Source organism: Melospiza melodia, chromosome 3 (assembly GCF_035770615.1).
Source record: "Melospiza melodia melodia isolate bMelMel2 chromosome 3, bMelMel2.pri, whole genome shotgun sequence".
Classification (NCBI taxonomy): domain Eukaryota; kingdom Metazoa; phylum Chordata; class Aves; order Passeriformes; family Passerellidae; genus Melospiza; species Melospiza melodia.
In genome coordinates, this window is record NC_086196.1 from 117,593,742 (window position 1) to 117,665,830 (window position 72,089).

The following is a 72,089-nucleotide window of genomic DNA, read 5'->3' on the forward strand; positions in this document are numbered from 1 at the left end:
CGTATATTTGGATGTCATTTGCTTAGGGACCCAGGCAGAGGAAGAAGTTATAGGTATGAAATGAAGTTAAAATTTAATTATTAAATAAACTCTTCGGCTACATTGTGACCTTGAGTTACTTAGCACATGAATTGACTTAGTTGGTGAGAACTCATCTTTCTCTCTCACTGCACTTTGTAGCTGCACAATACATAAAACATTGCCATGTCTGGCATGTCACGATGATGCAGCCATCCTTTCAGCAGTGTTGGGATGCAAGGGAAGTATCATCATCTCTTATCAGGTCTTTTCTGAGCTGCTTTATATTCTGTGTTCTGTGGTGTCCAACAAAGAAGCACAGATGCTGTCCATGTGTCTATGCCTTATCCATGACTTTCCTGTCACATCTTTCCCTTTTTCTGAGTTTCAGAACGCTTCAGACCACATGCATCTTTCTGAGTTATATTTCCACTGCTTCTTGTCCAGGTTGACAAATCCGAATCTTTTCCTATCAAAAGACATATCTAAATGTGCAGAAGACACATTGAAATTTATTTCCAGCTCTAACACCCGTTGCAAATGCTGTACCAAGTAGATATCCCTTGAAATTTTAGTTTTCTTCCTAAATATTGTTATGAAAGACATTATGCCTTGTTCTCTCCCTCTCTTAATCTTATCAGCAGATTGCTAGCAATAATTAATTTTCTTTTTTACAAAAGAAGACCTATTGTGTCAATGTAACAGAGATGTACCTGCTGTCATCATGCACAGCAGCTCAATTTACCAATCTAACCATGGATAAACTGTATAGGATAGTCAAGTCTTAAAACCAGTTAGTATTGATTTGCAAATCTTTCATTTGGTATAATTTAGAATTAACTTATGAAAACATGATTTTCCTTAATATATGGAGTACAAACATTTTTAAGTGTGAAAAGAGCCTTGGAAATAAATTCTAAGGTTTGCAACCTATGCGAGAACACAGAGTTAGTAAGGAGCTTAAGACTGGGAAATGTATAGACAAGGTTCTTCTCCTTCCTAGTCAGACAAAAGGAATGGCCATTATTCAGTTCATAAAAGGATTCTGAAGCATATTAACATAATTAGGGGCATAATGCTGGTCCAAGTTTTGTTAGCTATTCTAGTGCCACCTCAGCAAATTCAGTACAATTTTTACCAGAAGAGATTCTTAGCAATGCAATGCCAAGTACAATTGGAAAATACATTTTCCCCCATTTAAAAAAAATAAATAATTCCAAATATTTTGATGGTGTCATGACAAAAGCAGCTGCAGTCTAAAATTTTGCATGTAAATAGTCTTAATGAGGGGAAGTGTCTTTAACAGATGGGGTGTTGCAAAATTTTAAGGGAAAAAATCTTCACAAGCATTTTTTAAGAATTTAATGATAAAACGGATAGATCCACACTTTTTATGAGATGAAGGGACAGGAGATCCTGCCTTTTCCCTCAGACTTTCTTCAACTGAGGAAGAAGGTAATTTGTAAGCAGCAGACTCTTAGCAACAAGTTGAAAGCTGCACTGACTTATTATAGCCCTCGGTAGTTGCTATGTACCTAGTTTTTTTTCTTGGAAAATGAATGGCTTCATTTAAACCAGAAAATGCTGTTGAAATATCAGACAATGCAATTTCACTTATAAATGACATGATTTGGTAAAAAATTTTACAAAATGGACAAACACGGGTTTGTAGATAAAGTGATGTTGGAGGTAGATTTCATCTTTCCCATGATGATGTACTGGCACCATCCTCAGGGTTCAGTGGCCTTTTGTACTTCCATAAGGCCTTTAAATGTCTCCTGAGGTGGATGAACCCATTACCAGCAATCAAGAAAAAAAATCTTCCAGTGGAGTCTACAGATGGTAGTATTTGACTTTGGGGGGAGAAGTTTTTCCCCACAATGTACCAAATGCTGGTTCCTAGGCAGATGCTGTTTTGTGCGATGCCAGGAAACCTGAGCTGTGTGTCACCCACATCTTCCACAAGTATCTGTATGGCGTCAGCAACCACATCAGTATCCAGGCTCCAGCACTGATAAGGTAAGGCAGTGCAGGCAGATACGTGGGTTTGCTCAATCCCGACTCCAGGGTCACCTAATGTGGTATACTCGAGGCTAGGCTTTCATTGATCCTGATTCTGTCACTAATTATGTTCATTATTTGCCTGTTGTTGAATTAAGCTCTTACTTATTTCAAGTGCTTGAGCTTAGCTGAAAATGAGTTTTGAATTTCCTGATGGGATCAAAGGTTGTGAAACTCTTTTCTGAAAACTCAGACCTCGCTACATTAATTAAATCTTCCTTCCTCTCTAAGCCATTCTTTAATAGACCTGGAGTCATTAACCTTCCTCTTTCTTTCATAATGTGAAGAAAACTCTTCAGCCTCAAAAGCAAAAGCACATTTCTTCTTAGAACAATGATGAAAGGATCTTACTGTTTGTTTCAGTTGTGGCATAAAGATTGGTAATTTTATCTCTTTGGCATGCTTAGATCTACTAATTATTAAATGGTACCACATAACCAATGACTTTGTTTTTCTTTTTCACCTACTTATTTTAACATAACTTAAATGTCTGGTGCTGTCTCCATCTGGCTTCTTCTGTAAAAACTGTGTTCTTATACTTAGTGCTTTATAAAGGTCATTGGGAGACAGGCAGCCTATCTCCTGCTCTGCCCAGCTCTATGTCCTGAAATGCCTTTAGTAACTCAGGGCGCATTTCACTTTGCATTCATTGGCACTTTGCTGCTCCAGGACAGCCAAGTAACTGTCTTGGGGGAAGGAGAATGTGCTCATTAAGGCAGAAGCTTCTACAGGAATACAGTAGTTTTACAAGGTACTGCCTATGAACTGACCTGTGACAGCTCTTCACATGTGTGTTCATACAACTGATGAATACTCACATTATTAAGTTTTGCACACTAACTGATACCTTAATAGAAATTTTCATTATTCATGAAGCAAGAATACAAACACAAGGGTTAGGTACGTGCTTTCTTCCATTTTGGTGTATTATTTCTTGAACAAGAACTACAGGATGAGAGGGATTTTTTTCTCCCACAGACATAATCTGAATTCTGGTTGTTTTCATATTGAATAGTTGAGCATGAAAGGGGATGATTCCCAGTGCAGAAAGCCAGTCTGAAGTCCTCAGTATCCCCTTAATCCTGTGAGGATCCCACACCAGAACCAGGTGGTGCAGCAGCAGAAAAAAGGATGAAGTGGCTTAGTCTGGAGAAGGCCACTGGGTTCTGTCCGTGGTTCTACCACTTGGATCAGGATTGCCAAACCCTTACCTACAGCCCCTGAGGTTATAGTGTCTGTTCCACCCTTGAAAATCAGCAACTCTTCAGCAAGGTTCTACCTTATAGAAAAAAATTATACAACTCATTCTAAGCTTTGCAAAAATAGTTGTAAGAGTGAAACAACACATGTTGTCTCCTGTCGTTGCTGAGGCAAAGATTGATGGACTTAGATTGTCATTTGCAGCTTCTGGGTTTCTGTTTGTGCATGTGGCATAACATGACAGAACAGTAAATCCAAACAATGAGAGGTTTCTGCCTTGTACAATGAAGCTCACAATTTCAGCTCACTCCTAATTTGCAGAACAATTAATAGTCATCAAAGTGTAATTGAAAACTACCAATAGCTGGAATATTGTAGAGACTCTTTGGTTTGCATCTATACTTTGTTCATATTGAAGCATTTGTGCCAAGACTGTGATTTTTCTGTTGTGCTGTTGCTTTTTGAAATCTCAGAGAGCTAAAAGAAGTATTTTGAAATTGTTGCCATTATTATTTTACAAGTGCACAGTATTTAGTGTTCAGGAGGATGACTTGAACTTGATAATATAGTCAAAGACTATGATTGTACTTCAAGTTGAGATCATTCTTTTAAAGTCATAAATGTCTTTCTAGTTTCTTCTGCATATCATACTAAAGTCTATCATCTAAGGACATGGAAGAAAAAAATGGTATTTTGTATCTATTCTCACTCCTGTATCATTCATACATATGTGAGTTATGACATCGAGACATTAATTTCAATATAATGAAATTTATTTTTGTCCTCATAGGATTATTTTAAGCAAGAAATGTTTGGAGAAAATATTTAATTTGCCAGCACAGTTGATGTATTCAGCAAGGCAATTTGATTGCATTAAAATGTCTCCAAGAAAATAACATTCTTGGCTAACACATAATGCATAGTAAAAACTGCTGCTAGCAATTCTTGTCAAGCACTGAAAGATGTTATGTCAAAATAAAATGAAAAAAATAAATAAAAATTTCTGTTCATATATGATTTTTCTTACATTTCTCTCTTTTTTAGCACATTGTAACCCTCAAGAATCTTCCTCTCTCCTTTGCTCCTTATAAGTTGGGTTTTTAAATATGTATTAAACATCAATTAGAAGTAAGTTGTATAAATTGCAAGTGTTGGGAAAGGGCAGAGCAAATTCCAAAGCTCAAAGCTCTGTATTATGCAGTTCACAGCAAGCCCTGACCATAAGGTTGTCTGCTGAGAGCTGGACATCACCATGAAATCCCACGCCCTTACCACTGATCACCTGATGCAGTATTTTGGGAGGGGTTGAGGAGATCAGCTTGATGTCCCTTAGAAATGGAATTCAGGGTCCACAATCTATTTTGCTGATTCACTCCAATTTCAGAAAAATTCTTTGTGTGGCATTAAATCTTTCTGGAAGGCTAAAAATGTGGAGGGGAAGGAAAGTAGAGAGGAGGAGGAGGGAATCTTGGATATTGGGAGTAGTGTGAATATTTAAGACTTCCCTCAAGGTCCCCTGACCTGCAAGGCCCCCTGATTTCAGACAGATTCCCCAAATCCTGCTTCTCCTGGCAGGTCACTGATTTAGCTGTGAATCTCCACAATCTTCCTTGTGGGCAGGTTGGATCTCCAGTGACATCAACAGTTCCCACCTGTGCATTACTGGGCCATGAAGAGCTAATAGGATGTGCCTTAGTGCATTTATTTCTGCTCTACAATACAAATTCTGCACAAGAAAAGTCAAATCCTTGTTTAGTCATGACCATTTGGGATTCAAAGCAAACCTTGATCTTTCATGTGGAAAGAATTTGAATTTGTTGTTAAAATTGGCCCAAAAGAGAAGGTACTTACTTGATTCCATGTTTGGGTCCAATTATTTTTTCCGCCACAAGGCTTATGGGGAATATGGAAGAATAAAAGTAGAAGCAAATGTATATTAGACAGCTCCTTGGAGTTTTATTTCCTTTAGTTCAGGATTTGCAGAGGCTAGTTTGTATTGTTGGTAATCCCTTAATATGGTTGCCTCTGCTGGTCTTAAATTGATGACTCAGAAGTGGTAGCACTCTGAGGCTGTGGAAGATCAATACATGTGGGTTTTTTCAGTGCCCTTCTTTACTTTTTGTGGTTTATTTCTCTCTTGACTAGCACATGACTCAGCCTCTTGGACTGAGTTCCTTGCAAGTCCACCTTGACAGCGAGATAATTGAAAACTTTGCCAAAGGAAGATAAAACTTGAAAATACATTATCTACAAGAGTTATGTTGGCTTGCAGTTCTTCTGAGCTGCAGCAAACTTCTTTGCAACAAATGGTTTTACATTATTTAAAATGCTATGGAAATTAAAATTTTCAACCAGCCTGAAGAAAACTTTGCTCAGGGACATACCTAAGTTCCTTTCTGGCATGCTAGCAAGACATGACAAAAGCGGGTAGCTGACTGGTAATGGTGATCAATGAATCACAGCTATGTAGAGGAAGATGTTTCAGGGTAGGATAAGGTGCTTATGGTCTACTAAGTGTCTGAAATGAAATATATCTATGGAGACTTGGGAACCCATCCCTTCTGGGAAAATAAATCATACCACTACACTTGGTAGAACTGAGTATTCCAGAGTGGAACTGGTCAGAGTAGTATAAACATGAGTGAAAATTATAACATTTGTATTTGTTCTGACTGCATGCTGTAGTGATAATAATATTCACAATCAGAGACAGCTCTCATCTTATTGGGCTCACTGCAGAGCATTTCCAGCCCACTCCTCAAAAAAAAATTTTTACTTTAGTGAAAGGAGTTATTTACATCAGTGTTTGCTGCTTTTATTTATTTAAAGAAACAGCACGTTTCTTTTGACAAGGGTGATGACAACAGATATGTACCTGTAAAGAAAAGATTCAGATTTTGCTGAAAGGTTGACAGAGAGATGCCCCTCTAAAAAATGTATGGGTCTTGTGCAGGCCTCAGTGGGCACAGAATGAGGGTAACAATGAGCTATCTGGTAGATGAGGAGGGGTTTAGGCACTATCAGCTTCCCAAGGCTAAAGGCACTGGAGCCCCAGTTGCAGAGGCAGAGAAAACTATCTCCTCATCCAAACTGGCAGCTGCTGAGTTTCTTTTCCCTTGTCCCAGTAAATGATCGTGCTGTGATGTCAGTTAAATTTCTCTCCAGTTTTAACAACTTGTTTAAATAAAAAAAAAAAAAAATGCTATAAAGAGCTGTTGACACCTCAGGGATATCTCTGGAAAACTTTGTGTTTTGAAACAATTTTGCAGATGCTGTATTAGAAAGACTTTGGCCTTCTCCACATGATTTCTGCATTTTATTTACAAGAGATGCTTGCATAGGAACATGATCATGTTTCAGAATGACATTTTTTTCTCCTGCTTATTCCTTATTTGAAATTCTCACTTCCCAACTGACTCCACAGCCATGATGTGATTCACTCTGCTGTGTTACCAACTGCAACCCTCTCTAATGTGTTTATAACACCTTTACTAAATACATTTTTGAATAGAAATTCCTGTTGGATGGAGGACTATAATTTTTATTTATTGTGGTTAGAATAACTGTATAATACAGCTACAGTTGTATTAGCATGAAGGATGCCTCTCTCTATAGAGCAATGAAATATACTGATATAACAACAGCTATAGCACCACCAAACTGCAGTCTTTGAACAATATTGGTTTGGCTGATGAGACAGCAGTGCAAGGAGGCTCAAATTGCTGGGATGATGGAGATTGCACAGACTTTTTCTTCCTGTGCTTGAAAGAAATTTGTTCAGATAACTTTGTTTTACTTTTCCAAGACTATTTTCTGCACAGTACAAGCTCGACCACAGAAGTAAAGCAGAATGGAGCTCACAGAAAGGAGCACAGGAGAGGAGGCAGTAGGGCAGTGCTCACCCAAACCAGTGCTGCACCAGGGGCAAGGATTCATCTCCTCCCCAGCATCCAGTCCTGCCCTGGGCCCCATCTCAGACGTGTTTTAGCCATTGTGCCTGAGCAGCAAAGAGGATCAGAGCACTCACTGGGCTGGACAACAACTGCCTTCTGCCTCCAGTATCAATTTTCACCCACCTTGGTGAATGAGCTGGGGAGGTGAGGACAGCTCCAGGCAGCACCCATGGCTCAACCTGCCTTTGTAGCCATGGCCCAGGGCACCAGCTGGCAGGTCAGCAGTGAAGGAAGAAACTCAGATTCTGCCAATGACATCCCTGAATTTTCAGACAATGTAGCATATTTTCTTCTGCAGTCCAGTCTGCCTTTACAGAGCAGTATGCTTGGTCATACAGGTACATAACTCCCAGTTGTCACTGGTACAGGAAGAAAGGAAAATGTATGATCAGAGTTTTTCTTTCAGGAAAACTATAAAATCATAGCAAACAAGAGGAAATATGAAAGCTTCCCATAAAATTAACTTGCTTGACTTTCTACTGGCTTGGGTGGTTGGCACACCCATGATTTCTTTGTATAGGCTTCAGCACATCAGAATGAACCATGGGAGGCATCATGTGCTTGGAACTGTTGGAACTTTAGTAGAAATGTATTTTACCAGCACTTGGAACTATGAGTTCTGCACATATCCCTACTACATACAGCAGGAACAAATGAAATAATGAATGAAAATTTTATGAGGTTTTTTCTTTGTTTGTTTTTTCTTTTTCAGGAGGATTACACCATACCTCAAATTCTGATCTCTACCCTGGATTTTTTTCCAGCTGAGAGTGAGAAAACAAGATATTGATTCTGTGAAGATATTTGAGTTGATTGCTCAGTCGTGCAGCAGGGTTTTTCCCAGGAGCCATCAAACCTTAATACTCTCTGAAAAGCAGAAGGAAGAGTTTTGGTGCAGGCTCCTTTTTACTTCTAAATAAATAAGTGTATTAAAAAACACCCCTAAGTTCAACCCATCTTCTCTGTATGCTCCTTACCAGATGTTTGTGAATGGAAAATCATTCATTGAAAAGGACTGAAGTTTTTCCTAACCCTTTAGACTGTAAAGAAATGCAAATAAAGTGGAGATAGTAGCTCGCAAACATTTCTCTTGAAATAAAAATAAATAACTTGGACATTCCTCTATGATGTTGCTTATGTCACTTGATTAGTCATATTTCTATAATAAATGCCTTGAAAATTCTACACATACTTATTAGTGCCAGTGAAAATATTCTCTGGTCTTCCATTTAACTTTGGCATATTATGTACAAAAGACCTATTCTCCTAATTTAAATAAATAAACAGCAGTTTGCTCTTTGCAAACTTTGCATGGTTTTGCAAAGCCATTCATTAAAAAAAACTACTAATGTACTGGTGTTTACAGTTAGAAGATCTTGTAGTAAATTAGATGTTTGTCTAGTGCAGTTGGAGAGAAACCATATATTTACTTTTATATTTTTTTAATATGTATATTTATTTAAAAGTCAGTTATACTGCTGTATCTTAATTCCTGAAATCAATAAGATTTTCATGTCATAAACATATTAAGAAAAATTAATCCATGTAAGACTTTGAATGATATAAGCACGTTAAAAAAATTAAATAAGAAGACAGTATATGAATTTTCTTAAAATGATTATTCATTCATCCAGAATTATTATAATATTATTGAGAGAACAAAATGCAGGTTTTTTTCTTACACTGTGTGGATAAATATTTTAAAACCTTTTTTCTGCAGACAGGAGGGTTTCTAGGCATATATATGATGACAAATGGAAAAGAAATCACAACAGAAAAATAAAACTCTGATTGAGTTGGCATATGTATCTTTGTATTGAATTCTTCTTCCTCTTTTATCTAATACTATGCTCCCTCTTTTTTTTTCTTCCTATATTAGTAAATCTGGGTTCACAGACTATGAGAGCTTGTCCCAACCTCCAGTCATGATGTGGTGTCAGTGTTGTCATAAATTCTATTTAAAGGTATGCTGATTCCAGCCTTATTACCATAAATTTGTGGTGCAACCTCTTTTCCACACATTAGCATAAAGTAGAGAAAGCCTTCTTTATGGCCAGGCTCATGAAAAGCATACAGTACATTCCTTATTTGACCATTCAAAGTGAATATAATACTTTGTGCTGAACTTTAAGTCTTGGAGTAAAATAGAGACCTCCCTATCTACCTCCACAGCCATCTTCACACTCTGTATCTAGAGGCTAGCCTTTGGCTACCCACTCTTTTGGGCCTTGTCCCTGGCTTAAAAACCCTTCTTAACACAGGCTTTGCATTCCTGACAAGAAACAACTTTTATGTCATCAGTTGCAAGGTTTTCCTCTCTCTAGTCACACATAATCCTCCAAACGACTACGCCTCCCAAACACAGACCCTGCAGTCCTCTCACCATAGCAATTACTGAGCCATGGGCTAAGTTTTTCCAGGAAAACAGGCTCAGCAGAAGCACAAGATCAGCCCTTGGTACTGCCTCATGCTACAGGTTCTGGGTTATTAATCTACCATTCCTCACGTGGGCACAGATTGGTACCTTGGGCCTGCACAGAGTGTGCAGCAGGAGACTTTTATAACGGTGATGATGACTGACAACCACCTCAGTGTCTCAAAGCACATCTGTTTTCATGAAACAGAATAAGTTAAATTTATTTACCTTCACAGCAACTCAATGTTTATGTTGAGAAGTGGGGTTGAATGTCATGGATGATCAGGGCTGCATCACACAAAATCCTGCTGCCTGCCTCTCAGTGGAAATAATCCACGAGATCCCATACACTGTCAAGGTACTGGAGAAAGGAGAGAAGAGCTTATAGTGACATGAGTAAGTGTGCTAAAGCCCTGTGCTGCCAGCAGTCGCTGTGTCTGGGCTCCCAAGTGAGCTCTCAGATGTACACCTTGGCTGTCTCCTAACTCCACACTGGCATGAGACTCGAGCACACACCAGCCCCGAGTGCCCTGGTTTCCTCAGGAATTAAAGCCCTGCGACAAACAGGAGCCTTCATAAACACCCAGCTTGGCCTCAATCTGGGCAATTGGAGACAACCTGCTCCTGCTGTGATGCACAGCTGGAGATTAGTTTGGGTCTTTTTTTTTTTTCCTTAAAAAGAAAGAGGTTGAGAAATGCTCAATTCTCATCTGACACAAATCATGATGTCTTCACTGCGCCTGATGGGACTTAACTGATTTGGTTTAACTTGGGATCTGGAATACTCTTTAGTGGCTGTATAAATAATCTGCAGGATTCCTGCATCAGGACAGATACTGCATTTCTGAATCTGGTGGCAATGTACCACATAAACAAATGGTAGACCTTAACCACCAGACAGAAAAAATCATTTCATGAATTATTATTGACACAGGCAATAAGCTCCATGGCCTTTGGGATTTCAAAAGCAGTGTATTTTACTGCCCTAATATGCCCTAATGGAACTGTAAATGACACAGAAATATAATTGTTCTTTAAAAAGCAAATAGCATGAGCTTTAAATTCAAGAATTTGCATTCAGAGAATTGGGAAAATAACAAGGTTTATGATACTAATTCAGCAGCAAAATGTACCCCCACTATCTCTTCAATAATCTTCATGTAATCTTCACATGTCTTCTGGATCAAGAAGAGCTTAGACCATTCCAATAGAACCCAATCATTTTCATCTAGGTAAAGCAATGGTGTTGTAGGTGGCATCTTTTGCTTCAGTTTAGGAATCTCTAGAAAAGCTAAAATAAATATTTAATGATTGTCCAGGAATTATTTTTAGTGTGTGTTGCCATCTTAAGAGTACTAGTGAATACCAATGACATTATCTGATAAAATTGCTCCCACTTCACTCTAAACTGGTGTGTCAAAATTACATCAGTATTTTGCAAGTTGTTGCCATATGTTAGTAACTGATTTTAGTAAAATTATTGTAAGTGGGTTTTTTGTCTATAGGGTCCCATGACCTCTCACAGATGTGAAAATTTTAGCAACTTTCAGAAATTAAGACAATATTTTTACTCTTGCAATTTTTTTTTCATTTTGTACTACAGAGCGCTGAGGAGATTTTGTAAGAACTCGTTAAATTTTGAGTTCAGAATTCTTATTTCCCAAGCCACTTTCCATGTTCATATAATAGTTCCTTTAAGCAATTCACTGTGTTCATATAACAAATTTCAACTATGCCTGATTCTGCCCACTTTATGCCTAATTTTGAGACCTAGTTTCATCTAAGAGAAAATGTGATATTTCTAGTAAAAAGAGGAGAACCATAGCTAAAATCTACTACCTAGAAAATAATGCAAGGAAGGAAGGAATACATTAACTCTAAATATTGGAAGATTTAACTCATTTTCTTTAATGTGAACTAATGGGGGAAAGATACTGCTACTCACTTTCAAATAAATCCACAATGATTGCCAATTGAACAACAGCAAGCAATGGGTCCCTCTGATCTATGCATCCCTCAGCCCAGGCAAGAAAAATAATGTTAACCAACTTACTTGTGTAGAATGGAGCAGGATGTGGACATTTGTCTCTGTATAACCACTCTATTGAATTTGAAATGATCTGTGGAATGACAAAAGCCATGGTTGGTGCTCAAAAAATTTTGGGAATGCTGTGTATAGCCCCTGTTGTGCATTTATATGAAGACCTGTGCACAGGGCAAGAGCAGCAACCTACAACAGCAAAAGAAAAAATGCAAAGAGACTGATCTGTTTATTTCTTGCATTTATTCTGATCTTCAGTCTGTGCTTCTGAAACTGCTGCTATTTTAGTTTAGATCATGTTTCAAGAATTCTGCTAGTTTTTTTGGTTTAGTTGTTTCTACCACTACCTGGATGAAATTTGAACACAAAAGTTAAAATACCAAGAAAAAAGCAGCTGTTTAAATTTCCCAGAATTTGCTTTGAAAGCTGCTGTTGCGGAAGTGCAAGTTTCTTGTCCTTATTTTTTTTCTGGCACAGTGCACTAATTGGGTGCCATTTCACCATGGCAATAGGACAGTGTTTCCTACTTTTGATCTAAATCCTCCATACCTGTTGTAAAAATGATCATTTACATGAAATGGGAAAAAAAAAAAAAAAAAAGGCTGAGGGGGAAAGTAATGAAACCTCAGCACCTGATTTGCAATATGGTTGTGTTTGTGGAAATGAACTGGAGGTGAGGTCTCAGCAGCTGCATTCCCAGTGAGTGCAGGAGGGGACCTGGCTCCGCTATGAGTGAAAATTGCCTTTTGATACTTCTGATAAAGAGCAGGAACAGGAATAGGGTGGGGGTTTGGGGCAACCCTTGGTAGGAATAAAACATTCAGATGGAAACATCCCAAACAGCAGTATTTGTGACTGGCAATAATCAGTGAGTATTTGTGACTGGCAATAATCAGTGAGGAAAGTGACACCATTTTTCAATCTGTAAAAATACACCTTTAGAGAATTTTACTTTTCCACATACTGTTATGAACTCTTCAATCTCTTTCAGCTACACCAATTCAGAGAAGACTGTACTGATTGGTTATAAATCCATCCTTTTCCTGTCTTTCCTGCTCAGGTGAATCATGTTTGTTTGGCTCTTTCTTTTCTCAGTGACTCAGTTATGTAACAATCAGTGATACACTTCTATAAAGAGGCTTATCCTCCATGACTTGCATGTTCACAGCATGAATTTTCCAAGATCAGTTTTTAAGGACTGCCCTATGCTTAATTCCCCTCATAATTTTGACTTCCCCCAAATTTTGTCTGTACTCTCCGGAGGAAAATAATTTTGTTCAGTACATCACTGAATTTGCACTGGAGCCCAGATCTGGCTGGAGGAGAGAATCTGTTTTGAGACACAGTAATTTCCACACTTCCCCAGTTTCACATAAGTTCACCTTGGCAGCCCATTCTGGTGGGGTACAAAAATTTTCAGGTCTTTGAAGCACAGGCTGAAGAAATTGCAAAACAATATTTAAGAAATCATGAAACAAAATATATTGTGAATAAACAGTTGTTTGCTAGTTCATTAATAAATCCTTTCACATGATAGCAGTTTTGCCTAAGGACCAAAAAGTGGGGCAAAAGGAGCAGCATACTGAAGAACTTGAAAGTGCAATCCAAATCTATATATCGTACCATTTTTATAATAGTAATTAATACAAGAGTATCATACTGTTGCTTGTATGCAGCACTTTCTGTAGTGTAAATACTAGTTAGCATCTCAACTTTTTCACTAAAGGAAGAGATATAATTGGTGCAATAGAAAACACAGTCAGGATGTTTACATGCTTTGAAGGATGTAAAGGACATGGATCTGGAATATGCGTATCAGACCTGTGATAGCTGCAGCTGATGCTGGAAGCACTCTCTGTTAGTTTTCTGCTTAGAAATGGGAAATAGAAACTAATATAAGGACACAGAGGTGGTATTATAGATGAGCCAAATCACTAAATGAAAAGGAACCTCACAAAGGGAATGAAGCAAATACAGTTTCCCAGGCGAGTGATTGTGAATGCTGCTGTAGCAGGCGCCTCCTGCCTCCCCACTGAGGGGCCAAGTGTCAGCGCCCAGAAATTGGCCTGTGAGTCACTTGGTGAAGTGATAAATTGGCAACATTAGCGAGAGTCAGCAGGGAGGAGAACCCATTTTACTCTGGCACTCTTTCTCAAATGGTAAAGAAATATAAAAGTGTTTTAAGCACCCCATGCAGCACTGAATGAGAAGTTTCACTGAGCATTTAAACAACTCCTCCGGTAGCAGAGCAGCGCTCACCCTTTGAGCGGAAAGGTGGGAGGAGCGGCAGACACGCTGTCCCCTCTGCCAAAGGAGGGGCTCTAATTTTTATGGGAGTGGAATTGAACATTAAGCAACTTTGAGACATCCAGCTTTGGATGCCATAAATATTGAAGTAAGTAACAGTGAGATGGAGACACATAATGCCTTGGGTCAGAAACCAGTGGAAACTTAAAGACTAGACGTAGCGTGGGCCAATGCTGAGCCTGAATAATACTTTATCTTAGGCCGAGTGAGGACACATTAAGATTGGTTCAAGAGGAAGATTTAAATGGAGCAAGGAGCAAAAGGACCTGAACAGTGGCACATGAATGTTTTAATGTATGCACTCTAGGGTCTCCACATAAAAATTGAGTTTGGTATTGGTCATGCTTTTATAAGGCTATAAATTTCTTAACTGCCACTTGCATTAAATTTCATTTGTTCAAAGAGGAGTGCATTTAGATCAGGACACCCCAGTACAAACCACTTCCCTGCAGCCCCACAGCAGTGCTAGGGGCAGTCTTGCAGTACGTCAGAGGCACATTTTAAAAGTATCACCTGAGACAAGGATTTTCAGACAAAACAGCCCCTTCTCCCTCCTCTCCCCTGTGTCTTTGGAAAATGCATTAAAGTCTCTTGTCTTGAGATGTGCAGCTGTGTCTGCTGACTCCTGAAAGTGATTGAATGTGACTGGATTTTCTGAGCCCTATGGGGCTGCAGAGCACTAAGGGTAATTTGACTCTGTATATTCGCGTTGCTTACTGGAGGCATATTCATGTCCAAGGGCTACAGTTCCCATCTGTCTCACAGCAGGCAGCATCAGCACCCTTCTCAGTCAGACCCAGAGCTGTTTTCTGTGTAGTAACAGTGACCTGACTTTGCCTCCAGGGCAGAGGGAGGACCTGGGTGCAGCCCAGTGTTCCAGGTCTCATTTGGTGTGAAAGGGCCATGCACTATGGCTTTGCCTACAGCTCAGCTTAGCTCTCTTCAATCCCATAAATAAGCAGCGAGCAAGTGGTGAGTGTGGATCTGAATTCTCACTCTCACAGTACACACAGAGTCAGACAGCTGAACATCTATGTCATGCTGGTGCTATACGGACCAGGGAAGAACTGAAATACTTTTGAAGAAAAGCAAAGACCTGAAGTTTTCCCTTCTTGTGGGTTCCTTCAATGGCTGGTGAAAGAAACACAGCTCTACCTCCTGTGCCATGCTGCAATGAATTTTTGGTGTTGCAGAGAAGGAACCTCCCCAGTTTGGACTCCATTTTGCAGATCTCTTTCAATCATTGCTACCAGCTAAGTCTCCAACTGGCCCAAATTTTGCATTTCAATGGAAAGATCTCTATAAGTTAAGTTTTGTTTAAAAATGTATGTTTTAACACAACACATATGCTTTCAATTTTTATAAAAATGTATTGGCATATTTATTCTATTTTACTTGCTTCTTTTCAAGTCAAAGTTTTCTTTTTCCAGAAGAAGAAAAGCTGCTCATATCATCATCTGCTTTATGCAAGAGCAGTTTACTTTTTTTAAAATATCTTTTTTCACTGACTCTTTGTGGGTGTGTGCAAATTTCATTTTTTATCTCTGTAGTCCTAATATGCCCTCATCTCCCTGCTTTGACATTCAGCTGCTCTGCTTCTCTGAGCTTTTTGCTGCTTCCATATTTATCACTTTTAAGTATACTGTCCTTCCTTTCCCTTTCCTTTGACTGTCTTTTCAGAGCACTTGATTAACCCAGTTTTGATTGCTGGTATTTATGAATTGTTATATTCTGGAAGAAGGAAGAGAGAAATACCACAAAACTTCTGAAATCCCTGTGTTTGCCGAACACACTCTGCTGATCTAACAAAATTGCGCTAATCCTCACAAAGGGGCTTGAGGCCAGAGCCATCTGCAACTTTTCCCTGTATTCACAGCTTCCTCCAGACCATGCCTTGTGCCTCACTTTTATCTGCCTTTTACTCTGGTCCTGCCCTGCATACCCTTCGGGACAGGAAGGGGATTGATATTGAAGAAGATGTACAGAAAACAAGGATTAATAAATGAATTTAAGACAGTTCATCTAATTTTTTCAGACTGTGCCTGTACATGAAATTAATTGTACTACTGAGGGGAAATACAGGGATCATGCATCACTCTAACAGCATTTCTTTTACAGAACAAAAAGCAAAAGGAAAAAAAAAAGACATTAGGACATTTCAGACAGCACATTTTACTTCAGTTTTTGAAGACTGTCTCATACGATAAGGCATGACATGACATTTTAAAGCTTTTGTTTGAGAAAATTCAGCACAGTTCTGCATGTATTTTAAAGCTGGTTACAATATGCACTCCTATGAAAGTCTGAATGTGCATCTGTTAAAGTCACTACGTACTAAAACCTTGCTAAAAATTCAGCACCCTCACAAAAATACGAGGGCTGGGAAGCAAGCCCAGGGAAATGATACAGAGTTGTTCTTTTCAGTGATCTTGGCTTAGGTCAGCTGGTCAAATAGTTTCCTGATTAAGATAAGCAGATGAAGAGGCTTCCTACTTTTGCAGATATTTCATCTCTTTCAAGAGGGTTGCAAGACACTGGGGTTAAAATACTTTTGGATATTTTTACCTCAGAGCTTTTGTCGTTCTTCATTGTCATGGGCACAAAGACAGAAAATCTCAACAAATTTATAAAGGTCACTGTGAACGTAACTTTGCTGTCAACAGATAACCATTCTGACTTAACAGGGAGAGAAACTAGCCTTTTAAATTACACCTTGGCAGAATTAATCAATAAGCGAATGAGACTGTACTGTGTTGAAATTCCTGCCTGGCAGTTTTCATAGTTCCTTCTGGCAAATTACCTTGCTTCTCCTGCAAAAATCAAGCAACGCCAGTGCTTCAGTGGTAAATAGTCCCACCAAAATCAGCTGGGGCAACTCAGTGCAACCACACAGAGTGTGTTAGCAGGTGTTAGTAAAATTGAAGTCTGTGGCATTTGTCACTTGTTCCACATGTCAGGGTGGTTAAAGACTCATTACTGGAGTGTAGTTCTGGCTGTTGGCATATTCTGGCCTTGTTTTTAAAAACAGGAGATGACCCCGTGAGGACAATGTCCAAGAGGTAAGGTCTGATCAACAACAGAGGATTATTGAAATGTCAGTGTTCTCTATATTACATGCTGAATCATGGAGCAGAGACGATTCAGCACCACACCAACAACAGCTGCTGCGTCCACAAGCTGTGACACGCAGAACAAAAGCCAAAAACCAGCAGCCTAGGTCTTGCAGCTGCAAGGCTCAACACTGCAGCAGTGTAGACCTTGCACCTCTTGTCAGTCGCCCTGGTAGCTCAGCAGTGAGTGCCCTGCTGGGGCTGTCCAGGTGGCTGCCCTGCACTGCCAGCACTGCTGGGGCAGGTATCACACTGGGACTGAGACACACAGAGAGCTTGGGCCCCCAGCTCTGGGGATGCAAGACAAAAAGCCAGCATATGTCTCAAACTGGCCATCTCTACAGACCCACGGAGTTGAGCTGTGACTAAGAAACATTAATATGATAGAAGGCTCATTCTGTGCAGAAGTACCTTGGTTTCTATGCAGATAAATAGCTGGGTCCAAGATAATTCCTAGTCTTAGTACTAAAGAATGAAAGCAGGCTCTGTAGCATAACAGTGTGACCACTAACTTATAAAATGCACAGTGGGAGAAGAACCACCTTATATACAAACCTAGGTATCCACTGCTTTCCCCTTCAGGAGGAAGATCATGTTCTCATGTTCCAAAAAAAGCTCCTCAGTCATGGGAGCCAGGCTATAGACTAGTCTAGATAGAAATTACTGTTTGAGGCTCCTTTTGAAAAGGTGCAGAAAAGAGCATGAAATCTGTCTGACCCTGTCAAGTGAGCAAAAGCAAGGGCATATTCCTGAGTGGCTGGCCCACCAGCCTCATATCAGAGCTGACCTACATCCCTGCTGTCATGTCTCTGTATGTAACAGACTATTGCTGTGTTACGAGAACCAAGTCAGGCCAGGCCTGAGTTCAGGTGTCCAAGAACACCCTGCCGCTGCAGTTAGCTCTGCGACCCACGGTTTCTTGTGAGCTCATGAGGAACTGGCCAAAATGTTGTACCCACAAGACTCTTCCAAACAGTGCTGGATGAAAGAGACAGTAGCCCTGCTTTCTATTCCTAATGCATGCAGCTGCATTTTTGCAACTCTGAGGAGATGTTTTGGAAGGGAATGAAGTGACTAGGTAGACCCATGATCCCAAAACCAACAAGTTTTGTCATATCCCTATGACACCTGGCCCTTTCCAAGCCTCCTTGAGCAGCCTGATTTTGGCTGGGTAGTATGCAGAGGAGTTAGGGGGCTTTTCCAGGGCTATTGATTTTCCAGGACTATTGATTTTCCTGCACAGTTTTCAGGTGTTTAGGCCTTGTGCTATCTCTGAATCTTTCCATTCAAAAAATGAAATAAAGTCTGTTTAGAACTAATTAAAAATGCAGTGCATTTAGAAATAAACCAAATCTTAAAATAATTAAAAGCCTTTCATATTTAAAACCGATGCAGACTGTGATTTCTCATTTAGAAATGTCTGTTAGTAAAGCCCTATTCATTTCTCACTCCCCATGCAGAGTTTAGCAAATTAGAACTCTGTCCTGTGGAGAGTTGTGCATTGATTTGCATCTTCCTTCTATTTTCCTCACCTATGCTGTCTACCTTGCATCATTAAAAACTCTGTCCCCTGAGCTCAGGAAATACAAGAGAGTTTCTAAAATGGGAATATTCTAAATTCTGGGCTGGAGTCAAGGAACGGAGACAGTCTTCACTTTATTGAACACTTTTTTCCAACAGTAGAAAAGCAATTCATGAATCATACAAATGCTGGCAAAAATAAATACCCTTGATCCAATAATGATGAGCTCACTCCTTGCCACTCCGACATAGGATCTTTTCAGCAGCTGCCTTCCTGTGAGCCTGAATCTGGCCTTCTGCAGCAATGCAATGTTGTTGGTAAGACACCATGAGCTCCTTGGTGGGAGGTGTTGTGCAGTCAGGTTCTGATGGGGAATGCAGGGTCCCCTCAGCACCCTGGGAGGAACCACCACTGTGCTGGGGCAGCTGGAGATGGGGGTATGGCATGGGATGCTGCCCCAGCCTTGTGAACAATCCCCAGGACTGCACGTCCCAACCCCACGCAAATGGAATTGTGGTGATGCTGCCCCAGTTCGGTATGAGGGGCTGCCCTGGGGATTTGATGGACACTGAGACCATTCCACCTAGGAACTCAATGCCTGTTTCCAATTGAAACTTGAAGCATGGGTAGAAAAGGTCCAGGCTGGCAAAATCTTGATGTTTCTTGTAAGGCATGACACAGTTGTTTTATTTTTTGTATATGTTGTTTAATAACATGATATCTATTTGGACTTAAATTATATAAAACCCTTAGTTGCCCTATTGTGCAAGAGTGATTACTGTAATCCTGCGATTACAATAATCACTCAAAAGTCTCTCACAAAGAAAAAGAGAACTCTTCCTAAACATTTACTGTTGCCGGAATTAATACAATCATACCCCCTTTTGGACTAACAAATTTTCTTAATAAATACTGTTAGTTTTAAACTGCAGATTATGAGAATCAGAGTCTATACACCAAATGGGAATGATGCCTATACTAAGAGATGAATTTAAGAATACAAAAAATATGTTAGCTTTTATTTTCAAATAAGTGTTTCCAATTTTATCTCAGTATTTTTTTACAAAAGAAAAAGAAGTGTAAAGAAAAAAAGAATCCAGATCAAAATATTTTATTTAACTGAAACATTTATCTTTGGCTCATATGGTGAATTAAGAGTCAATTCATCCAACTGTTCTGATGATGTTACTATTTTGTTAGATTTCAAAAAAATAATTGTTTGGGATATTTGAAACCTGAGGCTATTGATTCCCTGATTGCTAGAAATGTAAGCCAAATTATTCCATAAGGGTTGCATTAAACCCCTTAATTATCCAAATTTTCACAGTGACAAAATACATTATCTTCAGCTGACACATGGAAAAATTAAGACAGAAAAGTAATCTTAAGAGAGGGTTGCTTAGGACAAATGAGTTAGTATTTCAGCACAGGTCGGGAAACAGAGTCATGCCTGTTTTTGCTCTCATGGTTTTATTCTTCAAGACTTTGACATATCTCACACTGTTATACTGTCCCCCTCTTGAGGCCAAAAAGAATGGATTAAATCAATAAGATAGAGAGAAACCAGGTATAACAGGTAGAATAATGTTTCATTATTTTAGTCTGTGCAGGGAGAGGGGAGTAAATGCATTGGCAGAGAGCGTGGCCTCTACGCATGAGAAAGCTGACAGCAAAAGTCTGGGATACGTAAAGAAATGCTCTGGTAAAGGAAAAGGTTCAAAGTCACAAACATGACTTAGAGCAGAATAAGAAAAAGGTTCAGATTTTGCTTTTCTTTAAGTAAAGACTGTTGAAAGTCAGAACAAAATCTCTTCTAAGAGGGGAAATTGATTAACCTTACTACTGGTATGAAGCTTAAACTATTAAATAGAGACCAGAACTGAGTCAGATCAACTTAGGAAATCACTAATGAGCTGGTATAATTCCATAAGTACCATTTCAGTAAACATAATGGTTGAAATTTTCACTAAGGGCCAGAGAGAAAGAAGGCAGCAGGCCAGAATTTTGATCTCTCCACATGAGTAGCTGTGCGCCTTCTGAATACTAACAAAGCACACATTGCAGTTAGTTTGATTTACATACTTTATAAATTATGTTGGTCTTTAAATTCTAAAAAAAACTACATACAATATGTCTAGTATGTAAACTAGCATTAAAAAGTGCACAGGGTTGAAATAAATTACATCAAAAAAGGAAGAATAAATTGACTGTTCTTTTTGGGTGAACAAAAGATTCTTCTTTTCCTGACAAATCAATATTTTAAAACCTATACAAGGAAGTTAAAAAATGCAGGCAATTCTTTTTCAACAGTGTCTGTAAAGTGAAGGTTATAGCAAATGTGTTGGCAAAAGCTCAACTACTTTTTCTACTTGAAATTTTCTCAGTATGGGTAAATTCTTTACAGCTACCTAAAAGTGAGTAATTTTGTCTCAGGTGGCCACCTAGCTGCCTCCTGGAGCCAACACCAAGAAACAGTCACCTCTGCAGAGTGGCTCATCCAAGTCAAAGAAGTCTGTATCTGAACTGTAGGAAAGGGGTTCCTCTCTGAAGAGTCCCTCCATCTTCATCATGTTAGGTAGAATTTGGAATTTCAGATTTTAGTTTTGGATGTCAGGAGAACTTATCTTTAAGAAAGAAGACCTAATGTTAGGATTTGTATTTACTCATACAATCTCCAGTTAAGGAAGTGAAATGTGGATTTGTAAGAAACAGCTTTTATTTAGTCAATTTTTCCATCTGTCTTTGGGAGACCAAATTTGTCAACTTTCATTCTACAATTCAAACAGCATTGGGAAAAGTTTTAGATTTACAAAGGACAAAATTATGTATTAGAATAACAAAAAGCTCCCATCACAAAATCACAGAAATAAAGAATGGGTCAGTTTGGAAGGGACAACAATCATCCTGTCTAACTTCCCTGCTCAAGCAGGGTCATCCTAGAGCACATTACACCAATCAAATCCAAGGGCAAGTTAGTAGAAATTACAAGAGATCTCTGTCTTTATTTGTCCCTAAGGTAGCATTATTTTGCAACAAAAGAGCTGGCCAAAATCAAAATAAATATAAATATAAATTCACTACATATCTAGCCTAAATTTGCATATTATCAAGGTTTGTCATAAGGTAATATGAGTAAGAAGATCTATTTACACCAATAAATCTCTTTCCTTAAATGTCATTACTGTGTTTTAGCACTGGTCTCAGTAAAACCCAGATCTAATTTGTTCAGAAGTCCAGTGTATTTGTAAAAGTTCTCAGTATTTATATTACACCACAGATGTATAGTGCAATTTTATGTTACACTATTTAAAAAATTCAGAAATATTTTATATAGGAATAACTATGTTGCAAAAGTTTCAAAATGCTTTATAATAGTTTTTACACATAAAACAAAGGAAGAAAAAGTCAAACAATTATTTGTCCTTCTTGTGATAATGTCTGTTGCCTTAGAACTGATTTTTAGCACTGATCTCCTATCTGCCTCACAGATAGGAGATCCCTAATCACAGGCCAGTTCTCATAATACATCTGTCCTCTATCTGGACAATTTCAGTCCTAACAATCTGTGTCTTTACAAAGTTAAAGGAAGAAAAACATCTTAGTGAAAGTGCAACTGTGTATGGAAAAGATGTTTTGCATTTCCAAAATATACTGAATTGCATAATTGAGATCTTTTTTCCCCTATTATTTCAGACTTGGCCTATAAAATGTTATTTATTGTAGGAGGGAAAAATGTTAGGTTAATAAGAGTTTTTCTAGTTGAAAAAATATTCTTTTGAAGTTTCCTGAAAAAATAGTGTTGATTTTAGTACGAAGTTAAGACTAAAGCAAAGTTAATATGTGTTAAAAAGAAAAATACCTGCCCCCAGAGATCATTTTATTAGGACATGAGCTTTTACTGATGTTAAATGAACATAAATCTAATCTAATCAGTGTATAAATCTAATCACAATTCCATTCCAGTTATAGTAAAGTGGATGCGCTATTGCCTCCATTATCAACTGGAGGTCTTTACAGATATCTGAGCTCTTTGCAAAACTTATATGTAGGATATTTAAATTACAAGTCCTTATTTCCTTGAACAGAGAAAGGGGTTGATAAGAACAGGTTATATAGAAGCAAGTAGGTGCTTCTGTAGATGGTGTATAGATATCTAGTTATGGTGGATAAAGAGTATTCTAAAGCTGTGCACCTCCTTAATTTGAGTTACTCTTGATAGTAACATTAATTATAAAGGAAAAAAAAAAAAGGTCTTTAATTGACTTTCACATTTGTCCTTGCCTTTTATCAGAGCTACCCTAGGCATAGCCACAACAGCACACTTCTTACCTGGTAAAAATAACTGAAAAGTATTGGTACTGCTCACATTTTACATAAAGCAGAGAGACATTTCCAGGATATTTTTTGGGTGACTGCCAAGGTGTTCTTAGAAACAAAAGTAGAGACTTTCTGTGACCTTAGTGATTTATTCAAGAATTTTGCAAATATAATGAATACCAGGGATGGGAAGACTGAAGTTTGTAGAACAATGCAGTTCATGACATCTCCCATTAAGTTATGGAGATGGGAGATAGAAGTGTGAAAAGTTTACGAAGTTTCCAGGACATGAAATAGGACAATCTCTGTCCTATTTCATAAGCTGTGGATGGGATAGGGTCACCTACAAAAGCAGCAGGAGCCTCACAATTGAAAACTACCTACCCTAGAAAGCAGTTGCTCACAGTTTGTTGACAGTTTGTTAACTAGGTTGCTCAGATCCTGCTTGGAAACTCAGCACTTGGCTTTTTCAGTACAGGCATAACAACTGAGTGGCTTGGCAAGGTCAGTCATGCTATATTCCCAAAGAAAGGACTGTTCCTCAAGGTATTTTGGCTTTTTTCCTTTTATTTACTTTCTATGTATAGAAATTTGAAATCTCATGACAGCAAATTGTGTCAAATGTCCTGTGGTCCTATCTGGCTTGGATAGTTGTAAAGGGAAGTCATTCATCTCACCTGGGCAACAGGTTAATTAGCAGCAACAAGAGCTTCAGAAAAATCTATATTCATATTTTGCTTCAAGGGTTGTAATTTAGACAGGAGAATAAAATTTTGTGTTACATGTTTAGACTGATGAAAAGAAAAGGCCTGATATATAATGAACATGCTATTTGAATTCTAATTAGTTTGTTTGGCAAAGCAGATAATCATCTGGGTTCAGGGGAGCTTCAGGCCTGGAATGAAAAAACCCGCGGTATATTATAGTGGTAAATAACATGTAGAGGAACACTTCAGTTTTTGCTACCTTGACTCTCCCATAGTTCTCCCATATTTTCTGCATGCCATGTGTTGTCTAACTCTGACAAAGTAGGAAAGGTCATAAATTTCCCAACCTTTCATTTTCTGAACCATTACCCAAAAGTGTCAATTGTGATGGCAGGTATCTCCATGTGACAATGTGACTCACCAGGCTGGGACCTCTAAATAGCTGCAAATTGTTATGATTTTGTGTGTTTTTAGTGTTTGGTTGCACATGACCCCAAATCTTTTAAGGTGTTAACCTATAGAGAGAAACTGCAGTGTCCTCATGTACAGTGGTCAGCATAGATAAGCAGTGCTGTGGCATCACCTCTGAACACTGTGAAACAGGATTTGATAGCCAAAGCAAGCACCCTGCTAGTACCCAAACTAACAGTTCTCAGTTTCCCATGATATTCTCTTTATTGGAGCTCCAGGCTTTCTGTTCATTTGGGAATCAGAAGGGCAAATTTTCTTTTGCATTAATGGGCATCTAATAACAAAGTAGTGCCTGAAGCAGCCTCTAGTCAGGCATAACTGTACAGGCTCCTATTAGCAAGAACTCAATATTTGTCAAACACACATGGATGTACTCTCACACACAGGCATGCATTGTGCTTTGTGATTGGTTTTTTCTTTGGTAAAGAGATTAAAAAAGGACTAACTAGCTAGCTTTAAAAAATGCAGCCCAACCACATCAATAAAATGAGAAACAGAAAGGGAACAGCAAGGAAGAAGTCTGGTTCAGTGCTACAGTAAGAGGAACATTTCTGCCACTGTACTCAACAAAAGAAAAGGGCCATGTATGTTTGTTAATATTTCAGAGATACACCTCAGATTTAAAACTGGCATTACACAAAATAGGGTTTGGTTAGTAAAATAAATATAGGTATGAAGATGCAAAAAATATAAGCCTTAGCTTGATAGATTATTGTCTGGAAGTATACTTTCTGTTCAGCTGTGAGGTCTGCCCTTGCCTCCTAGCATACAACCATCCTCATCCCAAGCATCCCAAATAAAGGTAAAACTTATAGGTATTTTCCATTAATCCTGCTTTTTCAGAAGAAATGAATTTAAAAGTTTTAACAAGGACTGTTCTGTGCCTAGACCTGTTTGATTTACTAGTATAGATATATATTTAGATAGATAGATAGATAGATAGATAGATAGATAGATAGATAGATAGATAGATAGATAGATAGATAGATAGATATTTCTTTATATAGATATGCATTAACATTTTCCATGTACAGGTGGGGCTTGGTGCAGGACTTGTAAAGACTGATTGAGCTTTGTGGCAAATACAAGATCACCATTATGTCAATGCTGAAGGGGTGATCTGAATATAGTAAGTCAATCTGTAGTTTTCTTCTGACAGTTTAGAGATTCAGACAAATTCATGTGTGAGTTTAGAGATGTCCAAGGTGGGTAATGCTGTAGGAAAAAAAAAAGATGTTGTTAGTCTTGCTTTATTTCACTCAGCATCTGGCAGAAAAACACATCCCAGGGGACATCTGAAGGATTTCATAGTGAGTTGTACTCTACTGATTACAAAAGCCTTTCCTAATAATTTTTCATGCATCTCCTAGAAATATTTCCTAGGCACTGAAAATAACATTTGGGCATTTTTCCATTTGCTTCCACCAGTTTCAACCAATTTTAAATTTTTGGAGAAAGTTAATAATTTTTACCTAAATGGACCTTGTTTTTAAAAAGGTTGCATATTACTGAACAGAAAAAGAACAGTGATTTTTTTTGTAAATGAAAGGTCATTTATGAGTATGAATCTCACTCTGGGCAGCTTGGAGAGGCCACAGTCTGCATGATGAATGGCATCCTTCTCAGGGCATTTCTTAATTTTAAGTGAGCTCAGAGCAAGAAAAAGGGCATCAGGACTTTATAAGATCCCATCTCTTATTTTACAAAAGCATCCATGTTGTGACACATCAGTTTTGCTGAGCAAAAATTTGGTAATGAGTATGTTTGATGTCCCTAATTTGGCTAATGTTTGGGTTTTTTTCAGGATAATGTTTACACAAATTATAATAACTTTCCAAATATCTTGCATCTGTTGCTTACTTCCTTTGAGGATCTTCTACTTCCCTCTGTTGCAACAGTAATTGAGAGCAAATCAGCAGGAAGGAAATATACTCCCTGGTTTAGCTAAGACTATAATGTTTGTTTAAGTTAGTGATGCGTGAGTGGTTTGCTAAAGATTAATTTTAAAGGTCACTTCCTACTTGGAAAGGAGCCTGTAATAAGCTTTTCTTCAAGCGAAGAGAGCTTTTTCTTCAAAATTCCTATTCTGGGTGGTCTGCTTTATTCCCAGCTCCCACAGAAGTCAATGGGAAGGGATGTTCCGTTGTCACCTGGGGACGCTTCTGGCTCTTTGTGAAAACAAAGAGTGTATTTCAAGAGAAGGTAGGTATGGAAATATTGTACAGTTTGCACATATATAACAAGGGGCACCTTTACCAGTCTTTTTAGAACAAAAATAAAGAATCTAGACCCTTTAATTATGTACAGACAGAAAGAATTAAATAAAGCTTTGAGAAAATAGAGGAACTAGATGAGCTACCTCCCAAGTATTTCTCATATTTTAGGTGGAGCATAGCAGAAGGGTTCTGGTGGGTGTTTGTATCTCACACTCATTGTGGAAAATATTACTTCCTCCAATTAGCATTTGTATTTGTTTGGTAACAAATGGGCCTCACAGGAATGTATAGCATACATTCATTGGAAGAAGGAAGGAATGAGTTTCTAACATACTCAGATTTGCAAAAAAAAAATCTTCTCAAGGGCATAGCCAGAATTTTTTGAGTTAGTTTTTGAAAGAGTCAGAGCTGTTGAATGACATTTAATCAAAAATAAATTCTGATATTCAGATCTACTTTTAGAAAAAGTGTTGATATAATTAGGGTAGGTAGACCACAGTGACCCTGAAACTGTTGCATCATAGATCTGTAGCACAGAAAGGGAACACCGAAGAACCAAACCTTTGGTTTGGGGCAAAAAAATGGGCATTCCAACAGGTATTAAGCACATGAAAATTGGGGAAGCATTTGTTGGAGGCAAAAAATTCCAAATGGAGAGCAATCTGTGGTCAAGATTTGACCATGTATCATCAAATATTTTCTGCAACATTACAGGATTTAAAACATCCAGTCTGCACACTGTATCCAAATGTTGGATATTGTGAGTACTCCCTTCTCTTCAATGGTAGTTTCTGTATTTCCCCTTCCAATGAATTAGATAGTGGGTGGTTCTTCCAGATTTTAAGTATTCAACTCTCTCCAAGCACTGTACAGGGAATTTTCATCCCTGTGTCAGAGCAAGTAATTGCTTGTAATTAAATTACATTTTGCAGTTGTAAACCTGAACTTTTCAACACCTAAACCCATTTCAGACCTGGCTCTGAATAATTTTTGAAGTTAGGATTCAAATTATTTATCTGTTTCTCAAAGTACTATCTTTGTTCCAATATTTTTTACTGTCTAGAAGGCTTGAATTTAACTTGACTTTTGAACTAAGACATTTGTTCTTGCACAACTTTGGACTTGGGATAGTAGCCATGGACATAGTGACAGAGCTGTTGCAATAGAGAAGCTTTAAATTTGCAATGCATCCATTTACCAAAATCACTGAGGGTTTGTGCTGGGGATTATGTAATAAAAATGTTTATGTGTCTTCTATTGGCATGGGGTAGCTTTTTCAGGTTCACATATCTCTCCCTGACCAATGGAATTATAGACTTTGTATTCTCAATTGAAATTCACAAACTTTTTGTCACAAGAATGTGACTGACAATTTTAATAGTTTTCAAAGCGCTATAAAATGTAATGAAACACATATAAAATCTCCGTTCAAGTAATGTTGGTAATGTAAAGTATAAAATATATTGCTAACAAAAAATATATAGTGTAGTGCTATAAATAAGTATATAAAGTAGAGTGTTAAAAAATATCACCAGAATGTTCAATTAACCCCAAACTCATTGCTTTAAGAAAAAATGGTTTTATATGCTGGAGATGCCAGAGCAATTCACTTGCAAAGACCCAATTAGATGAGTAGCATATACAAAGCATCCAGTGCTGTGACAACCTTGAGGAATCTACTGTTTTGTTAAATGCAATGGCAGGAGATTGATATAAAATTCTTCTGTTTCCCCTGTTGAATTTGAATTCTGTCATGGAAGTTTTTCACCTAAGGATGTAGATGAGCCCCTGAAGGAGGTAACCTGCATAACAAAGAAGGGCTTGCTGAAGAAATAGGAACTGCATTGTAATCTCGCACCTGCACAGCACTTGGCACCAGCCCAGACCTCTGCATATGACAGTAATTCACTATTTCCTCTTGTCCTTCCTGCCCCAGAACCCTTAATCCTGACCATTCACATTCATCAGGCAGGAGATTATTCCTAGCCTTCTCAGCAAAGAGAAACATAAATAAATCTCACAAACAACTAGGGCTGACTGTGAAAGTAGTTGTCTAAGATTTTCACCATTTGTTACACACAAAAAGGATTCTACATCAGTGGTTCAGTGCATTTTGCAAGCTGTTTTCCTCCCCTATGAATATTGTACCTAAGAACCTCTCTTCCCCAGACAGACACAATGTATGCTCAAACATGAAAAGACACAATTATTAGCAAGGGAAATTTACTGTCTCTGACTTAAACCAGTTGAAAGTTATGGAAAAATATGAAAATCAAATGCTCTGTTAGCCAAGGTTGTTGTTTCAGTATTTTAAAGTGTAATACACGAAAATTATTTGACTACATTTGAATATGGTATGTGTCCAGTTATTCTCTCAGACTGTAAATTTGAAATTTGTCACAAAGAAATTTTTGGTAATTCACTCAGTAAATAGTCTAAAGCAGTAAATTTAAGATTTATTTTTACACTAACATCCCATTCTGCAAGGAAAAAAACCCAACCACTTACTCTACTCATTCAATCCACCAAATTTTTAGAAATCAAAATAAGAGAGGTGAATGTTAACCCTGCCAGGGAACATGATAGCAACATGCAAGGACCTGTCATTCACTGTCAAGTGAATCTCCCCCATTAAATGCTAGATTTTCAGTCAGAAGAAATACCAAGCCATTCTAAACAGCTAACATCCAAAATAAGAGAAAGACTAGTTCACATTTTATTCTGACATCTCAAAATTTAGACAAGTGAAAAATATAATTAATTCTAAAGAACCACCATTTTTTTAACCCTGCAACCTCATGTCTTCCTTGCTCTGTGACAGATTCCCTATTGGAGGTAGGGAGCTTCCATGACAAAAGTTTAAACTGAACTTGAATGATGAATGATGAGGTATCAATTCTTGTTGCCCAGGCTGAATACTTTTCAGGATAAAAGTCTTTTATACCACAACCTGAAAATATATTTGTGTCTTTGCAAGGAGGGCAAGTTCCAACAAAGAGGCAAAACTCTTCCACTCACTTAAGTGGTCTAACAGGACCAAGAACATATTTGACAAAGACTTGAGCCAAATACCCTGGTGAGAGATAATTGTGCTAAACATTTTTGGCAACTAGATTATTTCAAAATTTGGAATTAATTTATTTATTCTTCTAATCAACAATCCTCTGTCTGCAACCCCCTTCGCCTGTCATTGTCAGGGAGCATAAATATCTGCCTATCATGCTTTCAGCAGCATTGCCTTGGTACATCTGTGTAGGGACCCTCTGTTTTCATCTGATGTGAGTCAGATGCCATTAGCTCACCGGGGAAGGATCTTGACAGCTTGCTGCTTCCTGCAGGGGCTTTGCACAATGACAGGAGAACCCCACAGCCAGAAAAGAAGTGGTGTTATTCATCTCATGCATTTGTGGGCATGAAAGGGATTGTCTTGGACTGCCCTTAAGATTAGATTTTTCCACCAGAATGTAAGGTATTGTGTCAATTTAATTTCCTCATATGAATTTTGAAGGACTATAAAAATCTGTTTTTCTGCATTCAGTTTTTAATAAAAATAAGAAAGGGCTCTGGAGTTTGTGAAGATTATTAGCAGCATAAGGATAAAAAAAGAACTGACATTCCCTCAGCTCCACCATGGCCTAAGTGAGGAAAATTGTTAATATCAGAGTTCAAAATACAGAACGTACAGGCTCTGCAGGGTTTGCTCAGCTGACAGCAAGAGCAGCCTGAGCATGTTTGTAAGAGGGAGAGGCAGTCTGCCACGGGAGATTAGCTTGTCAGCAGTGAGCAGGCTACAGCCAAACAGCACAACATTTCCCTTCTCAATGGCCCCAAGAAGAGGACCCCGAGCGAGGGCAGCTGTGCCCACAATCCTGCAGGATCTGGTGCTCTGGGTCAGACTTCCCACGGCTACAGGACACCAGCTGCACCAGGGCTGCCATAAATGGGATTGCAGCTTGCTGCTCCAGCATGTCTCTCTGCTGAAAGTAATTGTTTTCAGAGACATGTTATAAACATCCATTGTTCAGTGTCTGCTTGTCGGTATTACAGTCTCACTTCAGAAAAAAAAAAAATACTGGATACATGCTGGATGCAAATTCCAGTTCCACACCACATTTCTTCAACTCTTTCATCAAAGCCCTGTTACTGAAGACAGTGAAGTCAGACATTTTTTGTACCTTTTCCTTAAATTCTGCTCTGCTCATCTTTCATTTAAGCAAAAGTTGAAATCATTTTCATTCTGCATTTTCCCATTGCCATTGCAGAAAACATATTTTGCCCCTAGAGATCCAGGACTTTAGTGACTTTTCTCTCTTATGTCACAAAACCTGGCCCTACAATAATGCTCCAAGGAGTGTTCCAGGGAGGCATCAAAACCTGGGGGAGCTGGACTCTGAGCAGTATGCACATTATGGCCTTTTCCTAAAGCTAACATACAAAAAGTGCAGGGTTAACCATGGGCAAAATAATATTTTTCCATTTTGAAAGTACATAGTGTTAGAAGCTGTAAAAGTGGAGTGGAAATAAATGTGGCCTCCACCTTGGGAATTTAAGCTAAGAGATCTGAGATGGTGGTGGGTCTATAGAGTCCCTGAGATTTTACAGCTAAAACCTGAAAGAGTCAAACCATACTTTATCCAGCCCTATAGTTTTATTTTCATAGTACAGTAGCTACTGTGATTTATAAAAGCATCGCATAAATCATGGATTTTATGATGATTCATAATCACTGGAAGCAGGATTAAAGTCTTCTTGATAAGTGAATTAATTCTGTAGGTTGCTAGGAATTGCTGGTATAAGCTGCTTGAATCTATCCTTTTGTTGACTGTGAATTGGTATTTAAAAATCAATGTCTGCATGCAGAAAGGACATCTCAAGTGAGGTCTTCATGATTATGATGATGCCCCTGGCTATGTTATAGTTAGAGTCAAGTGTGTTCTCCCTTCATGAAGTGTGTTTTTCTTGTGCATGCACTTTGCCCCATAAATGCACTCTTGAGTGCTTCTAAACACTCCAGAGTGTTTCCAAATGATAATATTAATAGAAAATTATATTATTTCTAAACATTTGAATTAGAAAATAATTCTTTAGGAATGAATTTTTGATCAAAATTTTGTCTGGTTCTGTACAGTCTACATATAGAAGGTATAAAATCCAAAATTTATTGTTTAAGATGCTTTTTCACTTTTGAATAGCTCAAAATGTATCCAATTTGAAATACTTATTAGTTCCACATGTACTAATCCATTAAGTCTTTTTGAACCAAAATATAAATACTATGAAATAATTAGACTACAATATATGCTTTTCTGCCCTCCTCCCTTCCCCCCATTCTGTTAAGGCTCATAATCTGGACAAAACCTTATGGGCAAGTCTGGTCCAGATTTTAGCATCACTGATACAGTCCTGTTGACATTTGTGCATCCATACAGGGAGAACTTGTCCCCAGGGATATGTTTACACTGCAGCCAAATGTTTAACCACAGAATTTATAGAGTTTAAACTCTTTGGACTGGGGAACAATCCTGCTCTGTTGTGTCATGTTAATCTCAAAAACATGAATGTAGAGATAGCTTTGTCATGGCCTATGAAAACCTCAGTGCAGCAGCCAGACATCCTGTTCCCCACGCTTGCTATGGTGAAAACAGACCAGATGAGTCTACAAGTGTTGTACCCAACACTTGGATGGAAACACCCATCTAATTCTGCTAACAAACACCTCAGGATACACTTTGAGAAATGTTTTTGTGCAGGGTATTTCTCAGCTATTTCTGGATATGACTAAATTGTGCCATTAGGATGTGAGGCATGACTGATAAGCCGTATAAATTTGAGGCTATGGAGGAGTTTCTACTTAGCCATAAATATGATTCTCCAAAGATGCATATATCTTTGGTATGAGCAATTAGAATATTAAGGCATTCTTTTTTTTTTTATTATAATTTTAATATTATACTTTTGAAACTGGATTTGGAAACTTGGGAAAATTCTGTGAAACAGTGGTTTAAAATTATGGTACATACAGATATATAGTAACTACAGTGCATGGAAATGGCAATGAAAAATCTTCCATTACTGTTAGTACATATCTAAATATACTGAAAATGCCATCTTATACTTCACAGAGGTTATAATTCATATAATGTCATTTTTATTCTCTATTGTCACATATTCTGTCTGGTCAAGCAATATTTTTAAAAAAATATTGTTCTGTGAGAGCACCTCATGCTTTCTTTCTGCATCTATAAATGTGTGTGGACAGTGGAAACAGGGGTTTTGTATAAATGTATGCAGTCCTTTCAAATAGTGAGTCAACTGAAAGGTGTTTTCACCACTACCTTTACTCATTTTTATTTGATAGAACCAGGACTGATTTTAAGCTTGAGAATGGTCATCAGACAATCTTTTGTCTGAAGCAGTGATAACCTGGAGTTGGCTCAACTTCTGTGAGCCTCCCCTAATCACACCTAGATAAAGGCAATCACTCCGTTTAAGAGAGCTTTGCAAGTGACTGTGAGGTGGCTCACTGGGCATTTAGGGCTGACTGGCTTCCACTAACAGGTAAATGTTGAGCCTGTTTAATGAAACCAGAACACTGATGAATTTAATACACTAAGCACTTAATATTTCAGCACCTGTATTTCTAATTTCAACAGCGTTTATTTAACTTTTCCCGGTTGTTCCTTGACAAGTTGCAAGAGTTTTTCCTGTCACCTGCTACTGTTTTTATTTCCATATGGATTTAAGAAATGGCAGTGAGAGAAAACAAGCCCTTCATTCAAAGTTTGAAATCTCAGATTCAGAAACTCCCCTTTAGAAATTCATAACCATTCACATATTAGGTTGTCTTACACTACAGGTGACGAAGAGCTGCTTCACTCAGGGAAAATCTTGGCACAGCAAACCAGTTTGTAAGAGTAGAGTTTATTTTTTTTTTCCCAGACAATGCTATTTTCTAAACACATGGGAGTTCATATCCAAATAACTGCCAAAGTTTGAGTATGATCTAAATTGAATTCTGCCTTTGGTGGATCTAAATGAAGATGTAGACATGCCAAATTTTACCCATTCCTAGAAATATTACATATTCATTTAATATGTCTGCCAGTCTTGGAGAGAGTATCTTACTTCTGAAAATCAGGCCACTGATATTTGGCACACATGTGTGAGAACCTGTCCCAAATTATACCATTACCGGTTATTACCTAATGCACTCAGTGAGGAAAATAAGCAACAGATTAGAAAGACTTAAGCTTTCTAATTCTTGCTCTTTTTATAGTCATTTTTCTCATCCCATATCCTAGATTAATATTGAGAACCAGCACAGCCAACATACATTTCTCTGTGAGTATAAGCAACAATAATGGAACAGATGGATTTGTTTAGAAAACTTATCTGTGTTCTAAGGAATAAAGTACAAGTAAAAACTGTTAAAACAAGAGGAAGTCTGGGATGGGGAAGAAAGGGACAGAGGAGAAGGAAAGAATATAACTATTTCTTGGCTGATATGGTGATGTTGACACTTTTTTTCCATAAAAAGTGCCTAGCTACTGCTCTGTCCCCTGTGCATTGAAACTGGCTCAGTATATATAATACAGTGGCTTGATAGAAATGTTAATGTACCTGCCTTTTCCAATGTAAACTATGATTGGGGTGACTCTTTTCCCTCAACATCTTAATTCAACAGTAAGGCATTATTCAGAAGGAAATTCTTCCTGGTTGATATTTGAAAGGTGTTGTTAACTGAGTGGTCTAGCCTTTTAATGACTATTTGTCTTGGTTACACTGAATTAGGGGGAAAGAAAGAGTTCAGATCTAAGAAGCTTGTAAAGTGCACCAAGGTTGTGAAGTTAAAGAACACAAGAACACTGCAGAAATTTCTTTCTACATGAGGAAGTGTTATAGTATTTCAAAACATATTCTATTAAATTGGTTTAATATTAAACCAACTTGCAACTCCAAAACACTCAATAGTCAAATTCTATTGGTTTCATATTAAACCAACTTGCAACTCCAAAACACTCAATGGTCTGGGCTTCTGTTTTTTTATGTGTGTGTGCAACTTCCTTCATCTAAGAATGCATGATAATTGACACAAGCTAATAGGAAAGGAAAGAGAAGAAGGAAAAACAGCCTCTAACTTTTCTTCTGACACTCTTCCAGTTAGAATTTTGCTAATTTCTTTTCCAACATGTTGCACACAAATGAAGAAGCAAAACTTTGCAGACAGTATCACCGTCTGCAATTCAAGTTAAAATCTACTAATTTTGGCTGTAAATGTGCTTTGTAAGACATCTGAGTTACACTGAGAATGATACTTCTCTCCCATGGAGCTAAGATTACAGCAACCACTTAAGCAGAATGTAATTTTTTTTCTTCACAGTAGCATCAGGGATGCAGTATACAAATCTGAGTTCTAATATAGTCAATGAAAGCATGGAAGAATAGCTTGTGTATATAACAGGAAAAATTTGATAACCATATGTATAAATAATTGGAAAGGGAATTTAACTAAGGTTCTCAATCATCCTTTCTCTTTAAACACTGAAAATCCTTTTGTCGTTCCTGAGGTCACTGATAGCACATGCTCAAATTCACACTTGGCTATATAAATTATGTACAGAAAATCAAATTATCTTGTTCTGAAAAAAAAAAGATAATTAAGGTCAGCAGTATTATATCACAGGCTGTCCATTGATATCTATAATAAAGTAGAAAATTGAAAAACTGATATTTCTTTTTTATTATTATTCTTTCCAGCTCAGCATGAACACATTTGCAGTTTCCCAGACTGAATAAAACTTATCAATTCTGAAAACTTTCAATATCAAAATAATCCACAATCATATAACGAAAAGGATCAGCAAAAGGATCAGGCACAAAGGGTTACAGTGAATGCAGTGACATCAGACTGGTGACCTGTCACTAGTGGGGTTCCACAGGGCTCTATCTTCAGCCCTGTGCTTGTCAACATCTTCATAAATGACTTGGAGGCAGGACTGGAAGAGATACTGAGCAAGTTCTTAGATGATACAAAACTGGGAGGAGCTGCTGACTGCCTCCAGGGCAGGGAGGCCCTGCAGAGACCTTGACAAATCAGAGGGCTGGGCAACCACCAACCACATGAAGTTCAACAAGGGAAAATGCTGGATTCTGCACCTGGAACAGGCCAACCCTGGATGTACAGACAGACTGGGGAATGGGATACTGGAAAGCAGTGCCAGGAAAAGGGATTTGGTCAATGGCAAGTTGAACATGAACCAGCAGTGCCCTGGCAGCCAGGAGGGCCAACCCTGTCCTGGGGGCATCAGGCCCAGCATCACCAGCTGGGCAAGGGAGGGGATTGTCCTGCTCTGCTCTGCTCTGGGGCAGCCTCACCTCCAGTGCTGGGGGCAGCTCTGGGCACCACAATGCAAGAAAGACATTAAACTATTAGAGAGTGTCCAAGGAGGGCAACAAAGATGGGGAAGGGCCTTGAGGGGAAGCTGTGTGAGGAGTGGCTGAGGACACTGGGTCTGTTCAGCCTGGAGGAGACTGAGGGGAGACCTCACTGCAGTTACAGCTTCCTTGTGAGGGGACGAGAAAGGGCAGGCACTGATCTCTGCTCTGTGTGACAGTGACAGGACCCAAGGGAATGCCCTGAAGCTGTGTCAGGGGAGTTTTACTGCAAAAAGATCCTTCACCCAGGGGTGGTTGGGCCCTGCATCAGGCTCCTCAGGGAAGGGGTCACAGCACCAAGCCTGACAGAGTTCAAGAAGCATTTGGACAATGCTCTCAGGCACCTGGTGTGACCTTTGGGGATGGTGCTGTGCAGGGCCAGGAGCTGGACTTTGACAGTTCTCGTGTGTACCTTCCAACTCAGCATATTCTGTGATTCTCTGAAGAAAGCTACTTTTTCCAGGCAGATCTCAGAAGGCTGCCAGTTGTTGACAGATATTCCAGTGTAATTTACCAAAGCAGGATATTGAGACCTGCTGCCTGATGCTCCACTTTGTTTGGTTGAAGATCAGACATTAGCCAGTGTGACTATCTTATGGGGCAGAGCAAGTACTTGCTATACACATCGAAACAGAAATGCTAGGAAAAAGTGGGTTTACAACCCTAACCTTTTCTGCTTTTGATTTGTTTAAAGGTTGGTTTGTTTTTTTGGTGGGTTTTTTTTTTTTTTTTTTTTTGTGTTTTTTTTTATTTTGAGGGTTTTTTCTTTTTGCTTGTTTGGTTTGGCTATTTGGTTTTTGGTTTTGGTTTTTTTTGTTTGCTTGTTTGTTTGTTTGCTTGTTTTTCTGGGGGAAGTTTAATCCCCTACCTCTTCTAACAGTGACATTATAGTGAAATCTGCCTCAAGAAATTATCTGACAGCAACACTGGGTTGGAACTGTTGCAGGTTAGCAGCCCACTTTCTGTAGTTTTATTGTCAAGTTTGTGACCTTATTGGCTCTCTTTGTGGTAAGTGTTGCTTCTATTCATTTAAATGATTCTTTGCAGCATTTCCTTCAGGGGATACAGCCTGAATTGAGAGTATGGAAACTATTTCCCCAGATGGAGCCAATGAATGTTCTGAGGCCTAATAATATATGTATCCTCTTGCAATTCACAGCAGATTCCAGTAAACACTGGCCCTCATCTGAATGCTTGAATACACCACTTTCCAGAGCTCTTGGCAAGAATGACGTGGGTGTGAGGAGAGCACATCCATATCTTGTCATTTATCTGTGGAAGAGGAATCTGTTCTGGTTTTCTGAACCTTACTTGACCACTGACCACACTTGACAGTTTTGTATTTATCTCTGCCAGAGAGCTACAAAGATGAAACATTCATTTTTCATCTGCCTTTTTTTTTTTTTTGTCCTTTTTTCACAAGCAGGATCCAAAACCTTCTTCAGCTGCTGGCTCATGATCTAACTCCTTGCACTTTCTGTTTGGGCCCTCTGACAGCAGTAGCAGATACAGAGGAATGAGATAGTTTAGATAACATCACACTGCAGTTCCAGCTCTGACTTGCTGACCTTCAGGTGACCCAGCATGTCCTTTGGTTCTGGTATGCTGGGAACAAACAATTCACAGTGACTACAATTAATAAATGTTTTTATAATTAATTAAAAAATTAAAATAAAAAGCCAGAATATTGCACTATCAAGCTCTTAAAATCTCAGAGAATTCTCTTGTAAACATACTAAATGGCACTTTAAGTACTGATAAAGCATGTGTTTAAAAAGATTTATCCTTACATCCAAACTTTGGGTTGTTCAGGTGGCCAGTTAGTCTTTTTCTAATTATCCTCTGTTGGTTAAATACAGAGCTATAAGTTGACTTTGTTGAAACATAAGATTTATTTATCAAGCAACTACATGGGTGCAACTGCTAAAAGAGATTTACTATAACTTGGTAAGCAATGTATGCTATTCTGTGAAGATCCCTCTGTGCTGAAAACATGAGACTGTTTTTCTGCTGGAAAAGTAAATAATTTCTGCATTCACACAAGTGCCCTTGGCTGATGCTTAAATTTTCATTATGATAGGCTCTGTAATGAATCTGGTAGACTCCTTTTTTTTCCTATGTAGTTTGCCTTTGGCAGAGAGCTAGACTTACAAATCTTCTCCCTACATCTAGCTTTCCACACAGCTTTGTGACAACTCTTAGACCTACTCTCATATGCAGTAACATAAAGTGTAAGTGATGTTAAAGTTTGTGCTGCATGTTAGTTAGTTGGCAAGAATTAGGAATACTATATATTAGGAAATCAACTGAAAGATAATTAATTGGCTGTATATGAATGTATGTCCATTCCTTTATTGCAGAGAGGAAAGTAAAAAGAGCAGATTAAATTTTAAGTTTAATAAGAAGACTTATTTCATTGTCACTTTTTGTAAGGTGGTGTAATTTCTGTCATGACTCCTTTCATTATCCTAAAATGAAATACTTGAGTGTAATATAAAGTAATACAGTGTTACAAAATAGTTGAACTAAAACAAATGTCTCTTAACATTCAATTTAGATATAACTCAGTTGCTTTCAACTATATTATCATGAGAGTAGTGCTAACTCTTTATTTGTGTTCCTGCTCTGGGCTTCAGTGGAATGAGTTCCTGAAATTAATGGCTTTACAAAGTTTGTGATATTTATTCAGAGTGTTTGCTAAGCAATGAGCACTTAGCGTTTGTCATCTGGCATCTTTCATTTTCTTTCCCCAGAACACTTTAAAAAGGCCGCATTTTGTTCGGAGAAGGAAAAAAAGGGTACCTTAGCATATTCTGTGTATTTGCAGGGATATTATGCATTAAGTCAAACAAGCTCTTGTAAATTTAGCCTCTTGCAACAAAAGAATTCTGCACTGTCTTCTGCCTCCGTAGCAAGTAGATATATTATCAAATAAAATCAGAGTAAAAGATGAACCAATATCACCAGTCCTGCTTTCCAAAATCCTTCAGAGCAATGTATAAAATTTGCTTTAAGGTAGTACCTGGTACCTGCACACTAACAAATGAAGACTGTTACAGAGGGACATCTGTTTCCGTTTATAAAACAGCCATGCCGAGTAGCCATGGCTAATGGTTCAAAGTCTGAGTTCCCATGAGACATTTCATTCAGGCTGCAACACCTGGCTCTTAGCAACACTGCTCATTAATTTCATTGTGCGGAAGCTGATTTACATTTTAGAGGACTATGGACACAGCCTAATTTACTGCCTAGGAAGATATTGAAGGAAGGCGGAGAAGTCAAATATTTATTATTGTCTTATGTAGGAAACAGGTAAACATACAAATGTGCCTTTAGACGTCCATAAAACATACTTTTGCTACAGCCATTGCTTTGTAACTGAACCTTGGTACAAATATATGAAAAATTTTCTTTATGCTTATATTGATTAAAATTCAGAGTCTACATGTATGCATTTCAGAATGTTATGTCCCGTGAACACATTTGGAACAGGATGATGAGATCACCGAGAGTATCTTTGTAATTCTGAGTAGAGTTCTATTGGCTACATAATGGGAGGTACAAGTCTCTGTTTTCTGGGGTCCAGATGTTCTGTTCTTTAACCATGAATGAAGCACGGGGTCAGAGTCTACATCCTGATCACTGTTAATACTACCATGGATTTTGGCTCCTACATAAGATTCCTGAGTGAAGAAAGTGTACCTCTGATTTTGCTTCATTACTCTTAGTGTCCTGAGACTATCAAAAAAAGTGTTTGATATATTTTTATTAATTAAGACACTAGAATACAGAAGAACACACTATGTTACAGCTTTATGAAATAATATACAACTCGGAAATTCAAAGAATTATGCCTTGTTCTGCTGATCATGAGCTAAATATATTGTCTTTTCATTTTCCTTCAACTTTCTTCCTTCATTACTTACCAAAATTTTTCATGACCAGTACAACTTCCCAGCTTTTCCAGATATTTTTTCCACTTCTCTCAGTTCCTCATTACATTTGTTATTCTATGAGCCTTGCTTTTGTGGTTCAAATACTTGAATCTATTGAAATTAAATATGTATGGTAGCATATAGCATCTCTAGACTGCACCAATATGCCAATACAATTTAATAAATTATAATATTATATCATATAATACAATATAATTAAAATACTATTTATATTATGTATGTATTGTTGATACTATATTATTGATATAACAAAATACAATAAAATAATCCCATAAATATCATTAGCCAAATTCATTCAAGATTAAAAATAAATGTAGTTATCTGCAAATCTGTTGAATAGTCATCATACAAACCTGTTGAACTTTACAGTGATCAATTCCAATAAATTATACTGGTACTTCTACTTCCAACTTGCCCTCTTCTTTGGATAAACTGTGATGTGAAGTTTTTCATGATGAATTCATATGGATTATTTTTTTCAAGAGTGTCTTCTCACAGCAGGGTTTCTTAGTTCTAGCTGAGGGTAAATATAGACCAGAGTTTCCCATGCTTCCTTCTAAAATCCCTTCTTTGGTCTTTGTTTCATTCTTCTGTAGGTGCCCAAGGTAAGGTTACAGTTTTGGCCTATTCTGTAATAGGCCAATAATTCTACTAATAATTCTCAGTATTAGTAGAATTCTCAGTATATAGTAGAATTCTGTAATTCTCAGTTATTACAATTGTGGGTACCACTTGTAGACACTGAATAGGAATAGCACACCTGTGTGCTAAATAATGCATATCCTTTTGTAAAGTAGTAATTACAATCTTCATGATGTGTGAATAAACTTTATAACAATGAAGGTGTATTTCAATGTGAAAAAAGTAAATGCTTCTGAAAGCATCCTATTGTACACTTTCTAGTCAAATTATACCTGTCAGCATTGAAATATAGAACATTTAAAGCAAGATACCATCCGGTTAAGCATTAAGAATTTAATTTTTAATATTTATACTTTGCTTTTTCCATCTGCTTCTGCATCTATTGTGATATATGTCTCCTGTAAAGAAACAATATTTGATTAATAAATTGTGCACAAGTGAGAAGGATTTTAATGAGAAGAAATCAAAGGAATTTATTCAAGTCCTTGGTTTTAAAAAAATATATTGCTTGAAAAAGTATCTGATGAGACTTAACGATTTCACAAAACAGAGTTGAGCATTTCAAGTGAGTTTTGTCCTGAACTGCTTTTCACCTCTCCCCAAAAGCTGTTCTGCGGTCAAGCAACATTTGTCTCAGTTATTTCATAACTGTTCTGTCTGTACCTTTCGCCACTTTCTTACACTTTGATCTGATAACTCCAGGAGCAGTCTGGTTCTCTGAGGTTACAGTCTTCCAGCTGCCCTTCGGCAGAGGGGAGTCAGCACTCTTTCTTGGCTTGTCAGCCATTTATTTTAGTTGACCTCAGTTGAAATGAGTACCAGTGAGAAGGTGTTCGGCTGGTGATGCAAGTTCAGAACAACACTAAATGGAGTTGTCCTTAATCAGGTGGCTGCAGGTCATCCCCAGGGATGCTCTCGGATACACGGGGTGTGGAGAGGGCTGGATGGAAACCCCCACCATCCTATCTGAGTCAGCCTCCCACGGCCCAAGGGGTGCATTTCACTGATCTTCCCAGGAATCTCCCATGACTGGCTTCCAAAATCCCAGAGGAATTTGGGCCGAGCAGGGTAAAACTTTAAAGCAATTATGGTAAAATCCCGAGTGTCCCAAAGTCAGGTAGAACTTTCAGTCTTTCACTCCAGAAAAGCAGGAGTTTTCCTGCACTTTTCAAACTTAAAAATATAAAGGCGGCTGATCTCTGGGTCTTTGCCTACACATTTCTTCTCAACTATGTGCTTGGAGCAACTTTTACTAACAAATTGTAATACAGGAAAATATACTGTAAAAATGAGTACATAGGTTGTAACCAGGAATATTTTCATGATAAAAGAAAAAATAATATTTTAAGTATCTTTTAGGGAACTCAACTAATTCTGGAATTAACAGATATATTTAGTACCTTTTGTAAAGGTGTTTTATAAGGGCCTTGTTACATTGAGTGTAATACTTGATGTAAACATAAACAATGGCAAACACAATGATATCTGCTTGACTTTAGTTTTACAGGTTGAGATAATCTGTATCCCTCAATATCCCATTAACCACAACAAAAACCACGTTTGTTACCTTCAGTTTATACAAAGAGTGACTAGTTTTCATGGATACACACAAAACTGGCTCTCACTGTAATATCCTACTTTATACTAATGAGTTTTGACTTGATTTACATGGTTAAAATATCCCACATAAAATACAAGTTCCTAATGAACTCTCAAATAAAAGTCTCACTTTCTTCAGTTTGTTTGAAGTAATTCACAGAGGTCAGACTGCTGAACAATTGCAATTTTCTGTGTTGCTAATTATGTTCTGCTTTGGCTGAGAAAAATGCAGTCCTTCCAGTTCTCAATTTCTTTTCTTCAGTACTTCCACGAGACCATTTCCTTTGAAATACACAAATGTAGAATAAATTTTGCCCACAAAAAACTGCTGAAGCATTCAGAATAGTCAGATTTTTTAATGGTTTACAATATGGAAAATGGATAGAACAATCTGGTTTGAGTATTCATCCTTGACCATCACAGTAGACAGTATCTGTTGAAAATATTGAATAATGAGAAGTTCTGAAACACAGTCAGCAGTGAAACCCTGTTTTTGCTAATACAAAAACATGTGTAGATTTCATTTGCTTTTTAGTGGTATTTTGGCCACCTTGGTAATATCTCCTTTTAGCTCGCTTGCACAAATTGAACTCCTTGCAATCACCATTGAGTGCTCTACCTACACACTGATGACTTCTGCTTCACAAACTGGAAACATAATGAAAGAAAGACATCTGGGAATATCAATTAGAACAAAATGAATAGCCAAGAAAAATGAAGATAGGGTCACTGAAACATAAATTACGTTTCTTTAAAAATTTGGTAATTCTGTTGACATATACTTTTCCCCCCAAAGCCTGGCATTTAAAGATATAAATATTAGGAATTAAAGAAGAACATGCAAAACCTAAGATTAAATCTACATTTTGGCTTCTTTTTGAATATGGTCATTTGCATTATGTGAACTCATACAATATTTCTTTGATGTGTAAGAACTGTGAAAAAAGTCAATAGCAGTTTTATTATCTGCTGTCTTGGGGGCTTCTCCTTTTTATTTGTTTCTCCATTAACTAAAATCACATTCTTGGAGATCTGTCTCATTTTGAAAAAATATCAGTGTATAGCACTTTTTAAATTTAATAAATTAATTGGCTCTAAAGTGCCATCTTCTTCATATTGACAAGGCACACATTCAGATTCCATAGATGAAGTCAAGCCATTTTTTGGCCTTTTTTGATAAAGAAATAATCTTACATGTCTGTAGAAGCTGATGTGTTTGCCATCACATGATACAAGATTCAAGAGTTTAATTTCCTACCAATGAATTTTCAAAGAATAGATCAAGAAAGAGCTGTGGATAGGTTTAATGATAAAGCTTCTCTACATGTTTTTGTATGTATATCATAAATGTTTTCCATGTCAAAACTCTTCAGCACAGAGTTTTGCAGTATAAATACATCACTGGCCACTGCAACTGCTAACTGCTCTACGAATAAAATAATATGGAATTACTGCATACTCCCTGATCAGGCATCTTTTATCTGCTCTGTTTTTCAAAGATAAGCAACAAAACATTTCTTGTAATATATTCCTGAATACATTTAATTGCTGAAATCAGGGAATCACCTTCAACCCTTTCGCTTTGGCTTCAGCATTTATTGCTAGGCTTTGAAATTCTTTCAGGGATATTTCAAGGATATAATTTAAAGCACTACTTGATGATATCTCAAACTCATTGCTAATAGTGAGAGTCTGTAAAAAAGTCATATTGTTAACATTTGACTAATTAACATTAATTACTCTTCTTTTTTTTTCTGCCTTCCATAATAGCTCCGGCAATTTCCTCTGTCTTCTGGTTTTGCTTTTGAGTCTCAGAGCTTATTTTTAGCTGCATATGTAAATTATATAAACTAAATGACATAAATATTGAAAGAGGGGATTTTTTTTATAACAGATTGTGATAGAATAATAATTTGGGGGAAAGGAACAAAAGAGTAGCTTTTCAGAAGCTCTAATATCAGTGAAAGATCCAGTTTTTGCACTCCTCTTTTCTTTGTTCAACTCCAAAATATGTTCTTTATCCTACTGTATACCTGGAGTTTAATATCCTTTTTTTAATGAGCTACATTTTAATTTCTCATAGCCACAGGCAAGAGAACAACAACCCTCAGGGCATAGGGGACCTATGGAATTTACCACATTCTTCTTTGTTGGAGGTTCTTTTATGGGAGGCATTGCATTTCAGTGTCTGTAGATGATGTATCTGTTGGGTTGCTCAGTAGCAATAAAAATACCCACTGTAGTGTGGACACAAATTCTGCAAAAGGGTATGGAACCCATTGACAAACAAGCAATAAATTATTCCTATGGAAATCATGAACAATAGAATGAGACAAATGTTCTGGGGAATTGGTTTGCCCTGGAAAATTCAGATTCAGTGAAATGAAATCATCTTGTGAGAACACATTAATTTTGCTGAAGTCCCTGACAGACTCCAGTCTACCAGACAGGCAAACTGGGCCTCCCTGCTGGTTTACAGGGCTTCCCACTCTCAGGAGCAGCTAAATCCATGGTCTGGTGTAATTTCTATCTAAGCTATTTAGCCAGCTGGCTTTGTGGCTTGGATTTTTTTACATATTCCATTTCGTTCTCCCAAAAGAAAATATTTTGAAAATTTACGTTCCATGGAAAAGCTCAAATTTATGAATTTTGTTCCAATTTGGGGTAAGCACCTTTTTATTGGAAGGGAATATTTTTACTGAAAGGGTATATCTGTTTTCTCAGAGCCCCAAAAAGCAAATGGTCTTGGCTGAAAGTGACATCAGCAGGCTGATTTTACAAATCCCTTATACAGCTTTATGAGAAAAGTGCATACTTGTCACCATTGTATAATCTTATGTTGAATTTGCAGTAAAGCTTGAAATGAAATCTGCTCAGAGGAAATGTGGATTTAAACCTGGGAATTAGTTTTTACCTTTTCAAAGAAAAGAATAAGGAGTGTTCTTCTCTTTAAATGTTCATGTCATGAACTGTACTGAGAACATTAATGCTGTATTTCGTTTTCAATATTGACTTTAATTCTCCAGCTCTGTTTTATTAATTCCATGTGAATGGTGACATTCAGGAAGTAGCAAATCTTCTACTGAAAATCCCTCATTGAAAGTCATTAAAAGTAGCAGTAGCAGATTACTACTTTAATTGGTAAATTTGACAGTGGAATCCTTAAATCCACAATGTCCTCACAGTCTATTCCATCTCAGTTGCAATGTAGAAAGCCCCCAGTTTTTTCCACTGCAATCTTTCATACATTGCAAGATATGGCAAGCTTCCTAATACCTGGAATTCACATTTTATCTTTGCTGAAAAAAAAAAAATTAAAACAAAAAAGATTTCCACATATTCCTCAAATCATAGAGGAAACAAAGTTAATGAAGAAACTGAAAGATAAATGTAGGAAAACATTTGCTATATTTTCCAATCCTATATAATTAAACTTTTAAGTTTTTATGGAGTTTTTTTTTTGCATTAGAAGAAATCTATTTATCTGATGTAGATATAGAGATTCTATTTTGGGGGGAGAAACAAAGAGAAATCACAAGAATATTCTATGAACCAAATTATAGTTTGATTAAAACAAAAAAAAAAATAAATTAAATGTAGATGGAAAGAGGGAATTTTTTGTTAGAACAGAATGTGATAGAAAAATATTTTGGGGATAGAAAAATAATGTTAATTGGAAAGCAAAAGCAAGTTGAAAAAATAATAACATTATTATTTGCCAAATTCTATTTCCCTCTACCTAGTTTATCAAAAAATTTTCAGGATGCCAAGCCTTTCTGCTTTTGTTTTCCATAGCCACAGGAGAGTTCAATCCCTGACCAATTCCAGCTTTTCCTCTGGCTGGAAGAGTTCTGAAGCTGCTTGATTCCTGGGGCTGTTAAAACTGATACTGCTCAATTCCTGCACAGGATCCAGACAGATGCAACCCACCCTACCCTTGCTGCTGGGATCTGAACTCAAATAGCTCTGAAAAATTAAGCTAGTTGCCCATCCCCATTTTTAGGCATCTGTTACAGAGATAAAAGTCTTGCACCACTTCAGTTCTTGTGCAGACACTATAGAAAGAAAAAGTTTAGACTCTAGGCTAAATAACACTGGACTTGCAGATTTTGAATGAAAACATAAGAGAAAACAGCAGCTATGTCTCTTCCATGAAGTCCAGAGGGAATTGATAAGGTATGTAATTAATTAAATCAATCCTCTGGTTGTAATAGAACGAGCACTTAAAGCAGGATTTAATGTATGAATGCTATTGACTCTGTCTCCACCTCTGTAAGAACATCTCTGGTAAGAACAGCAGTTATTTTAATATAAAGAGAAAACAGAAAAAAACTGTTTAGAAGTGGAGAAACATCTGGTCTGATTCCTCTGTCACTGGTACATGCAATCCTGCAATGCAATGCTGCTGACTGAATGATTTTCCTTCTGTGCTAGAATAAAAAAACTGAGGAGAATATGACCCAATTAACCCATCATTTATTTTTGTTGGCTCTTCCCTTTGGACCATTCATAAATAAATTCTTACATACTTTATATACACTTTATAACCTTTATATAAGAATGGAAATGCAGGAAGCAGAAAGGGATTGAAGAAGCATCAAGCCTAGGTAAAAAAGGCAAAGTTGGTTTATTTTTTAGTAGCCTTGAATGAGTTTTTTTCTCTCATCATTGAAAGAATTTCTACATCGTTGTTGTAACAGGTTTCAAGGTGTTGATTTTCAAACTGGTGTTGAGTTTAATATGCTGGAAAAATGACGTCATGTCAATTTAAGATGGGCTGATAGGTTTAAGATTTTGGGAATATGTCTGTTGTTTGGGGCACTTTAGAACTTATCTTGCTAGTGCTTGTTAAAACTGGAGGTGATGTAAATTCTGGAAATAATTAAAACCTGACAAAACAAATTAGATCTCTGAAATTATTCCAAAATGAAATATCAAGAGAAAGATCCTATTTATAAAGATAGTAGAAAGAAACTTCTTATCATTAACAGCAAATGTGTGTGGATAGCCTTTCCCATTGCATTTAGTGTTGTCAGTAAATTTGTTGCTCTCTGCTTTTCTCTTTACTTACACATTGGTATCTGAATATCTGTAGGAGGCATGGGGAGGACCTTGAGGTTGCCCACTGTTTCCTCCAAACCTGTCAAACCTACTCATCTGAGGAACTTAGCAGAGGGCTTAAACTTTCATATCTCATAACTTGATTTGTGATTTTTGTGTCACTAATCCAGCATAAATTTTTCTAAGTTTCAAACAATTGGATTGCTTAATTCTTTTGGTGAGTAACTAGTTATGACAAAGGTGCCACTTCTTCTGTTGATGCTGGTTCATAACCAGGACTACCAGGATGTCCCCGATGCTGTTGTGAATGCAAACAAATGTTGCATACTGGTTTTACCTAATCAAAGATTCTTGTTATCTTTGGAAAATTCTCCCTCTACAGACCATTGTCTTTAAAGTCAGATATTTGGGTAGAATATTTTATTTACATGTGCGGGTGACATAAAGTGTTAGTTAATGATACGTCTCATGTTGATAAAAACTTTAGCTGCCTGGCAAGGTCAGAGGAAAGTAGAGGGGGATTGTCGCAGAGCAGTTGAGATTGCAGGAACACGGCAGGAACATCCAGATGCCCTGTCCAACCCCCTGGTCAAGCAGGGCCATCTAGAGCTGGTGACTCAGGTTTGCATCTGAATGACTTTTGAATATCTTGAAGCGCCATAACCTCCCCAGGCCACTTGTGCCACTACTTGGTCACCCTCACGGGGAAAGAGTGTTCCTTGATGTTCAAAATGAAATTTCTACATTTGAGTTTCTATCCACTGTGTTCCTCAAAATAGTTCAGTGTGGAGCTTTACCACTTCTCTAGATTATTCCTAAGGTTTCTTTTATGCAGATTGTTCTTTATTCCCAAGCTGAGAGTTAGGTCAGTAAACTATGTCAGGAAGGGGAATTCTGGGGGAAAAAAAACAGTGGTACCTTTAATTCTTCTTCTTTAGCTCTTCCATAACTTTTTTCAGCCTGACAGTGATGAACCTCACATGTATTTGTGGAGGGTTGTACCACATGTGCAGTGTGGTACAACTTCTCATATGAAAAACTGTTTCCAGGTAGGTTGCCTGATACCTAAACAATCAAACCAGTGTGCTATAGAGATAATTTGCATAACTTTAATATTTTTGTTTAGAATGTACTGGATGCACTAGTCTCTTGTTCACTAGCTTTGTATCTCACATGTTCAGGATTTCCCAGAAAGTGATCCAGAAGTCTTAGGGAGGAGCCATGTTTCCCATAGGTGGCAGGTATGAATCCAGAAATAGGACAGCAGCTATGAATCACAAGCTGCTGTGAGGCCACTCTCTGCATCAGTAAGTGAGGCTACTGGCAGTATACTAAAATATCCCTTATCCTTAAGACACTTGAAAGTCTACAAGTGACAAGGAGTCCTAGAAACACCAAGGATAAAATATATTTGGCAGCTACTATCTGGCATTTTTTTTAAAAAATGGAGCAGCAAACTTCATTGTTACAGCTGGTGTTTCATGGGCTGCCTCTGAGTTTCGGTGCTGCCTAATTTAGATAATCCTTGATTTCTAGGGATAACCAAAATATTCCGTGTAGTAGACAACAGAACTGGGCAAGTTAATTTTGAGGCTGCACATACCAGCATCAAAACAGTGTGTCTGTTAATAAAGTCAGAATGGCAGTTTCTCAAGAAGTGTAGTAAATTTGTACAAATTGCTTACTATGTTTTTGTTAATTGATCCTCTCACTTTACAAATAAAACTAATAAAAGAGATCATGGCACAAAGTAAAAGACCAAATTGCCAGTTAGCTCTATCAATAAGTAAAAAGATTACCATTTTACATGTAATGTATAACCTGACATAGTCAAGCCAGAAGTAAAATTCCTCTTGTGTCCAGATGTTCATATAATACTATAGGATTTGCTAAAATTATTGGGCTTACATTCCTTTCTCACATGCATCACAATAATTTTCTGCATTCAGAAAAAATTTCAACTTGGAAAACTAGATAGTAATAATCATTTTTATGCAGATATATATGTACTTTGAGATTCTACCACATGTATGCAATTTTCAGATTGGACTGTGACCTTTCAGGAAGTCTGGGTAGCTTGTTTTATTTTCAAATCACTTCCATTAACATTCCTCCACACAGCAGATGCTCAAAGGCAGATTTTCAAGAGGAGCAAGTAAAGCTTTGCTGTAACTCATGCTACAGCAGTACTCTGACCCTGGAATGCACTACAGCACAATGTGATGTGTCTGCATCCTGAAGGTAAAACAAAAAAAAGCTCCAAAAGAAAATGGTAAGCCAAGTGTAATAATGAATTATGATGATAGGAATTCCTCTGATTCATATCTTCAAAACCCCATAAAGCCCCAGGAAAAGTCCTTCAAAGTCCATTTTCTCTCCATAGTTTTGTGGATGTATTTTTCTGAACAAAATTTACATTGAGAGGAACAGGAGAAGGATCTGGGAGTCAACTAAAGGAGCCGAGAAGGAACAGCTTACCCTCTGATATGCTGTAGATGTTAGCCAAAATCTTTTGTAATTTTGGGCAAGAAGTCTCTTGAAGTTACTGGTTTACAGTAGGCCTTCCAAAGCATAGGCACTGAATGTCAGGACAGGCTGCTGGCAGTTGAAGTATGTTTTCTGTCAAAGGGAATGGGTAAATTTAACAATTGCTTCACCAGCACATTCAGTAAGCATCAGAACTGTGGCAATCCTTGTCTGCCTTTGTAGCCAACTCCCAAGGATTTTGAACATAGATGGTGATGAAAGATATAGCTGGAATTAGATTGCTCCATGGTTGGAAAATATTTTGGAGGTTCTGCAGCACAAAACCAGTCTAATTTCTGCTGCTGTTGTAAGAATTTGCCTTCCTACCTTGTTCTGTGCTGCCTCAGAATGAGACATTGAACAAGGGCAGTCAGCTTCAATCAAAGTCAATCTCAAAACGGCCCTTTGTCCACCTCTGAAATCTCAAAATGATCATTCAACAATCAGTTTACATCCTTTGTTCCCCTTGTTTATAGAATCAGTCCAATTTGCCTGTTACCATGATTTTTATGTTTTGCACTACCCAAGATAAGGAAATTATTACTGGAAAATGCTTACCTTAAAAGAATTCTCAAATTTGAGGCACCATGATAGGTGAAAAACACACACTACATTCATCTTCCAAGTTGTAAAATTTAAAGAAAAATGTGGCTTTTTGGAGGTATCACAAATCTTTAAATTGTTCCAGTATTACATGCTGCTCCATGACTAGAGAAATTTACATCTTCTTCTTAGATTCTTTTCCCTTTTTGACAAAATTTATATTTCCATCAGCAAACTGGCTTTGCTCTGAAATCTCCCTGATTTGTCAAAGTTGGCTTTCTTTCATTTACCCTTCTGCGTCTTCATGCATAGATGAAGAGGTATTGGGGCATTGATTGTGTTTAGTGACTGCTGTCTATGTTTAAACCTCCTGTTAAGAAGAAAACATCTGGAAGAGCTAAAACTTTTGATAAAAATCAATGTTTGGCTGTTGTTGGCAGACAACCCTGTTTACAGATAAAAGTCATGCGTGTAGCTTTCCATTCAAAATTCTTTTCTTTATTTAAGAAACTGGAGACAAACTATTCCACTACAGGCATATGATGGTGTAGGGATCTGATCCAGTATTGCCCTGCACTTAGGACACGTATGTGGCACTTGTTCTGCTGAGCCTGAAGCTAATTCATTGCCCCAGCTCCAAGAATACTGATATATTTGACCATGGAACCTTCTGAGTAGCTCCCACGGATTGCACAGATGTTTGCCCATTGCAGTTACATAATGTACCATATTAAAGTGCACAGTGGAAAGAAAAGCAGAAGAGCTGAAAATGCAAAAAAAAAAAAAAAATCACTACTTCTCATCAGTCCTTGTATGAGTAAAAGTGCAATGGTTGTCTGGGTTAGTTCCTTTTCTTGCCCATTTTAAGAAATGAGTACTAATTTTGTTCTTAATACTAGTGTGATATAGGATTTGAGAGGATCCTATTTTCTGAGCTTCATCTACTCAGAAGCAGAGTAACATTTGGGGAAAAAACTCCAAATGTCTTAACAAGGAGTTTGAGTTTTTCCTCCAAAAATATTATTTCTTTCTCATGAGATATAATTAGAATTGCCTGCAATAAAAACAATAAAAATGAAAAAACTTGTAAAACTGAATTTTTTGCTATGGAAAAGTATAAGTGGAGCATTTTCAGACTGACCAGCTAGTTACTTTGTCATTTCTCTGTATGAAGTAAGGAATTGTTTGAGCCTAAATTTGTAATTTTTTTTTTTTTTTTTTTTTTTTTTTTTTTTTTTTTTTTTTTTTTTGTAGCTTTGACTACATTCTGCATTCTGGTGAAACAGCTGCACTGTACTGATTACCTGATGTCCATATGTTTCATTAACACAAATATAGTTTAAAAATCCCCAACTTTAGATGAGTTTAAGAAAAAAGTTTTTAATAATCTGCATGTGTTTCTTCAGAGAGCACATCAACTTGCTGAGAAAAACTAAAAAATGTAATAATTAATGTCTCAACTCTTTTATAAGGCTAACATTCAGCTTTGTGAATACATCATAGTTACTTCTCAGTCCAGAGGAACTTAATGTAGTTATTCTCCCAGCTGATTCTGCTAAATCAGTGTGGGGGTTAAAATAATATTTCTGCTTTTAAGCTAATTTTTCCATGCTAGTGTGCAGTTTAGTTCAAGTGAAGTTTCATTTTATAAAGCCATTTTATAGATAATTTATTAAAACTTCAAAGCTAATACAAACAGTGGTTCAGACACCTTCCCAGCCTAGATTTTAATGCTGGTTTAATTTATTTTTATTTAGACTGTGGTCCTCACGGGACTCTGCCTTAACACTGTGGTAGTTCATACTACATTTTTTTGTTTCAGTCTTCCTTTTAGGAGCAAACAACCCCCTTAATCAATCAGAAACATGAGAAACTGCAACCTGTTCAGTTTGGTTAGACAATTTGTCACATATATAAATACCTTTCACAGTCTTTATGATAGACGTGGCAGTATCACCTCAAGCATCAGCTGAACATGTAATTCTAGTGAATTTTTGAAGGACCACTGCATGTTCAGAAAAAATAAATAATGACTATGAACATTCAGATGTTTTGTTTTTTGATTTGCAGTGGATGTTTATGTGCACATCAGGGAGCTAGAAAATGTAAGGTGTAGGAGTTCAGAATGAAAAGAAATTCTTTTTAAAAGTGGGCTGTGAACTTGAGGTCTCATTATTAATGTTTTATTCCATTAAAAGCATTAATAACTTATATATCTAGGTACAATTATGCATTGAATTTCCAGGAAAGAGTCAGCATATGAAAAACTAATAACTTCTCCAGTATTGTAATATTTCGTATCAATATTGCTTTATTTTCCAAGGAGTTACATATTTTGAAAAGTGAAAAATTTATGGTCTTAAGAGACTATCTGGGGGAGGAGGTAGGTAGAAATTATTTTTCACTGAATGCAGATGAGATACAAAGAAAGAGAAAAAACGCCTAAATTTTGTGCCATATGGGAACTTCTTTATTAAACCATGCAATGCTTCTCTTAGTAGTCTTCATTTCTAGTCTTAAAACGCCTTGACTTTGAAAAGATATATTCCAACACTAAAAAAGACTAAATACTCCACTCAGCTCTATTAGGGAAAAAATAAACTGAAAATTTGGCAATACTCCCACAGTCAATGTCTTATGCGTTCTTTATTGGGTTTTTTTGCTTTGTTTTTTGTTGATGTTGTTTGTTTTTTCCTCTTTTAGAAAAAAAAAGGTTCAGCAATCTCACCTTTCTGTGGCAAAGGAGGAGTGCCATATTGCCACACTACCTCCCGCAGGTGTCACCACCTCATCTGGGGGGCTCAGCCATGCCCTGTGAGGGGACAGTTGGGGACAGCTGGAGCTGGCAGTGTCCCCTCCTCACAGTGGCCACCCTGCAGCCTCCACTGCCAGCGCCTTGCCAGGCATGGTGCTGACAGAAACCCAGAATAACTCTCTGGGAAAAAACCACTGCATGGATACTGGTTTTATTTTCTTAATTTGCTATTTTTCTTCCTGTCTGCTACTATCTTCTAATTTTCAAGTGAAATATTGTGGCAGTGAATTCTTAAGAACATATGGCTTTCCTTTTCTTTACTGGGGGAAGTTTGTGCTTTTTTTATTTTTTTTATCTCCCTCTTCCTTTTTCCTTTTTTTTTTTTTGACTCTGCTAACAAAGAGGGCTCCTGAACTCTGAACAGTGTCTTAAAACACTTGTGTTCATGTAGCTCTACAGAAATACCAAATAAAAACTCAAAATCAGAACCGAGCTTCTGTACTGAGGGGACTTCAGTGATACTCACAGCTCAGATATGAGCAAGGTCATCTTCTAGAGTGGATTTGTTCATGTATCAGTGAATCAGGCAGAGGTTTACTCATTCCATGTTTCAACCACAGTAAATTATGCATCTTGAAGTTCATCTGCCCTTTAGAACTGCAGCATGATGCAGGACATGGAAATAGTTCTGTTTTCCCCTATGATTTCTTGTGAAACTCACAAAGGCAGTGAATAAAACTGCTGGCAGCTTTCATATTTCACCCCAATAAATGAGTATTTTACAGCCAAGGGTCTGTGGATTTCTCTGGGTTTTGGTTTGGTTTGGGTTTTGCTTGTTAGTTTTGTAAGGGCTGTTTATTTTGGCTTATTTATTAATCAATAGTTGACCCTATTACTTCCAGGAGAGCGGTAGGAACACTTGTAAGCTATTCACTGCGGGAAGAGGAGTGTACACACTGAGAAAGTGTTTGCTGTTAATATTAGATTATTGTCAGCCAAGGTTAGCTAAGATGTAAGATTTCATCTACAGTTTGTAGTGCTTGTTCAAAGAGATGAAGATTGATTGTTGCTATATTTAAATGGATCATTATTTTCCCCATTTTTTGTGTTGTCAAAGCCAGGAATACTTCTAGTCTGAGTTCAGCTAAAAAGTTTTAACCTCTCAAATTATCCTTGGCAGTACTTTCCCTACTTCAATTGAATTGCATTTGATGCTGGCTTCCAATTTTTTATTTTTTTTTTTAGCATCCAGTTAGGCTGCTGGTGTATCTGACATTTTCCATTTTCCAGAATGTGTGAATAAGCACGGACACATGAATGTGTATGGTGTTGGTGTGGGCCCAGGCTGCAAGGATTCTCACAGCTGGGGGAAATATCCTCAGCTCACACTGACCTGAGTTTCTGCATGTGTCTCTGGGGGCCAGACACAGTACAATCTAGGAACTGGTAAGTTTTCAAGAGGTGGGACACTCTTGCATTTGGAAGCATAAAGCTTGTTAAAACTAGGGAGGGTGGTAAAGAGACCATGTTACACATAGTTCACTCTTCCTGTATTCTTATCAAATGGAAATTTTATGGAGCTTTCAGCTTAATAATTCAGTTTGTACCCAAGTAAGGCCCAAAAAATACCTGAGTTTGATGGACAATTACCTATTGTCCTTCCAGGATCCTGGTATCAAATTCTAAGCTGAATGTAACTTGACAAAGAAGAATCTTTCTCCCCTTTTCTATATGCAGTCCACATCCCTTCAAAAATTACTTTTTGGACTTGATCAAAAATTTTAATTTGTCTTCTAGGGAAATGGCGTTGGTGAAAATGTACTGTTAGCGTCCCCGCTATTGGTCTCTTTGCTGATCCATCAGCCAATTTCATTAAAATCTGATAACTGGGAAAAGTCTCAGAGATATTCAGACGCTTTTATTTTAAAGAGAAACATCGGCATGAACAGTGAAAGCAGGCATTGCTCTTTTTTAGCTGAACAACTGAAAGTCAGGAGTGGAAACTGAGATGTTCTGGTCAAAGATACAAGAGGGAAGCAACACAATGTGCAGGAATATTTTTAAGGAATCTGGTAGAGAAACCAGAAATGGATGAGACAGCACAGACCAACAACTTACAGACATGGGAGTTTTATCTGTTCTTTTGTTCTTGGAATAATTTTGTCTTTGATATTATCAACGGAAACACATTTTCATTTAATTCCTTTTTTCTATGCTTTGGGGATGATGTTTATGTATGTGATTTTTATGTATATTGGTTATTTATATGCAACTCATTTATAAATTCATTTTTCAGTACAGATATGCATTAAAAAGCTGAATTTATCTACTAAGTCAGATGATCTTTTCCAGAGGGGCCTGAATTTAATATGATGGACTTTAATGTCTTTTTTCTGTGCTAAATCAGTAAAATGATGGACTGACATCATTGAATCAAAAGAGAGGTCTTTGTTTGTTTTGAACTGCAGCCTATAAGGGCAAAATCTTTCAGGTCAATATATTTTCTGTATTGTAAGTCCATGGCAAGAGACAATATTTATGATAATAATTAGGGAAAAAAAACTCATATTGAAATATCTTGTAATGTCTCTCTAAATGCACCTAACTTTAATTAGTCAATTAAAATTAGTCAATTAAAAATGTCTAAAAAAAAAGTAAAATAAATTGATTAGGCATTTAACAACAAATCTCCTAATGATAAAAATTTAAGTTGCTGTTTGTAAGCTAAGTTGTAAGTCGTTCTAAATTCAAGAATTAAATCCTCTACCCAGGCGGGAGCATGAAGGTAAATTTATTAACTTGGTGCTCCACATCAAAAATGTCAGGAAATCACTCCTTCACTGCATTTTCTTACATCTCTGTAGGCCAGGGCTCATCTGCAATGGGGAACCACCACAGATCCCAAACCATCATGAGTACCATGCACTCCAAATTCTTCAGCACAATTGCGAAAGCCAACAGTATAGTGAAAGTGCATGGTCACCAGATGGCCAGAGCTGTTTGCCATGTAAACTGGCGCTACAACACAAAGAATTTCCTCTTGTCTTTTGGTGTGCAAACACTGCATGGGCCCCATATGAACACAAGGTCCTATGGCCAGTCTATCGTGCAGAGCAACTGCTTTGTTTCCTCAGTCTAATTCCTTGCATTTCTTTCCCATTAAGTCCAAAGTTAGTCCCTTTTGACAGAGATGTCCTATGTTTTATTATTTGTTCACAGACATCTCAGATAAGTAGATAAAAAGGTTTTTTTCCTTTTTGAATGAGTTAGATGGTTTGTAGAAATGAATGGTTAGAGAAACACATTGATTTTCTCTATAAACTTTCAGAGTTCTGTAACTTCTATTAGAATTTCAGTTTCAGGCAGCACTTCTAATGCTTCCTCCACAGAGTTTCTCCTGAGCTCCCCTACAGTGAACTTATATTAAAATACATGTATCTAATTTAGACTTTTCCTACCATTAACTTATACTCTGTGAATGCTTCTTTTAGCTTTACAGTTTCTTTTGCACTCCTCCTATTCCTGCTATGCTTGAAAAAGATATATTAACAATTCTTCTGGTTTTTGCAACTCTTTTTATCAGACATTTCTTTGACATGCCATATTCTGGTTTTATATTTAGACTGCTTGGGTTTATGGTTCTTTCTATTTATTTCTCTCATTTTGATACAATTCTGATTTCTATAACCCTAGCTCTCTATTTCTGTGCCTACACCCCTTGCCTAGTCTTTTTTGTCCTTCTTCCTCCAACCCTCTACCTCCATTTCAGTTTCTACTCTTTCTGTGCTGGTTTAGATGAACTAGTAAGAGAAAATGCTTATAACAGAAGACATTAGAATGAACAAGAGATGTCAGGTTCTGAAAAGAAATCATGTGTAAGAGAGGGGTAGACTGGATGGGGATTGATTTCACATAACCTGACTATCAAAAAGTAAACAGTCTCTCTTGCTTGATCATCTAATCTTCCTCTATTGTCAAGGAAGAGTGAGGGTCCTCTGCAGGAGGTGATCTTTCTCACCCAAAGAGACAGATCTTGGGAGTGCATACTTATCTTTGTACAATAAGGACAGAGACTAGAAGAGTGGGTTGAAATTGAGGCTTAGTAAATGGCTTGCTAAAGTTTAGTGAGATGTGGAGTCATGACCCAGGAGTGTCAGTCACTTGCTTTTTTGTTTTGTTGGATTAATTCAATCTGAGGAATTAACTGAATATGATTTTCATTGGCATGCATAAAATTATAGAGTTAAAAAGTACAATCTCTTCTCAGTCTCTTAATTTTCAGCTGACATATCTCTTTATTTTAATACTTCAGTTTTACAAAATAGTTTACTTATTCTGTCTACAAGTCTAGTTTCACTGCATATCTCCTGGTGAAAAATTCCTTGGCTGTTGCCATAACTAGGAACAAAGCAATTCAGATATTCTGCAAAGAAAAATGGGTGCCATTTTTTTTGTCAGCTGTCGAGACCGTACATCATTAATAAATCCTGAGGAGGAAAGGTTCCTTTCTGCAGCTGCTGCTCGGTGTCTCAGATTCTTATCCCGAGGAGAGCTCCTGTTCTCTGGCTGCGTTATGCAGTCACGTCAGCTTCGTACCTACCGGTGAACAGAGATCCTGGGTACAATGAATCATTCAGCCTTCTGAGCAAGGAAGAAAATACTTGGATGGCTAAAGGCAGGGTAGAGTTTCACTCAGGGCTGCATGAATTTCCCCGAAACCTTCTTAAAAAAACCAGTGTAGTGCTGATTTTAGTGTGTTCTATTTGTCATTCAGAAACAACAATGCATTAGCAGCTTTGAACTCCCAGGTACTAAAAATATATGTTACATAAGGAGATTGAGAGCAAGACTCAATAATGCTTTCAAACTGAAAATATTCTTAAGCATCTTTCCATTGCTCCAGCTAAATAGTGTAGTTTTGCAAACAGCAGAGCTATGGACACTGAGAGAGCCAATCTGTTCTAGGGAGTATAAAGAGACAATTGAAGCAAGACAAATATTCAGACAGATCTTCAAATTCAAGAAAGAATTTTTTTTTCTGAAATAAAATGTGCCCTTGAACCTAAGAGCTTTTATTTTCTCTTCTTTGAATTTGATTTTGCAGGTACTTGCCTTGGCTGTTTTATTAATTTTTTGGTTTCCCCATTAGCACCTTTCTTTCAATGACAACATTTTTAGCTGAATTCTACCATATAACATTAGGGAAGTGCTCACCTAACATATTAAGGATTTTATTTTACAAAATGCCAATCATAACAAATAGTTTGAAAGAGACTTGTTTCTTAAACAAAATTCTGTGCACAGTGTTGGTGAAATACTTTCTCCAAAAGGGAAACTATAATTGAAATAAATCTTTGAGCAGAATTTTCAGCCAACCAAATAAAGTGTATGCCTGTTACCTTGCTCTAAATTTAAACCAACCTTCGCTCATAACTGCAGTAAGAAAAAACCCAAACCTCTGCTAGAAAGGAAAAAGAAACATAGCCAAATTAACCCGAATAGCTATGAAACCAATAACTGTACAACAGAGGGATCTTAGACAAAAGAAATATGTGGTATTTAAATGTAAAATCTCCAAATGAAAAAGAAAAAAACAAGTAAAAAGATGGTCCTAATTAGCAACAGACATAGACATTAAATATAATGCAGAGGGGTACAGGATATAGGAAAGTATTTCAAATATGTTAGCACTTGAAAATATCAGACAGTTTGAGACAGTTATGAAGAATTTATTCCTTGGTTTTGGAAGGCCTAACAGACATGCAATAAAATTCACAGGAGCACTGCTAGAAGAGAGCAGAATAGCAGGAAGAGTCAAGTGTAACAGTAATAGAATCCAGTATTTAGCAATTTTATATTTCTATGAAGAGGATGAATATTGGTGCACTTATTTTTTTGTATTTGCATAGTTTTTATATACACCCAGGCATACAGAATCTGTATAGAGATCAGAAGTGCCATGTTATGATGGTTTTAGGAAATCTGGTCTATTTCAAATTAAATAAAATAACCAAATTTTCTCTAAGTCTCTGAGGGGAAAATGAGAGAGAAAATGTCAAAGGAATAGCAATTTTTAATTTTCAGGAGAAGTAGCAATAAATCTCAAAAGAAAACAAAACTATGCAAAATTAAAATTAAAAAACCTAATGAACACTTCACTCTGAAAATCATGAAGACCTGTCAGAGCACTGAGTTGTAGTTTATATCAAAAAGCAACACATTGATATTTACTCAAAGTCATTATCTCTAATGTAATATTTGAAGATGTCTACAATTAGATTTTATTGTAAGTGTTATTGAATTGTCAGAGCAGAATGCATTTACTTATGTTCCATCAGTGCATGAGATGCTGCTACAGCTCTTTCATCATTTTGTATTTGCAATGGTCTTGAGGCTGTTAGAGATATCATTCAAGGAAGAGTGAGGCCTTTTTTATTTCTTTGAGAAGATGGAACTTTCTAATTATAATGTGGCAAATTTAGTGACCCGCTATCTGTAAGAAACACTTTTTGCTACTAGTATTTTCCTGGGGTTTTTTCCTCCTAATGTAAATTGAAAATACTACTTTGAATTCTGGTATCTGGAAGAAGCAAACTGTTCAACTTAATGGACCAAGATATTTCAGAAATATGCAAAAAACATCATTCTCTGCATTTATTTTTTTTTATAAGCATAACCTATATATCTCTGAGCCAACAGAGTGAAGAAGAAATGGAATTTTACTTGGAAAACTCAGTCAGCTATATAATACTGTAAGAACAGCTTGCTCTGTTAAGAAAGAGGGTCCCTGGAATTATTCCATTTATATTTTTTTAAACTCAGAAATGTGGTGAAACATTTCATCCAGACCGTGGATCCACTTAGAAGCATTCCTGTTCCCTAACCATCACGGGAGCAGCCAGGTCATCACTACTACCTGTTCTTCCATCAGGATATGCATTGATTTTCCCCATACTCTATTTGTACAGATCTACAGGTTGGCTGGGGAGAAGATGGCAGATCCTTCCTCCCCATGGCTCAAGCTGGGGAGCTCACTAAGGTTGGGATTTTTCTAAAACATCTCAGTGATTTAGGACCATGGGTTTCTGTTGACTTTTGATAGTTCATGTGAAACAGGCATCATGTGTATACCTACAAAATTCCATTCCAGAATTTTCCTGCCAATAGCAAGATATGACATATTCTAGGCAGCTCTTTATTGGCAAGATCCTTTAGGGTAACTAGAGTTCACCACATTGTCACTCCACATTGTCACAGATTAAGTGGACATTTAGCCTATCTGTGCCAAGTTGTATAAAGCTCTTGATTTATGTTAGTCTTGATAAATTATGCTGGTGTTCATCCAGAAATTTGCAAAAATTGGTCTGAGAACTTTGGAGACTATGTGGAACATCTGCATGGCATGAAAAATAAGTATCACACATTGATAAAAACCAAAGCAAAACAAAACCAAACCACCCCAGAAACTGCATTGCTGAAATTGCTGTCTTAGCATTTCTCTACTTTTGTAGCAAAACCATTTTCCAGGAGAAAGATTCATAAAAAAATTTCGCCATGACAGCTGACAAGGCAAGGAAAGTCAAGTGTCCATACTTCATCCTCTGAGCAGAAATATTGAAGACTGGGTGAAAACCTCATTCTTTATGACAAAATTCTCAGACTTGACCATACCCACGTTTTCACCCCAAATTCCCACTGAGAAAAAACTTATAAGTCTCTATTCTCTTTGTATTTATTGCATCTGAAATGTGCTCAGTTTCCATTGCCTTTCATCTGAGTTCGCTTTTGCTTAGGTTATATGGTTTTGAATAACATAGGGACATGGAAACAAAATCAGTTTTGAAGTGGAGCCATAAGAAAGTCAGGGATTTGTCCGCTGTGGTAGAAGATTTGCACAAGCCTTGTACACTTGAGCATGTTTTTGGAAAAAAGTTGGAGGTCACTGCTCACTGCTTGTAATATAAGGCTGTGATTACCAAAATGAATAAAATAACAGTGAGTGATAATAATTGTTTAAGGTTAAAATCCACAAGTAAATTTTCTTTACATATATTTTTTCAAGTATATAAAAAAAAAACCTTTTTCATGCTTTGAATGCACTGATTGGTATCAGGCTTTTCTTTTTAAAAAGAATTTCAGTATGCTTCTAGTAAACCATTTTAATATTAAAAACTCTCTAGCATCCAATCAACTAACAAGAACCTGAGCCTAGATGAATCTTTAGTCTGAATGAGTTGAAGCACAGGAGTGTCTTTACTCTTTCTGAGAGAATAAATATTCACTATGTATGATATGCATTGTACACAAACCCTTGTCCCTTTTATAGTTGTATTTGGCCTATGGCATAGGAGTTTAATGTGCAGGGCAGATACATCTCCCAAGGCATGAAACCCTTCTGTCCTCATGCCTCCTCCAGGACCTTGTTTCTTAGAGGATTGCGCCTCTGCACAAGGATATCTCCTGCATGAACTGAACTAATTCCCACCAAATAAAAGAACATTTTGCCTTAAGGACAATCCTTTTGATAACCACAAAATTAGGGACAGGCAATTCTAGAACCATTTTGATAGATGACATGACCCTGCCACTGCATTCATAATGACATAGGAAATAACACTCTTATGGGAAAAGAAAGACAAAGGAAAAATAAATGCAATTCAGAGGAAGACGTGAAAGAAAGTGGACCTTAATTTTGATTAACTGCAGATTTCTCCTATCCTCCTCCCAGAAGTGCCTTCTAATCCCAGAGTCAGAACCTGTTGACAGTCTGGGTGAAGCTCAGAACAGATATCCAGATTTCATGGATGATATCTTGCATTGGGTTCTCAGAAGCTTGTGCCCCTCTGGTGGTGTTATTATCACAGCATGCCAAATGAAAAGCTGGTCCATCACCTACAGGTGCCTGAAGAAACCTGGCCATAACACTGGGGCTCAGGTTGAAAGGATCCATTGTCCCTGTCCTCACCAAATTTCTTCTCAGCAGCTTCTGCAATTGTCAGCATGAGCTTTAAGGAGCCCTTGGATTGCAAAGCATTTTTTTGCATTATGGAGGTGCAAAGAACTTTTCTATTTTCTTTGCCAGAGATGCATGGAGAGCCAGATTCACATAAACCTAGGATTTTACAGGTCTGATCTGAGCCCAAGACCGCAAACATTATCCAGGCAGATCTCCATGGAAGTCAAGTAATAGACTACTGACTGAACCAGTTTCCACTTGGAGCCTGATGTAACCACAGAGCAGGTGTGAATGGAGACATTGTACCCGCCAGAATGAGCATTATGCAAGACTTTCTTTAAAAAAATTAATATAAGGCACGTAGTGCCTTAAGATATTTTCTTTACATGCACTGTAATGAATTTAACCAGTTAAAAAAATAGTAAAATAAAAAATAAACAAATAATGAGAAAAAGAAAAATCTACTGTAAATTTCAGCAACTTGCAGGATTAAAGAGGTGGTCTCCCCTTTCATCACACTGCCCACTTCAACCTGCTTGCTCAGTATCTGCCAGGAAACTGTTTAAAGTTCCTGTGGCTTGAAAAATGGCCAATCTTTACAAAGAAAGAGATTTTTATCTGACCAGCCAAGATCTTAGAATGTCAATACCTGGCTCTGACTAACACAAAAATAAACAAATATGCACACACACGCACACATAATCTAGGATGGAGGTCTACTGATGGGTAGTTAGAAAGATTGGATTGTTCTATTTAATTCAATAAGAAATTTAAAGGTAAAATTCAATTAGAAATATAAAGATAAGGAAGAAAATTTACTTAAAGGATCACAAGGAGCCTGCAGCCTTTCATCCTTATGTTGCGCAGCATATGATAATCAAAATTATGTGTCCCCATTGACTTCTTAAATGACTTGTGTGCTAGCCATGACTCTCATCCTGGTAGGCATCTGTGATAGAACTCTCCTCATCCACCTTGAGGCATCTCTGGTCTAGCCAACCTGGCTTCTACAGACAATAAAGAGAATTAGAACATGACTGTTCAGATCCATTTCCGTAGCACCCTTAAAACCAGGTAGTGGTACCAAAGGAGATATTATCCCCTCTCCAGGAAGTATAAACAATGAAGCTTCACTCTGCATGAATAACCAATCTTCCCATGCACTCAAAAATCAACAGGGGCAAGGAATGGAAGTTTTAGCCTAAAACTCTACCACTGTGCTGTAGGAAATGTTAAGTTCTGGGCTCACCATGCAAGGATATTTAATGTTCATTCATCCACTCCTTTCAGTGATACACTTTTCAGTGAGAGGTCCTCGGTCCAGTTTACCTCACACATCTAAAGTAACACGTGTGACAGGACAAGTGGTGCTGAAAAGCTAAGTTTTCTCTTTCAGTTTCATGTGAAAGCAGGTACCTGAAGAATCTGAGAAACTCAGAATTCAAACTTGAGGGAAACTGAGGTGATGTTCAGGTGAATTTTGGAGCTTTATGAAGTGAAAGAGCTTTAAAGAGAAGTTTCTTAAAAGATACAGTCCAGAACTCAAGAATCAGTTGTCAGTAGAACAAGACTTGCATAGAAACTCACCTGTCATCTTAAACACAATTATAAGACTTATATTACACAAGGAAACTACATTCCTTCAGAACATCCAGCAAGGGGCAAATCAGTCCCAGAATAAGCAAGGATGTTCCTTGTATTTTTGATGTCCTTGATACTCAAAGGTACTGCATGTTAGAGAGACATCATGGTAAGAATAACACAGAGGTCTGACATATGCTTTTTCTCTAGCTAAAATAAGAACTTTGAGTAATATTTCTCTCATTTTATTAATGAAATATAAAACTATACATTTTGGAACCTAATGTAAATATTTTCCTTCTGACCCTCTCCCCTCGAAAATATTTAGTACAAAAAAATGGGAATATTTCAAAATATAAAAATAAAAGAAAACCAACCTGCGAAAGCAATTATATGTTTTCATACTACTCAGTGCTGATGGCAGAAAAAAGCAATTTTACACTTGCTCCTGCCTCACAGTTAAGTCTTTTAGGGCAAAAAGTCCTTCTTAAATTAAGAGATGAAGCACACTGTAGAGGACTGCTAGTTGGCGTGCCTGCTCTGTCTTTGCAGCACACTTAATCTATACCAGGAGAGAAAATCTGGAGTTCAGCAAATGCTTTTGTGTCCAACCCTCTTCCCCAGCATACATTTACAGCCATGCTATTTGAAAAGCAGGGCTCTCTTAAGCGACCAAAAGGAAAATTTTGCAGGTTCCTGTAGGAGCCAATAACATTGGCCATTCTTTTGTGTTTGCTTCTGCAAGATGGGAATGCACATGACTGCACCTATCCTTCAGAAGCTTAAATTTTGATTCAATGTGTTTTCTTGATCTAGCTTAAATTTGCACCTTTACATTCAGTCCTTTTATTTTGAATTCTTTTGGGTTCATTTTTTTTCTGCATTATTTTAATAGGCAGCTGTTCTGTATTAATCTAAATGAAAAGAGTTCTTTCCTCTCTGCTTTAATTATGTTCAACTGATGTTCTTGATTAATTTTCTTCAAAACTGTATCAGTGTTGTTTTAAATGCCCACTTTTACCACAAATACTGAGTCTTTTTAATATGCATTTATCCAATTCACCTGGAAGCTGGTTTTCATGCACATTAACATAGAAGCGCCACTTGCATTTCTAAGGCATTTATAATGGGATCTGAAAACTCAGCAGCTAATAAAACAGTCAGTTTTGGATAATGATCAATCCAGAGAGGCCATATGGGGACACTAAGGACACTGGGGAATTTTTGCTTCTTATGGAATTGAAAGAAATGGAAAATTGGATAACCACGTATTTGAAATTACTTGTCATAAATTACACAGCATTCTGGGAGGAGTTGACAACATTGTGTCATTTCCATTGTGACAATCGATTTTGAAGTGAAGCACAAATAAAGGAAGAAGCTCAGGAGATGAGGCTCATATGTTCTTGATATGTTCCTGACACAGGGATAAATCAGCCTGGTTAGAGGGGGATGAATTTGCACCAGAGAAAGCCCATCTGTTTTTATAACCTCCAAAAATACTGAACCAGTTGCTGTTGCCAAGTTTTCAGATCCTTTTGTTTTCTTCAAGTTCCCTTACCTTCATGTGTTTTTTCCATGTCACTCACAATGGAATTGTTTCCTTAGACCAGAACTTGAAGATTCATTTTTCTTCATTTAGGGTCTGATGCAAACCCATTTAAGTCAATAGAAAGAATTCCATTGCTTTAGTGGGCTTTGGACCAATCCTCACATTCCTCCAGAATATGCTTTTCCTTCCATGGCGCTTACAGAAAATAGTGTCAGCTTTACACAGTCCAGAAAAAAGGAAAAAGACGGGGGGCCCACCCTACATGGAGCTGTCTTGGCATAGATATAGAACTGCTACTACTCCTCAGGAGCTATGTGTAGATCTATTCTATTTTGAAGAAAAAAAATAGAAATCACTGTATTGGGTTTTTTTCCTTCTAAAGTGTTAGTCAGCTATGTTTATGCTGATGAACTGATGTAGTCAGGAGATTCCCAAGGTGACTCCTAGCGTATCCTTGCCAGTCTCTTAACATATTTTTACCAATCGTTTGTGATTTTTTATCTTATGCTTTGTGGGCTTTCTGCCTTTTGAGCACCATGAACACGGCAAAAGCCTGGATTCCAGAAGACAGTAGTTAGCTGCTATCAGTCTGCTATCTTCTAATGTCCATTGTTGCTTGAGAGAATTTTGGTCACTTACTTATCACAGCTGCTCCACCAAAATTCCTATATGTGGAACAGTCCATTCTCTCTCCATAAGAGGAGGCTTTCTCACAGATCCAGTCACAGTACTTGTGCTCCCACTGCAATCACAAAGGATCTGGGAACTTCAAGAAGAGTGGGGTACTATGTCCAGGCAAATGCAATTGCAGATCTAGTCAAACTGGGAATGAAGACTTTAAAGGGACAGCGGAGGGACTCATACTCTGCAGGGGTAAGGGCAGGCAGGTGTCAGCCACGTCCCACCAGGAGTCATTGTGCACAAGCAGGTAGGCGGAATCTGAGCACCTCCCTAGGAATAACAAGAAACAAACTTCTGTTGGATGTTGGCCTTTATTTCTGGAGAAGCAATTTAGTAGGCTTCAGGGTCAGCCTTTAAGTTTTTGCAATACTGATGATTTGGCTAATTTTTCTGTGGAAGTGGAAACTCAAGGTACTGTCCAACACACTTCCAGCAGTGCTACTTTTCTAGAGGAAAGAGGGAGCTGAACTCTGCATTTACTGACTTTCAAAGTAACCTCCTTAGAATAAAACTACTTTGAGACAGAAAATATATTAATTTATGGGGAACAATCAGTTCACAATTAACCAAATTCACATCCTGCTAGAATTCTTGATCAAGATTTTAGTAATTCAGACTTAATCACTTTTTTTGCATTGAAATTTTGCATTGATTCATAACTATGGAAAAAAAAATTCTGATCCATTTTTCATATTATTGGAAGAGAAATATGAATCTAAATTCTTGTAGATAGCTCAGATTGCAAATTTTCCCCCTTATTTCTGCTCAAAAAATAAAAAAACAAAAGGTGAGATTGTTTTAGAGAGTTTGGAAGAAACTTATAATTTTTCATCACAAAGCTGCTAAGAGTGATGGCTCTGAGACAGTATCACAGGAGGTATAATTATCTATATCTGGTCATAAAGGAATTGCAGCAATCTTCTTAGAGATCTATAAAATGTAGATATAGATGGCTGTCACATAAATCATCTCTGGTGATGGCCAGGTATTATACGGCAATGAACACCCTTTAAAAACAAATACTTAGTCATCAGCTTTGATTCTGAAGAAGTGAAGGTTGTGATAAACTTATGTAAGAGGCAATTTAATTTTATCTCATGTCAGTGACTCATCTTTCTCCCACACAAAATAGTGGTTCTGGCTCTCCTACTGTTTTGTCCTTCTAAAGTGTGTAGCAAAAAATTTACTACCTAAATGCTTGTGCTTTACATTTTTAGAAAACAACGCAAAGAGAAAGTTGTTCCTGAACACATTTCAAAGGGCTGAGGGCCAAGAGAAAATGAACCAATTTATAATATATTTTGAAGACAAAATATATTTTGGTATTTTAATGTGAAATAATTTGTTTTATATTTAAAAACAGTATACCCCCTTCATATATATATATATATATATATATATATATATCTGACTATATCCACTTCAGTTTCACATTTCATAAAGCCCCTTTCTAACTTTCTACCATAACCACCTACACAGTTTTACTATAAAGCTTGTAGAAATATGCTGAACAGTCAGAGTAAAAAATTCAAGGAATAAATAAGAAGGCATATTGCTAGAACAACAGGACACATGCTGTAGATGTTCATCTGACTTGTTGGTCACTTGCTGACATCAGAAATGTCAAATGCTGGAGGGAGGATGATAGTGCTTCCTCCAAACACAGCATTTGTTACCCATCCAAGACCTCAATACTCAGTTCTAGTGGGTCTGTCTTCAGTGATGTTTTAATTTTATTCTATTTCTTCAAATAGTGTCTATAGGCCCATACTTATTTTTTAATCTTTTTTTTTAACACTTGGACATAATTTATCTTAATATCTTTTTTGTGTTCCTGCCTTTATGGGATAAAATTCACCACAGTCTTCTCAGTGTCTTCATCAATAAACAAGCTCCTCATGATTACTCCATAAAATATTTGAAGTAGCAATGCAGAAGTTCCCCCTTTCATCACCCACTTACACAGTTGTCAGATCTGGTTCTTACTTTGCATTTATTTGCTCTTATTCAGGAAGCATTGAACCTCACAGTTCTGCTGCAAAGTCACTTTCATCATTTGTTCCTATCTTACACTGAAAATAGTTTTAATTGCTATTTCATTCTAGAGTTTCTACATTATCTAACCAATCTAGAAATCTTTGGCTTCTCCCTCCATAGTTTAAGATTCTTTTTTTTCACTTGTTCATAATAGAAGATTTTGCTTAGAACACACCACTGGAGACTCATAAAACTCTGTCTATGCTTTTTCCCCAACTATAATAAACAACTGATAATAATGTTTCATGTACCAGTGATGATAATTCTTGCCTTGACTCCCATATCCACCCCCCAGCATTAAAAAAATGATGAAGCATCAGCTTGTTGCATGTGATGGTCAGCCTGAGACACTGTCCACTGTTTGGCTTTTGTGTTGGGTGTCTGGGCTCTCCATGCCACGGCCCTGTGCTGCTGCTGGAAACAAGCATGGCCAGTGCAGCAAAGGTTATTGCTAGAGGTGCTTCCTGCAAAATTTGGTGCTATGACATATTTAGATATCTGAGGTAGGATGAGGTGACTCATATCCTAAAAATGCTTATTTCTCTGTAGTGACTGTACAGAAAATTTAAGACTACTAACTTTGAGATGTAAACATCAACATTATAAATACTCACATTTCTTCACGTGATTTTTATGTGTGGAATCTCAGGCTAAGACTGGTGAAAATGATTCCCTTATTTAGATAGGTGGCTTCACCAAAACCTGAGTGATTAGCCTCTCTGAAGGACAAGACCATTGTGCGCTTAAGTAGAGGCACCTACTATTTTTGAGTTGTTTTGTGATTTTTTTTGTCTTTGTCTGACCATTAAATTTCAGCAGAATATCTTCTACAAAAAAAAAAAAAAGATATGTTTTTCCTGAGATTCAGATTGCAAAGAACAGTGAGAAACATCAGAAAATCAGATTTTAAAAATTTCTTTTTTTCCCCCGAATTTCCACATATGGACAAAGATGCGATAGGGATTGTGCTGAGAATCACAGCTCTGTAGTCTAGACTTGTCTATGAGGCACTACAAAGACTGTATATATAATTTTGTATATATAATGGAGAAGATCTGTATATATAATTTATATATATAATGGAGGGGAATAGTAAGAGCTAAAGACTTGAAGAGCAGTTTTGTATATTGTCTGTTTGATTGTTTTAAAAGGCACAGAATGCTTACACAGAAAACAAAGTATTTCCTCGTGGTGTCTGGGAGGAAGCCATCATAGTCCACCTGGAATTTGCTTTGAACCTTCTTTGTCCAGATGTGGATGGTTTGTTAAGAGGAAAATATAACTTATCTATATGTTTATGTCATGCACTTCACGATATGACTTGCAATAAACACATACATATCACTGTTATATGAAACAGTGGGATGGTTTAGAAGCCCAAGAATGGCAAAGAGAGTCTAATAGTGATTTACACAATAATTAATTTAAATTCTGTCCTTATCAACCTCAGTGACAAAATTCCATTGACTTAAGCAATGCTAGAAGTTGAATCCATGTTACTTTGTCTTTTGCTGTTAGCAAAGGGTTTGCACCATATTCAAAAATGAATAAAATTTAAACCTTCTGTCTGATGCATTGAAAATGCACTTTGATTTAAAGTGTGCTGTATCAGAATGCAGCCTATTTGATGCCTTATTGGGATATCTAAAACCAGAAGCCTGACAAAATGCAGGGAATAAAAAGCTGTTATATGTAATGAAGGGCCTTTCGGTACATTTAGGGCAGACAAAGCCTACCCAGGGGCTACACCCAAAATGGATGCTGGGTCATGAGTTTTCACACTTTTATAAGTTATTTCCATTTGCATATTGGAGGTTAATGTTTTAATTAGAGTTTCATGTAATGAAGTCATTTACCCCAAGTTTGCTTCTTCCCAACTCACTTTTGTTTACATTTCTCCAGGCCTGAGGCAGTAAGGTTGATTTCCAGGCCTAAAGTGCACTTGTTTTGTCTGACTAAAATGTGAAGACAGTAGCTAACACTCTATATGGGGTTTAGAGTTAGACACTAAAGAACTGCAGGATTATAAATTAATGAAAAATATAAAAGCTAAAATCCTAAGGCATCAATTTACATAGCTCAGACTCAAGAAGATCTCATTAAATCTCAAACCTCATGATTGGAAAAAAAAATATAGGTAGGCAAGATGAAACAGATCTTTGTGACAGCATAAGCATGTGAAATATGTACTTTATTACAGGTCAAAACATTTGTCTTTACCTACCTATATCATAGCCCTACTCAGTGAATGCATATGAAGCACATTATTGTAAAAATATGGGCCTATATGAAAATCTCATTTTCACATGATCCACTAATCCTTCTACATTGTTGCTCTCAACACGATGTTGCAGATGAGATATGCTAGAGAACAGCTGAGGGGCAGTATTTTTAAAATGGTCCTTAGCTGTAACTGATCCAAGTGAGCACTATGATTTCTTCTTCCTGAACAAAGCCAAACATCTTACCTTAAACTGAGCTTGAAGGTAATTTTGTCTCACCTGTTTGACTTTATTCTGAAAGGGATTAGGAGCATGCACACTATCATTTGAGAGGCATTTTATCACCTTCTTATTTTTTCTCAAATAATAGTTATTGCTGAGATAGATAGCTAACTCTTCCAATGTGCAGCTCTGCTGCAAAGACCTGGTTTGTGCTCTTGCCACAGGTTAAGACACATTCTTAGAACCTGAGGGGCCAGTCTTTATCTATTCTGTAATAACTCATTGTGGATTCTGAGTATGTTGCTTAAGGAGTAAATTTTGTACCATGAAAAACTGTCTGTTTAGGAATTCAACTTAAAAAAAGAAGTTCAGGATAAAAAATGTGTTTCTTAGCTAGTAGGGAAATTAATAAAATTGTGCACATTGTCTATTTGTAGAGATGTTTAGACAAGTTTCTGGAGGTTACTGAAAGAGAATATTAGGATTTTTATTGTATTTAAAACTAATTTTGTTTTCTTCAGACTTCAAAGTCACAGATATTGAAAATAATAAAAAAGAAGCAGTCTTAAATATTTCATTATTGTAAGGCAGCTTATTTGCAAATGTTTCTATTAAGAAATGTTCAGAACATCATTATATATTCAGAAATTTGTGAGTCAGTATTCTGACAGGTTATAATAAAAGAGTAATTTGAGAGGGAAATTTGGCATTTTTAATCAGTTGTTCTTCCATCTGTGACAACAAATGAGTTTGCAGTGTTATCTGTAAAATTAGTTTATACTCTATTCATTAGACTTTGAACTGTTCATTCAGGTTACAAATGAAACAAACCCCGAAATTAAAGTCAACTCTTCAAGGCAGGTACAGGTCCAGTGTGATCTGTAAGGCCAGGATGGAGAAGCATTCCTGTATCCACTGAGTTTTGAACACAGGAACAAATGCTTTACTGAAGTCATGAAGAGATGGAGATTAAAGGTTGTGGTGATGAATGGACATTTGTAGCCCGGGTGAAAATCACGATGCTTGTGTGAAGTACATGTGTGACACAAGTTTCAAAGAACCTTGTCAAAATCTTAAGAGTTTCACAGTGCTGAACGCATTCCAAAATATTTGTCATACTTGGTCTTAAAAAATAACTTGTCTCACTCTGCAGCTTCTCTAAAATAGCTGTTTTACGTTGGTCTTTTCCAAACAGAGCATATGCGGTCAGAGAAGAGGAATGAGGTGCTCTGCAGGCCGCAGGGCTGGGCCGAATGCAAGGTGCGGAATGGCTGAATGTGCACTCGCTGCCATGGTGACGTGCGGAGCAGACACGGCCGTGGGGCCGCAGCCGGACAGACAGCCTCGCTGGGGTGAGCAGGGCTGCTCGGCTCCTGGCCCCCGACCAGCTGCTAATTATTCATGCACAGCAGGATATTTGCTCGGGGAAAGGGGATACAGTTAGCAATGGATTAGATCAGCTGAAAGTTCAGCAACTTTTTTTGCAAAAGAGTACAATGCAGAAAGTGTTGTTTGATCAGAGCTGACTTTCACAGTATTATCTCTAAAATTATAAAACTAGCTTTTGTGCTACCTTATACATCTACATTTTGGTACTGTCATGGGCATTGCTTCTGGGCAAAAGCAATCCCTTTCTACTCTGACTTCTAAAGCGGTAGTAATGACTTTGATTTGAAAATCCTATTTCACAGGTTCAGCTGCCTTTAAGACAAAAGGTCTGCAGTGTGCCTTACTCCAGCAAGAAAGCAGACATTCTGGACAAACAGCTCTGAGAGATTTAGGTATGTCTCATAATGCCTCGGGGCCAATGGGTAAAACAAGTGACTTCTTGATGCTGTGCAACCTGCTATCATTTTGGAAATTAATGTATTGCCACATGTCCTGTGGCCAGGTTCTCGGGTGGTTTGAGGCCAGTTTTGTGCAGCTGGGTTAGTGGCCTTCTCCTGACTTCTGTTCAGACCATGAGGCTTGGATCTAGCAAA